Here is a 72,089-nt window from a genome sequence, read left to right as displayed (position 1 = left end):
ACCCTAAAATCATGTCATGTCATCTTCAACCGCTTATCCAGGATCGGGTCACAGAGGTAGCAATTAAAAATCAAAATCAAAAATCCATATTTTTCCTCTTACCTGTAGTGCCATTTCCATCGCGTTTTGGTGTGAGTTGCCAAGTTTGAAGGTATCGTCCATAGAGATGTCTGCCTTTTCTCCAATACAATGGAACTGAATGGCACTCGCCTTGTTGCGAGCAATTTCATGTAGGAACTATTTTATTTCGACCGAACTACACCCACCAACTATCTCACCATGCAGAAGGAAGCGTGCTAAATTTACAGCTAAGCTAAATTTACAGCTAAGCTAAATTTACAGCTAAGCTAACGTTACAGCTAAGCTAACATTAGATGCATGCTTCGTTATGTGCAGTGTGACGGTTTCCCTCTTTGCCCTTCACGTATATATATCATAATATATAATATATATAATTCTTTATTTTGTGTGTATCTGTAAGGAGAAATTTCCAATGCATATAAAAGGTAAAGTCCTTTTATATACATTATATGCAATGCATATACACAATATCAGATATAATCTTGTTCCTGTATCTGTAAGAGATTTTTTATATTTTATATTACTGAACTTTTCCTTTGCAGGCTTACATTTTGAAAAATTTAATTAAACCTTCAAAACCAGTTTGGACTTAACACATTTTTTTGTTTTGTTTTGTTTTTTAACAGAGGTATCAAGTCAATCTACTGGATTGCCAGGTTGAACGCAGCCACAGGCTGATAAAGCAGCCTGTTGATGCCTTGGGTAAAGAAACCTGGGAGATGCAACGTGCATATTTTGATAAAGTGAAGTGGAACATTCCAGTCATTCTCCACCATATAAACTCATGAGAAGGAGCAGCGGCGGGTGGCAACGCCCCTCAGAGAGAGATCCTTCTTGCCAGAGATGGGAAGTAACTAAGTACAAATACTTAGTTACAGTACTTAAGAGGGATTTTCAGGCATGCATTACTGAGTATTTAGTTTTATTGGTAACACTTTATAATAACATTCAGTCATAAGTCATTTATAAAGCGTCTGCTAAATGCAATAAAGTAAAGTAAAGTAAATAAGCCTTTAGTTAATGATGAACTAATCACTTACAAAACATGAATATACATTTGTAGATGATTAATAAATGCTATGTTAACATATCACACATGTGTTGTAAGTCATTATCTATAAACTCTTAGTAAATGAAGTGTTCCTCACCTGTTATAAATGATGTGTAAATCATTTACAATTAATTTACAAGGCTTTCTGCATCCCCTAATCTAAAGTGTAAACCATTCATCACACATAAATGTAGGGGGTAGCTCTGTCAAAATTTAAGCCAATGTGGAAGTGCACTTAAACCTGCATTCTTTCGAGTGGCCTGCAGGGGGCGACCCATTGGTCTGTGGACTTATGTTTTTTGACGCCTCACTTATGGCATTTTGGCCATTGCCATCTTGGATCTCGACACAAGTCCAGGGGTTTCCCACAGAGCACGGCCTGCTATTGGTCCATGATCGGCGAGCTGTGTGATCAGTGGGCAAGCGACCTGTCAATCACGCCCCAAAACAGTCTGCAACTACAACATAGTCTGAAACTAGCGATTGAGACCATAAACACATTAGGAAAGTGTTTCCTGAGGTCATACTTGAGGCTTCAAAACAGAAGTCAACAAACCAATGGGTCGCCCCCTGCAGGCAAAGAGGACATCATCATCATCATCATCAATATTCACTTTATTGTCAGACACAAGGTCCATTAGAAAACACACACAATACATATAAAACAGGTAACAACACAATAAGAGCACCTAACATTTCTACAGTAAGGCACTGTACCAGTGTTTCCAGATGGAAGACATGTATCTACACTTCCACATTGGCTTCCATTTTGACAAACAGAGCTTTCTCCTTGTATGTAACACTTTATGTGTCATGAATGGTTTACACTTTAGATTAGGGGATGCAGAAATCCTTGTAAAAGAATTGTAAATTATTTACAACAGGTGAGCAACACTTAATTTACTAAAGGTTTATAGATGATTTACAACACATTTGTATATGTTAACATAACATTTATTAATCATCTACAAATGTATATTCATGTTTTGTAAATGGTTAGTTCATCATTAACTAAAGGCTTATAAATGACTTACGACTGAACATTATTATAAAGTGTTACAGTTTTATTTTTATTCCCTACATTTGAACACAAATATCTGTACTTTCTACTCCTTACATTTTAAAACATACTAAATACTAAATAGTTTAGTTGCAATGCACAACAGACAAAAACGATATAACGTTTGTCTGTCTGTCTGTCTGTCTGTCTGTCTGTCTCGTCTCGCGCTCTCCCAGCTTTCACGCATTATGTGCACTTTTTTGTGGAAAAACCATATCACACAGATTATTAATCAAACTATCGTCTTTATACATCTTAAAGCAGTTCGGAGGGGATCTTTTACATTTAACCCATTTAATCCAGAATTAAACCTCTACTGCTCACCCTCCAGGCTCAGTTGCTCCACCTTCTCGTAGCAGCTCTGCATCTTCACCAGGTGGAAGGCCAGCATGCTGATCTTCTCCACTTTGTGCCTTTGTTGAGGGTGTTCTTGCTCATGACCACCAGCTCTGAAGAAAGCATAGTAGATCTCAGAGAGGCCCTGGCTGGTCGGCTCCATCATGGCATCCAGGGTGGAGCTGATGTAGGTCTGGGTGCTCAACTTCAGCAGCTTCTCTGCCTTGGGGTGAAGCATCGCTCACTGTCACATCCTATTTGGTGACATGTTCCTTGGTGGTGATGATCTGTTCTGATCATGTCTGTTCATATGGAGGCCTGCAGCACAGGACGCCCCGCCTCACACCGCTACACCACAGCAGCTGTACTGTGTACATTGTACTGGGCTTGGCCCTGGTGCTGCAACAGGCTGTACACTGTGTCACTGATCAGCATCCAGTTCCTCTGTCTCTCGTGCATCTTGCCTTTGAGTCAAGAGAGATTAACTCCCTCAATTTGGGGAGGAGGCCCTCCATCACCAGGTTAGACAGAATCTGCCATTGCTGGCATAGCTGATGTACATTTGAAAATCATGAGCCATCCCTAATGTATGTGTATACTGTAAGTATGTGTATACCTAGTATGTGTATACACAGTACCTCTAGTCTAGAGGCATTGTGTTATCCCACTCTATTGTTGCCATCAACATGTTTACTCATTCTATGACCACACTGAACACAGTTGAGTAAATGCAAATGTATATATCAACACTAGACACCTTCAAGATTATGTGTGCCAAAAATAGTTGTCCTATCTTTATGTTAACATACTTTAATGACCTTTTGTTTGGGAGCTTTGCTGCAGCCAAGCTGTTCACCTCGTGCAACCAGGAACTAAACAGCTCTCTGGTCATGTGACAATTTACACTAAACATGTGACACTGCACATATTTCATTGAGACCCTTTATTATTTCAATATTTGCTCGAAATTTGCATTGATACATCATTCAGAAACATTTTTATAGCCTTACAACTGAAAACTTTTTTTCCAGTCACTACTGTGGGATTCTTTGAATCATATTAATATGACGTGACTTTCCTTTGCACAGAAACAGCCAGTAGAAATACTTTAATACATTTCAGACCATGTACTTTTTTACTTTTACTTGAGTAAACATGTTGAATCAGTAGCCTACTTCTACTTTTACCAGTTTTTACACATGTAACTGTACTTCTACTTAAGTAAAGAATGTGTGTACTTTTCCTCTCTGCCTGCAGCAACTATCACTCCAGCTCTGGACGATGTGTCAAAGCTCATTTCTGGTATTCGGGCTCCTGTGACAGCTCGTCTTGTTTCCTTTCTCTGCCTTGCTGGAAGTTAAGGCTGATATATAATGGGCCTCGTTTAGCGGCGATGTTTGCACTTGTCTAAAACGTCGAAAGAAACTGAGATCTGTCTGCGTGGCATTTAGGTTTTAGCGACCTGACAATCATTTTCAGAGGGATTTCTGAGTGTAAGTGCAGAAGAACCTGGGTACCGACATCACCAACACTACAATCAATCAATAGCAAGGAGGCCAACGGTCAAAAGCAACCAGCCAGAGGAGACACTAGTGCAGCGACCACGACACATACCCTTAATCCGGCTTCCCACCCACAGACATGGGCATTTGTGCCTGTATGGATGGCCGACCAAGCCGGAGGCAACACGGGGGCTCGAACCTGCGACCCTCGTGTTGGAACGAGAGGACCTAAAGGCATCCATTGGTACCAACCATGTCATGCTAGCTTGTCGGGAAGGGGGCTGAACAGCACTCCAAATTTAAGGACCATTCGTTATTTAGAAGAGGGGTCACTGGAGGGATTTCGAGTCCTCTGAAATAAAAAGCTGTAACCCTCCTGTGACCAAAATATATTTTTCTTTGGCCCTCCCCAAGTGATTGGGAAAATGTGATTGACCCTCCCCCAACAAATGTTATAGCCTACTATTTTAGCTGGAAAAACAGTGTCAATAGCAATGTTCATTGTCAATAAAATCATAGGCAGCACGAGGCGGGCATCACGCATGAGGCAAAGCACACAAACACCTCGACTTGCACTATGAGATGAAATATAGGATCAATGCATTATTAAGCTCTCGTGCATTTTTTTGATTAAACGAGCTCCCGTTGCCAGCTGCGCTATGCGTAATAGGTTGAGGACCAGCATTTTATGGTTAAAACATCTTCATTCTTCACATCCTGTGTTCCGGTGATGGTGAAACTGCATGGATTTTTGGGGGGATTTTTTGCATGATTGCCGTCATCGGCAGACAGCAGACCAATTTAACGTACTGTAGGCTACCTCGCGTATAGCCTATGGCAAATGAGAGGCATGGTCTCATTCGAGCCAGCTTCTTCTGTGATAAGATTTTTCATTAGGCTATTTATTATTAGCCTATCTTATTATTTTCAGGTGGTCATATCATCTCCATTATAGCCTATAGACAGAAGTTGTAAGGGTTTCGTTGTTTTCTTTAACCAAATTACCGCAGCCAAATGACAAATTAGGCCTACCGCTTGTTAATATTAGCCCTACTTTTGCATTTTGGTCGCAGTCTTTGATTGCCAGGTGCTATAGCATGCTTGGCACATACGGAAATGTCAGTTGGGAGCTTGTGGATACAGAGCAAGTGGAATGACAGCAATCGGTTCTATTTTGGGGATTTCAGAGCGACGAACACGTCTGTTATAAGAGCTTCAGGTGCAGGTTCACTGCATGTTGTGACAGACTGTGTCTCCCTTCCTCTACACATGCACACACACACACACACACACACACACACACACACACACACACACACACACACACACACACACACACACGCTGAGCCTGTCACCATATTATGCATAGCCTAACAACACCTGTTGGATAGGTCATTTGGCAACAGTAAGTCATGGCAACTGATGATTTCAACCGCATTGAAGCCTTGGGTCGATCCTGTGTGCAATTATGCAGCTGAGCCTCAAGTTCAGCTCATTTGTTTCAGTGGCTTTCATACAGCCCCCGAATCGCACGCTACAAGCTGAGAAAATTAACTTGTATATTGCTGCCGACTCCTGCCGAGGACAGAGAGAGATGGAGAGAGCTTGTCGACAGATCATCTGTGTTGCCAATGACCCTCCGAGTTATGGGAGGTGAAGGTGAATAGCCTCTTGCAAGTAGGCTACAATGTCTACTTTTCTCAATTAATTTGCCATTAACCCCTCTTTGCGATGTGATAAAAGTTTCTCAGTGAATTATAGTTGATTGCCTCACTGAATTATCTGCTAATACTCCATTTTAGCAGCAGAATTTGATGTCCTGGTGTGGCACGTCCGTGCGTAATGACATATCCAAAAGGAATTCCTCTGCACTGCGCTGCGCACCGCGGAAGTGCAGTGGGGTATTTTTGCATGTAAGAGGTACTTTTCAAAGCTCTTAGCGCAAAGTAATTGCGTACATGCTGACAATAGGAGAATGCCATCTGTGTCCTGCTTTTGCGCGGAAACACCTGGTTTGGCATGTGGCACGCCTACCCCATTCATGTCCAGTACCATTATAACAGGCATAGAGGTAATAGGCGGCAGGGAGAATACAAATGCGCTTGTGCGTGGCCCCAATTTGCATTGCGCTCAGCGTTAAACGAGCGCAAATGCTAAATTACCACTTTTGCGACGATAGGGCCCTGTGTGTGATACAACTCTGCTCAGTTAATAGTAGACACCAACTGATCCAATTTAAAGTCACTCACCGTCTTCACTATTCTAAGCAGAAGTTGCACAAGATTTACCCATCTGTCTCACCACTGTGTGACAGGTGTTTACAAGCACATAAGCTCTTTATGCAGCTGGTAGCACCGCGTTGTAATTTTGGTGTGTATGTATGTTTGTTTTTTTCCTGTATTTGAGTTTGTTGGTTTTTTTGTGTTGTTCTGAAAATTGAAAATTGCAAAATAAAATATTGGGGGGGAATGGGAAAACGGATTATACTTTGGTACCCCGACCTGTATAAGCCTATAATAGACTATCGAGAGACGATTCACTAAGTACTCTGCCCCTCTGCTCCCGCGTAACAATTGAAATAACCTTCCAACGCTCTCAGTCACCTCCCACTAAAACTTGTATGTTTCTGTGTGTCTTGCGTCTCTTTCCCCTCAACTGTCAACATTTATTGCCCTTCTCCCACGCTCCAAGAAGCCCGTCTGTCTGCCGATACACACATGAACTGCACGCACACACATTTTGGGGAAGCGATGTGATTGGACAGTAAGCAAGGAGGAGTAAGTTTTAGTGGGAGGTGACTGAGAGCGTTGAATTAACACATTCACTGCCAGCCGTTTTTTCAATACTGTAGGTAGGTTCTGCCAAGGTTTTTTTTTGAGGATTCTGGCTCATCTTTCAAGAGCCGAGGATTCTTTTCTGCTAAGATTTTGTGAACACAAATGATCTCAAAAGAACTAATAGAATGTGTGCTTTCTCTGTCTAAAAGAGTTAGTTTGTAGAGTTAGTAGTTATGTAGGCATTAGCAGTAGAATACAGCATGGTTTCAGCGTCTGAAAATTTATTCTGAGATAAATGGCTTTTTGTGAAATTCGATAGAACAGTCACTTTAACCATTTATTTTTGGCGTAAGACGTCAGACATCTAAACAATAGTTTTGAACAGTAATTTCCTCCATAGCAGCAGGAAACCCCCCTCTCCTTCAAACTCCTCCCTCCATGGGTGTGTCTCTGGTGGCTTTGCAGCGTTTGTCACAAGCGAGGCTCTGCCTGTCTGTGCTGCCTGGCTGCTGGCGGCTGCTCTTTGGGCGAGTCTGCATGAGTCGTTTCGGTTGTGAGCTCAGCTGCAATGAAGCTGCGTGCGATTGTGGGCTGTCTGCCGGTGTTTCAAAGTGTGTTGCACGCAGAATCTATTATGCAAATTTGCAATCCCCCACCGCCAGCTCCCAGCGCGATAATGCGCGAAAGCGAAAGCGTTTTCGCCAATCCATTTTACAGTATGAGAATGGTTTCCTCGCGCGTTCCCCTGCAGTTTTGGCTCGGCTTTTTCTAGTCTGGAGAGCACTGTCGCCACTTAGTGGGTCGGTGGAATGGGTTGTACACGTTCGGTGGCTCCAATATTTCTATAGGAGACGTGGGGGGCGTTGATCCACGTCCCACCGTCAAAATTTTTTTTTTTTTTTTTTTGACTTGTCATTGGCAGTCAACCGTTGGATTTTTTTTGACGAGTCAACTCGTCATTGGCAGTGAACGTGTTAAAAAAAAATCTAAATTCATTGCGGGACACGGACACGGACAGCAGGCGGCAGTTGGCCCGCGGAACATATAGTTTGACCACCCCTGAACTAAATGTTATCCAACACATGAAAAAAGTCAATTTCACGTAGGACTTTTATCATGTTTTAACAGTAAAGTTTTTGGTATAATTCACCTTGACATTCCATAATTCCCCAAGAGAGAAGATCGAACTTCCCCAGTTTTCCTCAAGTGGAAACCAATGCGATATTCCTGATATTGTGTGGGAACCTCGACTTGAAGTGGATGGAGAGGCCTCATCCATTCAGCACGTGGGCTGCAGGCATGTCAGTGGAGTTGACAGTAATGGAAGTGTTTTGCTGCAATCCAGCCAAAGGACGCTCCATTGTTCCAGCGACTTACAATAGAGCATCTTTTAGAAACAAGCCTTGGTTTCAAACAGCTTTGTCTCCTATATGCCTGGAAGGTGTTGCAGTCTGCACACAGCTGCAGTTGCATTGCTTGGATTGTATTGTTATATTCAGGAATGTAACTAAAAAGATGGCTGAAATAGGCCATGACTTAGGCTACAGGTGGTGATCATCATAAGGCAAACCACCACCATAATACACAAACATCAATTCATTTGGACTGTAATTTCCTAAAAGAGAAACTGTCCTCATACTACTTAAATCAATGTCATACTATTTACTGTACTGTGATGTAAGGTCTTTGCACACACAGTCCGTTTGTTTTCGTATGTGGTTTTTTAATCCGTCATCTGAAAACACAGACGGGTCCCAGCTCGCAAAAAGCTATTGGACTGATGTGAAAAACGCAGAAAATCAAACCTGTTCCGAAAACTTTAATGACGGACGAAAGTTTCGGAGTCAGTGTGTAAACATGAGTGACACAACATTTATTTATTTTAAAGTGTGCAAAAAACACGGACTTGGTGTGCAAAAGCCTGTAAACTTAAGCAATAGAGAGGCAAAGTGGAACGTCACTTCCTGCTTTCTCCCTGTACCAGCGCTGCGAAAAATATGAATGGCGGTGGACGGAGAATAAGGTTACATTTTTGATCCCGTTTGAATTGTGCCACGGGGTGCGAACGCTAATTTTGTCAATTTAAAACATAACATTGCATGTCAAGAAAGTCACAGTTTGTCGTCAAACTGAAACGTAGGGGTTAGTTTTGTATAAAAACTACATAGCTTGTGGAAGCTCGTGGCATGTCGCCGGTCTTCAGCTTTGCCGGTAGAGAAAGTGACGTCACTTAGGCGACAGTGCATGTAGTCTTTCTGATTTATAACTTCTTAGTGCAACAGTTTGGTGACAAACTGTGACTTTCTTGAAAAGTTACGTTTTAAATTGACAAAATTAGCGTTGGCACCCTGTGGCACAATTCAAAACGGGATCAAAAAAGTTACCTTATTCTCCGTTCACCGCCATTCATATTTTTCGCAGCGCTGGTACAGGGAGAAAGCAGGAAGTGACGTTTTACTTCGGGTCTCTATAAGCCCCAAGAGGATGTAAAGTGATTTTACAATGGCTAAGGGTTCTTATCCCAACACACACTCAGTCAATCATAATCAAGGACCGGAACTATCTGTTTTATAAAAACAATTTAACATAATAAAGATTTATTTTCGTATAAAATTTTGGGTAAACACAACACTTTACCATCCTTTACTGTTTCCTTATTGATGAAGCAGCTAGACTCCACACATAGTCTGTATCCTCATTGATGAACCAGCTAGACTCCACAGATAGTCTGTATCCTCATTGATGAAGCAGCTAGACTCCACACATAGTCTGTATCCTCATTGATGAAGCAGCTAGACTCCACACATAGTCTGTAACCTCATTGATGAACCAGCTAGACTCCACAGATAGTCTGTATCCTCATTGATGAACCAGCTAGACTCCACAGATAGTCTGTGTCCTCGTTGATGAACCATTACATTATGTCATTGGGCAGATGCTTTTATCCAAAGCAACTTACAGTAACACATGTTGTCAACAATAGAGAAATTAACTATGCAACATAATCTATGACAACTACAACTTTTGAAGGAATATAGTGGTAAAGTTTTTTTTAACCAGCTAGACTCCACAGATAGTCTGTATCCTCGTTGATGAACCAGCTAGACTCCACAGATAGTCTGTATCCTTGTTGATGAACTAGCTAGACTCCACAGATAGTCTGTCTATCTCATTGATGGACCAGCTAGACTCCACATATGTTTAACTTTGATTGTACAAGTAACAGCTTTGACAGCGTCTGTCAAATGCATCCTAGTTGTTTAGAATGTGTTGAACATTTTGGCCATTTAATAGTCATTACTTTTTGTTTTTGTCTAATAGTTGTGGTCTTTCTTGCTCTCATTGACACCAGAGAAAAGGAGTTTCCACTCTATAGGCTACTATTGGAAGGGGGATCTACCAATTGGGAAAAGGGAAAAATGATGAATGAGGGACTCTTACAAAATGATTGCAGACATGATACTCAAACTCTTTCGGAGAATAATTAAAGTTAACACCTGTCAAACATATTTGAATATGGAATAAGCCCAATTTATTTTAGCGCAAGTGATTAAATTCGCCGGCGATAGGCTGGAGGCATTATGGTTTTGGGTTGTCCGTCCGTCCATACGTCCGTTCGATGTTCGTTAACACGATATCGGAGGAACGCCTTCACGGAATTTAATCAAATTTGCCTCAAACGTCCACTTGGACTCAAGGATAAACTGATTACATTTTGGTGGTTAAAGGTCAAAGTTCAAGGTCACTATGACCTCACGAACGCCATTTCCAAGCTCGTTAACGCGATATCAAATATATACCAAAAGACATGTATGATAGGGTTAATACTCCTGTCAGTGGCCCTGACCAAGGCACTGGCAAAAAGAACTGGAGTTGGTTCCCGTGCGCTGCACTGCGGCTGCCCACTGTGGCTGCCCACTGCTCCTAGTTCTGGTTCCTAGAGGATGGGTCAAATGCAGAGGATTAATTTTCGCATGGGGATAAATAAAGGATAACTTAACTAAACTATCTGAGGAACGCCTTTTTTTTTATATATTTTATTTTAAATTTTTAGAGAACAATATACAAACAAGACAGGCTCAGACACAGGAAAGGAAAGGGGAAAAAAAACATACATCAACATTGCAACATGGCGCTATCAGCCGCATAAGGTGCTTATATGTGCTTATATATATATATATATAAAAAAAAGTGACAACTATGCTCAGTTAATAGCAGACACCAGCTGATTCAATTTAAGGTTGTTCACCGCCTTCACTACTCTAAGCACAAGTTGCATAAGTTCTTCCCTTCTGTCTCACCACTGTGTGACAGGTGTCAGGTGTCAGAGGGCACTCTGTCTCACGCCTTCTGGTTCTGCCCTTCACTGATGGGATTCTGGGCCAAAATATTTGACTGGTACTCTAAGGCCTATAAAATAACCCTTCACCCGGAGGCAGGACTCGCCATCTTTGGCTGCTCGGAGACCTCTCTGGACTTCCCCACAGCTGTGCAACAGTCTCTGACACGGGGGACAACTGTTGCAAAAAACTCATCCTGAAAGAATTCACCTTCTTTCCAACTGTGGTTGACGGACATGATCTCTGTCATAAGGATGGAGAGGCTCAGATCCCTGAGAACCAACTCAATTAAAAAGTTTCAAACTATTTGGAACCCGTTTCTGGCATACCTCGACGAGGTTGGGGGCAGTAGGTGACTTGCCCGATTGGTTTCCCTTGGACCCCCTGATTGGGATCCCATGTGCAACGTTTCTTACAAGCACATAAGCACACAATGGATGGTAGCATTATATTATAATTGTTGATTATTATGTTTTTGTTTTTCTTTCTTTTCTTTTCTGTGTCTGAGCTTGTTCGTTTGTTTTGTTTGTATATTGTTAAAATTGAAAAAAAAAATGCATGGGGTCCCGTGCAAAGGGTCCATGAGATACCAGCTGGGCGAGCCATCCGTCACCCCAACCTCAGTTACTGGTCATTCTTAACCTTGTCGAAGGAGGCCAAAAACGGGTCCCAGATAGTTGAGAACCTCCTAAGCGTGTTGGTTCTCAGGGACCTGAGTTTCTCCATCTATACAACAGAGATCATGTCCATCAGCCACACCTGAAAAGAAGGTGAAGAGGGGGACTTCCATTCCTTCAGAATGAGTCTTTTGGCGACTGTTGTCCCCAATGTAAGAGATTGTTGCACAGCTGTAGGGAAGTTCAGTGAGGACTCCGAGCTATCTGAGGAACGCCTTGACGGAACGAACGCCATTTTCAAGCTCAACGCGATATCTCACTAACGCCTTGATGGAATTTCTTCGAATTTGCCTCAAACGTCCACTTGGAATCAACGATGAACTGATTCGATTTTGGTGGTGAATGTTCAAGGTCACTGTGACCTCATGACCACTCTTTTCTTGCTCGTTAATGCAATATCTCAGGAACGCCTTGACGGAATTTAATCAAATTTGCCTCAAACATCCACTTGGACTCAAGGATGAACTGAATCGATTTTGGTAGTCAAAGGTCACTGTGACCTTACGAACGCCATTTTCAAGCTTGTTAAATCTATCCCAGTAACGCCTTGACGTAATTTCTTCACATTTGGCTCAAACATCAAAATCTGGACAGACATGGATGTCAACTGCTCACTTGTTGGTGGAGGCATATATCCGCAGTGCTGTCGGTCTAGTTTTAATATTAGTAATCATATCATCATAAAGTCAGAAAATAGCTTGTTTCAATGTTTGCAACTGTTTGATCATTATTGATTTGATGATAAAGAGATTCAATATAGTTGAGTGTTATGCCTAGTTTAAGATAAGTTAATTTATCCAGTGATTCTTGGACTGTTAAAACAATTATTTGAGGTGCAGTCATCCACATATTAAGAATGGACAGGATATGAGCTCTCTACAGTGAAGCCAAAGCATTATTATTGTTATTGTAAGTCGCATTGGATAAAAGCGTCTGCCAAATGACGTAATGTAATGTAATGTAATGTAAAAAGCATCTGAGATCGCCGCCCTGGCGGCGGGTACCAGTATAGGTCACAAGGCCCGCCTCTGCCATGTTAGTGGATGGGAAAATGAGCCAAACTAAACAATCAAAGTACACGTCAGATAATGTTTTTTCCAATGGTGGTTTCTATCATTTTAGATAGTTCTTATCATGCTAATTGCCCTGTCCAATTGCTAATTTTTCTGATCAGTTTGTTTTTAAGTAGTTATTTGATTATATAAAAAGGGATGATTGACAGCTGTGGTAGCCAGTGTCAAGCCGTCACTGGCTGGACAGGCTGGTCCATATAGACCTAGGTTACATAGACCAGACGCTGCTTGATGTGTGATGGACCGCAATAAAAAGGACATTGTTTTGAGAAAGGTGCATAAGGAAGTAATGTTGGTTGGGGACTGAAGTGGTAAGTTCAGAAAATGTGTTTTATTACTCCCGCTAACATTATCGGTTCTTTTGCATCCAAGGTTTTAACGGGTGCAAGCTAGCCGCCTGTGTTAGCTGGCTGTGTTAGCTTGCAGGGCTAGCCTTTCATGGTCGGCATAACGTTACTAACAACCAATAATGATAACGTTAGCTGGAATAACAAAATAGACATATTTTCAGAACTTACCAGGTTGTCCAACTACCTGCGTATGCCAGGACATGCGTTTCATAATGTTACAACTCCCGGGTATAAAATGAGGCCCACACAGGCATCAGCTAATGTTAGCTGTTTGTTTATCCTTTAGAGTCATCCAAACAGGCACTGGAGGTTTTATTTGGGGTAAAGCATGAGGAGAGTTTTATATGGATATCTTGGGGAAGTGCTGACTGTGGGGATGTTGTTCACAAGCTCCTCTCCTCATAGCTGTTGTAAGGATATACAAAAGAGACCAGGCAGCTGGCTCACGTTATTACCCCCAGACTCAGGCAGCGCTCACCGCTGGGCTGCCCAGTAAACAACGTAGCTTCAGTTAGATTTCATCTGTTAAACCAACATTTGTTCCAAAAGGAAATAGATCATAACGTTAATCAAAATGCTATGGAAACATTAGCTAATCAACGCAGAGCTGCAAATATCAGTTCATCGGATAATTTCCCCCGTATGACGATGTTAAGTTACCCAGAGCAGCCCAGAGGTCGGCTAGGAGGAGCTCAATCTCCGACAACAAAAATCAGATTTCCGATAAACTGACCTCATAGTGGGAATCTACATGGTTACTTTTGGCGAGACAAAAATTATTAGAACTAAAAGTGCCATATTTACAGAGCTAGAGAGGATTGACTGTATATAAATACACAACACACTGTGCGCAAATCTAGAACCAGCAGCTCTACATAAACAAGTTCAGAGGGGCGGGGACCTCACACAGGTTCTAACTCAACGGAGTGACTGCGCCGGATCGGGTAACACTAAATCTGGTGGATTTTAGCTTCACCAGAGGATACTGGGAGGAGATAGAGACGTGGTCTCCATATTTCTTTTATCTCAGTGGTTGCAGTGCCAGGTACCTGAAATCAGACAATGTACATCTGGTTTTAACAACCTTCCTGATGCTTGTCTGTATGATATATGATGTGCTGATTTATGTTTTCAATTTTAAACCATGCCTGCAAACCATGTACAATTATGATCTGAAACCAAGTTAATTACAGAAAATAGTCTGGGAAAACGACGACGGAAAGTTTCCCCCTGAGCAACACAGTATACCTTCTCACTTTCTCACGCGTGTGCTTGATGGGACACTTCTAGTCCTGAAACAAATTAGCCCTGCTAACCATTCGCCATATACAGCAAATCATGCTCATGTTCGACGGTGTCATTCAAACCTGCCACACTGTCATAACACAGCTATTTTAGTCAACATCTTTGCTTGAGATAAGTGTGTGTCCCGGGGGCTCTGTTCATTAACATTCCTGTGTCTTGTGGTAAACCTGGTAATACCGAGCGACATGATAAAACAGCCCATGTGTGTAACCTGACATCTCCGTGAAGTCCCCTTTCTAATTGACTGTAGGCTACCTGAACTTAACCCCGCCACATGCCAACATATAGCCTACTGCTCTGTAGTCTCTTAAAACATTTGGCTCTGGACGATTGGCTCTGTGCTGCTCGTATTTCTCAAATCACCTTCATCGGTTCGAACTTCCTCCGGTCTGAAGCGTTTTTTTCCCCCAAACTTCCTTTGTCCAAGAGACAGTCTGGTTTGAGAGAGTAACTGCTCTGCCACTCAAGACACTGTAGGCTACCTGAACTTAACCCCTCCACCCGCCAACATATAGCCTACTGCTCTGCCACTCAAGACAGGCTACCTGAACTTAACCCCTCCACCCGCCAACATATAGCCTACTGCTCTGCCACTCAAGACACTGAAAACCCTCTGGAAGTTACTGTAGAGATTTGCAGTTGTGTAACATCATGCCATCACGGAGGTCCAATGGATAATTGGCTCTAGTCCAGGGAGGCCAGGCACTATGTTGTCTGGGTTGGGTTGGTAATAGTTCAGCAGGTTGATGCCAAGATCTGTGGCCTCGAGGCGACGGTTTTCCCCGACTGCTTGCCATTCATTGATGAAGCAGACTCCACAGATAGAGTGTATCATCATTGTTTAATAGCTGTGGGGTACTGTCAATACGTCTTTAGGTGTTTTGTTGAAATCAACATTTCTACCCAGGCAAATGTTTTGACGATGATGACTAGAAAAAGAGAGCTATTTGAAAAAGATTTAGAGAAGATCGGCCAGGACCTGACTGGTTCTAAGACAGAGGTCATCAGTGACATTATGATAGTAGTTGTGACATCATGATATTGGAAAGTCCGGAAGGTCATCATCACCGATGATGTCACGGTACGCTGTGACATCACTGGTGTCGGACGGTGCGGAAAGTTGGTCGGGAACATTATGGGCCCCTTGGCCGCACTTGCCAACAACAAAGCTGAAGCTGATGACTGACTGATGGTCACCTGGACTGTGTCTGGATCCTCCTGGGAGCCGGGGCCGACCCCAACAGAAGAAGGAAGCCATAATTTACAAGACACGCCGGTCAACTGTGCTGCCCGGGTGGAAACTAAGACTGGAGATACTGCAGCAACTCATCAGGTTCCGTGCTGCTGTTGACATGGACTGTGTTCACACCCTCACAGACTCTCCTCTCTACGTCAGCGCTACCTTCCACCACCTGGACTGTTTCCGCCTGCTGCTCCAGGCCGGCGTTCTGACCCGTGATGTGGCTTCTGGCCTGCTGGACAGGGTGAGGTGCTCGTGCGACGCAGCCTTCATTTCATTTCACCTGAAAGCCTATACTACATGGCCCAGTAGTATAAGCCATGTTTAGACGGTCTCTGCATTCGTTGCATTCTGACCATTGATTCTGCATTCATACACAGTGTTTATGATAGCAATTCACATGAGACTGAAGCCACAAAAACTCTGAGCAGCATCAAGTGAGCCAGAATAAAACGGAAACTTCTTGTTAAAACCTTCACAATAATGGCAATTAAATAAAGTTATAGCCTTATTGATGCAAGTTGCAATTTTTTTGTGTGTCTGTATACAGAACACAGACAAAAGTCAATTTTAACCCGTAGTAAGTCGACTGTTCTGTTTTTTATTTACACAGTAATAAATTATAGCTTTAATTTTGAAGGTAAAAACACCTAGCTTCCTGTATTCTGTCTATTTCTAATGGGATTGATTTAGCTTTAATAGGAATAAACTGATACATCATAGAGTGACACAGAAGTCACAAATGGTGATAAACTGTTGCAGATTGGTTGCATTACGGAATAAAAACTCAGTAAAGCCCCAAAAAAGACTTGTTTTCTTTGCAGCACTTGGGACTTCAGGAAATCAATGCATCTGGCCGTGAGTTGAAGGTCTTATTATTTAATGCGGGAGTGATTAATTAACGACGTTAATAGCTGGCACTTAATGAAGATTATGTGTTTTTAGCAACTCGTTAATATCAGACTGATTTGTTGAATGCCGATGCTTCACTTGTGCCGGCTGTATTGAATGCTCCTATCCTATATTGTCTCTAGTCTTCCATGGCAAAGGGGGGCCGTGTCGTCACCTGAATTGCGTTTTGCCACTTTACACGGCCACAGCAAGGGCGGCGTTATCAAAGAATTCCACTCTGGGACCAGTTTTCACTTTTTTCAGGCAGGTTTTCCGGCCCCAAGAACTCCGTTGCCATGTGAAAGGAAGGCAGTAACACAAACAAGTTTACCTTTTTATGCAGGGAGCACTCGTGTAAACAGGGCCTTCATCTGAGTTCTCCCTCGCTCCTCTCTCTCAATTGCACACAGATTATTTTTTAAGTGGCTTTATTAGCAAGATAAGATCATTGTTGCATTGCCAAAACATAAGTGCAAAACACATTACATTTGGCTCTCTCTGTGCTGTTTCCTGTCTTTCTCTCTGTCTGTCTGTCTGTCTGTCCGTCTGTCTGTCTCTCTGTCTGTCTGTCTGTCTGTCTGTCTGTCCATCTGTCTGTTTGTCTGTCTGTCTGTCCGTCTGTCTGTCTGTCTGTCTGTCTGTCCGTCTGTCTGTCTGTCCGTCCGTCCGTCCGTCTGTCTGTCTGTCCGTCTGTCTCTCTGTCTGTCTGTCTCTCTGTCTGTCTGTCCGTCCGTCTGTCTGTCTGTCTGTCTGTCTGTCTCTCCGTCCGTCCGTCCGTCCGTCCGTCCGTCCGTCCGTCCGTCCGTCCGTCCGTCCGTCCGTCCGTCCGTCCGTCCGTCCGTCCGTCTGTCTCTCTGTCTCTCAGACAGAAAGACTGTCTGTCTGTCTGTCTTATTTCTGAGTCACAGCAGACTCACCCCTTCCCTTCATCACCTGTCAGATGAAGGGAAAAGCAATTACTTGGCAATTAATTAATAGTGATTCATGTCTTTCTATCGTTGTTTTGCTGACATATGCACAATATGCTTCCACAACAGCCGCAATAACATCAACACAGATGCAATCATGCCTCCCAATGTGATGCTAATAATGGCTAACGCTGTACATGATTGTTTCTTCCCCTTGACCCACTGCCAACATTCAGTTAAGTCTAATTAGGGCTGTTAGGCACATAGAGCAGAGCAGAGTCTGTCCCCTTCTCCCAGCCCGAGGAGACAGCTTTACTCTGGGGCTGAGTTGAGGACTTTCTATCCACTGATTTTGAGCAAAGACAGAGCACAAGAGTTGGAACAGGTTACGCATTAAAGGGATAGTTTGATTTTTTTTTAATGTGGGGTTGGATGAGATACTTGCTGACAGTCAGTGTACTACAGTGGAATGCATCCGGCTGTCTGCTGAGTGTGAACAGGGTCACGAGCAAAAACATAAAATGCTTCCATACTGCTCACCTGGCGTAATCCAAGTCTCCACAAGCCCTGACATGACAAGTTGACTTGAAAATATATACTTTACACCCTGTTTTAGCTGAATATAGCTATGTGCAGCTTCTGCACTTCTTGCTCAAGCACCTGTCTTAAGTGCAGATTTCAGGTAAAAACAGGGTGTACATTATATTTTCAAGTCAACTTGGCATCTCAGGGCTTGTGGAGACTTGGAATATGTGAGCAGTATGTTTTCTGTTTTCTGTTTTTACGTTGTGACCCTGTTCACACTCAGACTATTCTTCTTATCTGATGTGGCCGCTGGCAGGTCTCCATTTCTCCAAACTGGGACCACGCTGCCTGCATTCTACTGCATGTAGTACACTGACTGTAGGCAAGTAGCTCATACAACCCCACATAAAAAAATCCGAACTGTCCCTTTAAGTCAAGACCATTGGGCTTCTGGGTTAGAACAATGTTGATAGGAGGTCTGTCCAATCCATGTGGGTATGGAAGTTGATAGGCTACTGTATAGCCTATGAGGTCTATGAGGCTGATGTGAAATTGTAGATGATGTCATCAACCCATAGCTTTTCAACAGCTTATATACTGGGGGGAGTCTTTCTTAACAAGTCAATTACTCTATTAATGAGTCATGGAATTGTAATTTTCTTAAAGCAACTACGAGCAAGATTTTCGATTGTTATTAAACAGCCTAAATTTTATATCGATGCCTCACATCTTACCTCTAATATTAGACGAGACCAACGCTGAGTAGTCTCGCTTGAAAGCCAAGTGAATTGAAACGGTTTGCGGCAGCCACTTCGGCCATAACCACAAAATTACTTTCAAACAAACTGTTAGAATATAACGAGAGATGTTTGCGAGAGCAGAAAGTAGCGAGGACAGCTGTTTTGGGTGTGTTGCTATGGCCGTAAACCATTTCTCTCTGTGTTTACAGCTGCTGTAAACCGTTTCGCTCTGCCTAGCAACAGACCCAAAACAAGAAGAACCGCTTTCCCCGCTACATCAAAAGGCTTGATGATGAGTTGCGAGACTACTCAGCGTTGGTCTCGTCTAATATTAGAGGTAAGATGTGAGGCATCGATATTACATTTAGACTGTTTAATTGAAAATCTGTGATAACAAAAATATGCCACTGGGGATGGTAATTTCCCTTGGTTCCGATATTCCGAAATTGTTCAAGAATCTAGGAGAATCAAGTGTCGTCTTCTTGACAGCATTGCAGTGATCTGCATTATTCTGACTGGTTTCAAACTTCTGGAACTAATTTGTAGAAAACTGACTGGTGGGGTCAGGCAGCGGTCAAATCATGCCCTGGGACTCCACAGGTTGGGTTTAGCCATTGGGTAGGTGTTGTTAGGGTTAGGCATTGAGTAGCTGGTCTTAGGGTTAGGTAATGGGTATGTGATGTTAGGGTTATGGTCTGGATATGGTGGTGGGCTTAGGGTAGCCCAACACCAGGGAGAGGGTGCCCTCTTCCCAACTCGTTCTGGACAACAAGCCGGACGGAGTACTTGACCTTTACCTGAGCGCACAGGTGCAGAGAGCTTTTTAACAGTTCGCCCGTTGCGCGTTCTATAACACGCACAAGGTTACCTCCAACGCACAAATCCATCCAAGTTTTTGAAAGAAGATCATATTTGTCCGTCCTAAAATCAATTATCTGTCATTGTTAGAAAGGTTCCCGGTTAGGTGCTTATTCGCGGCGGGGCCGCTGCCAAGGGGCCCAATCCAGGGCCAATCAGGGCCGCGAATAGTGACATCATCAGTGATGTATGACATCACAATGGGGAGCCACAGGACAGCGATGACACGAGCGACGCCAGTGATGCTATAATCACTGATGACATCATCAGCGATTACAATGTTAGGAATGATGTCATAATCGTTGATTCCATCAAGTAAGGAGAAGTTCCGTTCTATCTAGACATGCTCCAGTACGTATGTTCATTGATACTTCAGCGCAATCACAAATCACGCACCCGTACAGAGCGCCTAGGGCACCTGGTCTGTCAGGGTACGATCATGAGGGCACTTCCCAAGCTGGGAAGGCGTTTTGAGATCGGTGGGGCCCAAATTACCCTGCTGTCAAAGGCAGCCTGAGGTCAACGCATGTCAACATTCAAGAGTCAAGCGATTTGTGCAATGACCAAAGATCTCCGCAGCGGATGGTCAATATGGATCCTATGAGGAGGTTGGTGACCTCTTTGCTACGGTCATTCTTCCAATATGACATTGAACCTGGCATTAATGCCTTGCTCCACCCATGGGCCTTTAGGGAATGGAACAGGTAACCCAGACAGTGTTTTTACCCATTGAGCTACACAGACAGGTCAGGAAATCTCATCCATCCCTCATAATGCAACAACTCAAGTCTCACAACGTATCTCCAAAATGCATACAATTGGTAATAAGAAATTTATTTTTCAACAATTACAAAGAACAAAATATTTCAAAAGCATATTCATATGTTACATCGACTGTACAGGGATCGGATGGCATGTGTTTTACTCTACATGATTCTGGAACGAGCGCTAACAAAAAGAAACCTAGGAGTACTTAAGTACTTTGATGAAAAAATATGAAATATTCCATGTCTAGGTACAAAATAGAAAAGAGATTAAGCTGAATATGGACTGATATTGTACCCTGATACAGTGTTTAGGCCTCTCTTAACTGTCACAAAGTATTTTACAACAACAAAACATGACGGCATTGCCATCTTTCAATAGCTAAACCTCTTGGCCTCTTTGGTTCCATGATTAGGTATAATACATTTGAACAGAGCTGAATTTTGCTTCTATAAAAATAACTTTTTTTTTCAATGGCAGTTTCTTTTCTTTTTATTATTATTATTATTACTAATCACGCAACTCTTCAGTGCAAATATTCTAACAACCGTTCACTTTGAAGAATAAGCGAAGGATTTCAGTGGCAAGGCGGGTGGGAGTCAAGCTTCAGACAGCAGGCAGTGAGGAGAGAGGAGCAACAAGATGAGACCATCAGCAACACCTGACCCCGCTCATCTCCTACCCTGCTTTCTGTTACACCTGGGAGTAAGAGCAGAATATTTTGGACTGTTGAAATAGCAAGCAGCTGAAACGTTTGACCCAAAAATCTGAAGTATTGGAGCAACTTGAGACCTGAAATTAGGTCTCAAAGTCAACAAAAGTGGTGCCAAACAAGCCAGGATCGGAAGGCGGCAGTAAATCATAACGCAAATTGTATCTGTGATAAACACAAAGCTCCGTCCAAAATCAATATTTATGCATTCCGTTTGGTTCACAGTCACTTAAACGGCACTTGATGGGTTTTGGTTGCAGTAATCCAGCGAGATGCACCGATAGCAATACTGATCGGATATCGGTCCGATACTGACTCAAATAGCTGGATCGGCTATCGTGACAACGGGGCAATCTAGTATCGGATACCATTATTTTAATAAATAACAATTCAGTACATTTATATCTATGTATTTATTTGTTACATTTTGTTTGACAAAGTTAGGAAAGCAATGTGTAAGTCAAGCCTGATGTTGCCTTACACATAAAAGAATGATCCCAGTCTCCTCCACACAGCTTGAGTTAGATCAGTACTCGGTACGGAGCCCAAAGCACAGTTATCATATCGGGACTGAACAAATCGGATCGTGTATCCATACTAGAAACCAGGGGAAACATATGGGAGAGCTCACAGAGACAAGACACTCCCCGCCTCTCTCTGCCTCCCAACTGACACCCAAACCCCCGCCACTGCCTGCCACAATTACATTTCAAGTATTGGTGATAGTTTGTCACTAGAGCTAAAGTTGAGCTTGTCTGGTATATGGGTAAATACTATACATTGCATAGCTCATGCGGCACTTATTATTTTAAAAGGACTGTGGGCAATGGTGCGCCACATAGGGCTCGTTAAAGGCATTTCAATCTGCAAGTGCTATCAAAGTGTGCATTGGGAAGTGCTAAGCTGCACCATCACTAAACGGAGCAATATGGCAACTTTTCACTTTTGCTGACTGAAATCAGTTCAATATTTTTTTTATTTGAACAATTGGAAGAAATCAAAGCTTCTCCTTTAAGGTGATGCCATGAAGCAAAAGGGGAGGGAGGAAAGTTTTGTTTGCATTATCTGAACAGTTAAAGGTAGCCGGATAAATGTGAGGTTGTTCCTGAAATTCATTGTAAAATCTTCATAGATGCAGCATTATTACAACTACATTATTATTATAACTGTAAGGCCAATTCAAATAGGTGATCATCAATATGTTTCTGAAGGGCCTTCTACGGCAGTGATTCTCAATCTTTTTCTTCTCAACTCCCTAATTTTGTCCAGATTAGACCCATTTGATGAGATTATAGGTGCTTTCGGAATGCAGGAACTTTTTCATAGTTCTAGGAACAGTTGGAGGAACTCTCCCCTTTTTGTTGGGTTCGCACCACAAGAACTAGGAACCATAGTAGTTCTTAGAACGCTGTGTAGAGGAACCTTTTTAGCTCCTACTTCAGGGTAGCTACTTTCCCATCACAAGAGGAACCTTTAGTGGTCCAGACGTAAGTGTAGCTACATTGAATGCCCCGGGGCGTTGCCTTTTTCTTTTCTTTTTCACTAACGTTAACTAGCTAATTGTTAGCCAAAGTGGTATCAATCCCCCATGAACTCACTTCCTTTGCTGTGAAGCTACTACAGTAGAAGCGGTTACCATGCCACCGGCCTCACCTCAGCATTCCTATGGTTCCTATTGGTGGTGCGAATGCAAACAGAAAAAAGCCCTTGACGGTATGTAGTTCTCGGGGAACCTCCTCAGCGGGCAGTTCCTCTCAGAGAGTCCCCAGAACTGTTTGGTCTGAAAGCGCCTTATGTCTCTCGGACCCAAATCTGACAATATTTTCATTGTTAGACATGATTTTGCCCAGAATTCCTTGACTACAGTAGCTGTATTGTAGGTAGAGAGATAACAGAGGAAGTATGATCAAAATAGTCAGTCTTCTACATTCTATAATTGCCCTTGTAAATGAAATAATGAAGTTGAACAATTCATCAATTTGTTGAGAACCACTGGTCTACAGGTGTTAAGGAACATTTAGGCATTTCTAAACTCTCTTTACTGTACCTAAGCGTGAACCTGTCCACTGGACTGGAGCTTTGTGCTGAACCTGTCCACTGGACTGGAGGTTTGTGCTGGATAAAAGCATGTCATTGGTCTGGGAGAAGATGCACAATGTGTTGGGGAACAATACTGATGAGCCTTTCCAAGATCATTAATTTGTCGCTAATGGCTAATGGCTGTAAAGAGAGATTCATAGTGGACACACAAGGAAAAATACTGAATTTCAGGTGTGACACCTCACATTGACATGTCTACCTTTTAGTCATCATCAGGGCGGGTATTTCCTGCTTTGCTGACAGCATCAGTGTGAAAAACCTGTTGAAATGTCTCTATCTGTTGGTGCTGTTTCAATCGTGAAGTCCATCTCCGGAACACGTTGGTTTTCTTGAAGCCGGTTTTAGCGTGGAACACAGTTTCTCTAAGACGGGGTGTAAATGCGACGACATTGTTGCTGTGTGTGGAGACTCCTGGTGGGAAGACAAGTGCTGTACGTTGTTGTGAAGTTTGATCGGTGTGACAAAGTTTCAGTGTTTTTCCAAAGTGTTTGCAGACCCAGTTCCTTGAAAGAGGCATAGTGGGAACATCCCGTCCACACCCAGCGAGGCTCATCACTCAATCCTCCTCCTCTGGACTAGATTCTCTGTTTTCTTGTTCGAGGATGGGAACATGTCTTACACATGAAGAGTTTCACTCCAAAATGAGATATCTACTTTTTAAAAAGTGACTGATAGCACAAAATTCAAACTACTGTACTTTGTAAAGGCTAGTAGGTTACTTAAGTCCTTGACAAAACACTTTCACAAACCAAGACCAGACCCTAACTATTTTATAGATAGGCTACTGAATAGAGTGCCAAAATCTCACCATCGCAAGATTACCCATGGAACCTGAGGGAGTGAATTCTCCATTTATTTCCCTATAGACATTTCTTTAAATCCTTATTTAAAGAGTTTTACTTGGTCAAAGCCAGCGATTCAGCTCTATTCAGAATCGCAACAGACCATAGAACATTTCACTCAGACCTTCTTTTCTTTTCTTTTTTCTTAGTTTTGGTCTGAGTGAAATGTACTATATTGTCGTTATTTTGAATATCGCGCTGAATCACTTGGTTTATCCAAGTAAAACTCTTTGTCTCAGGATTTTACCAAACGTCAATAAGCAAATGAATGGGGAATGAAATCCCTGAGGTCCCATGCCAAACCCGGAAGAGGGCGTGACTTAGGCACTCTATGATAATCAGATAATGATTGTTTTCCAAAGTGGATATTTAGTGTTTTGGAAGAGAAGTCTTCATGTCCCTTTGAGAGTGAGAGCAACAGCTTGTCTTTACACAAGGCGGCGTCATACATCGGCAGAAACACTAAAATCTTCCACCATAGAATATTAACAAAATAGGATATCAACAAACATAAATATATATACAAGTGTTTGTGCAGGCATACATGAGCGTGTGTAGATATGTGTGGGATGAGTTTGTGTGTGTGCGTATGTTTTCTTGATAGTCCATAAATATCGCTTTGTTTCTATAATTATTTCTTGTCGTAATATCGTGAATCTGTTTACAGAAGTTCTTAAAATTCCACTTTAAATAAACAAAACAAAAACATACTCAAGCGCAGCCACACTCCTCCACGATCATGTTGGGAACGTCCCGCTTGACGATGTTGTACTCGTCGTCAAAGTAGAGCATGGACATGGTGCTTAGCTTGGTGGGGATGCAGCACGAGTTCATAGACCCCGGGCTCATTCCCCTCATGCGGTACTGGTTCACCACGGCCGTGTGGAACGACGACGCCGACCCGGGCACGCCCGCCATGTAGGCCGGGCAGTTCCCTTCGCAGTAGTTCCCAAAGTAGCCCGACGGCGCGATGATCCAGTCGTTCCAGCCGATGAGCCGGAAGTCTATGTAGAACTGCTGGCGGCAACACAGGCTACTGCTCCCGTCGCACTCCAGCCCCCGCTTGCGGATGCGGTGCTTGTTCTCCGCCTGCCGCGCCTGCACCACCAGGAAGGGCCTGTGGGCGTCGTCGTTGCGGTTGAGCAGCACGGGCGCCACCCCCTCCGTGTCGCAGCCCTCGCAGCGCACGTCCAGGTTCTGCCGCCGGTCGCCCTTCTCGAACACCAGCCGCACGGCGTCGGTCAGCGCGAAGGTGTGCCAGCCGCTGCGCTTCAGCTCCACCCGCTTCTCCACCAGGTTCCACTTGCTGCCCAGGCCGGGCTCCTGGTAGTACACCTTCACCGTCACCTTCCGCCGCGCCGGGCGCACCTCCAGAGGGGCGGGCAGCAGCTTGAAGTAGAGCCACAGCATGGCCTGCGTCACGTACAGGTGCTGGTTGCCCTCGTTGGAGATGAGGAAGAACAGGCTCGACTTGGATGTCACCAGGTCATCTGAGGAACAGAAAGACAACAAGAGAGAGAAATTATGATTAAGATACTCTCGATACCGGACCCCCTCGAAAACTAGATGGTTCATCGCAAGTTTTTTTCCCCTAATGAATAAAGTTGTATCATTATCATACCAGCTTTGTGCATCATGGGTGGCCACTCTTTCTTTGAACAGCAATGAGAATCTGGCACTTTTCAAGTGAATGTCTCTAAATAGAGGTGGACAGTTACTATGGTGTGGGAGGAGGAGTGTGACCCTCTGTGCACATTGGAACTTTTTCATGGAATAAATCCTCCTATTCATTTTCAACGAGCAACTGATTTATTGATGAATCAACAAAGCATTTGAGTTATTTTTCTATGACAAGGTCATGGTCAGCCGTGGCTGTCATCTCTTTCTCACGCAGGACATTTTGAGAGCGGACGTGGCAAAGCAGATTGCGCCCTGGCTGAAGGAGAAGGGGGGGGGGGGTGAACTTGGGAACAGCTTAAAGTGAGACAACGGGCCCCGGCCTCCTGCCCTCGGCTCAGGGTGGCACGGATCCTGCGGACTGTGACAGGAAGGCGTTGGGCGCAGGGCCACTTGGCCTCCAAGTCGGCCCCAGATATGAGAAGAGGGGCTTAGGAGAGCGGCGCACAAAGGTTCAAAGGCTTTGCGGTGAATGCTGCCTGAAAATGAGAGCTTACGGAGCCTAACTGTCCACACAATGACAGCGTCATATGGGCCAGGAGGCGCGGGGCGAAGCGGCCGCACACTGCAGGAATGATGAAGCAAGAAAAAAACATTTACATGACATTAGCCATTCAGTCACAGCCTTATAAACCTCACCTGCTCCTATAGCACACTGCCACGGTCAGCCTTTCTTTTCTTTGTTTGGCTCATTAGTGGGACCATTAGAAAGGTTGGAAGGAGATTGAATTGCGGAAGGGGGGGGGGGTAACTTAAAGGGCCACTTTGCCGATTTTCAAGCAGCTTTGTAATAGAAAAGTCAGTCAGTAGTATAAATGAACAATGTTCAGCTTCCCTCCATCTTGCCTGGACCAAGAGCTCTCTGTTCATTCGTAGAAATTCCTGGTTCAAATGATGTTATTTGGTCCAGGAAGCTCTGCGAATGAAGTTAGAGAAGGTAGAGAGAGCAATCATATTGATAGTGATAGTGATAGTGATAGTGACAATGACAGTAATAGTGACACCAACAAGAAAGAGACCATCAAAAGGTGGTTTGATCAGATGGAGCTACAAGACTGGTCTAACCTGTGAATGTGGAAAAAGCAGACAGACTATGGAGCACTGCCTTGTCTGCCCTCTACTACCCAACCCTTACAGATCAAAGGACCTCACGGAGTTCATGCAAAGAACTGTGTAACGATATGAGAAACTGTCATATAACCATCATGCTTTGAAGAAATGAAAAGAAGACCGCATGTCAAAACTGCTCCAAATGGCATCATTATGACATCATTTGGACCAGGAAGTTCTGTGAATGAATGAATGAGGAGCTCTTGGTCCAGGGAAGATGGAGGGAAGTTAAACATTGCTCATTTGCATACTACCGATTTTGTAATGATACAAAGCTGGTTGAAAATCGGAAAAGTGGCCCTTTAAGTTCATTCAATATCAATTAAAGTCGAGCTGAACCCAAAGCTGATTTTATTTTATTTTAGTTCAAATACCTGGGTATTCAGTGCACATATTTATTAATGTATGCGAAGAAAATCACAAAAATCTAATTTCTTTAGTTTTTCACACTTTTTCACATCAAAAGTTAATTTTTCAAGATTTCATTCATAACAGTAATCTACAGTTTGCTGACGTCACATAGTACTATCAAATTCCTACCCCATTTCAACCAATCATATCACGACCGATCATGACATGGCAGCTGTCAATCAATCTTTATTTCAGGAGAATTTTCTCCTACAAATGAAGGAGATAATGGCGCCTATAGTGTCTTAAATCTGGCAGAATTTCTAGCCCATAAACTAACTACTAACTTGGCCAATTGGATGTATCATACAAAATAAAGCAAACGGTAATGTCTAAGAATGCAAAGAAATGTAACTGGCTCGTTAAAATAGCATTCCAGGATAACGTTAGTTAACGTAAGGCCGAATTCAGACCCCGGCCCCTCGGAGAGTCCAGGCCGACATGCTGCACTCTCCGCTCTGCTCCACACAAAGGCAGCTGGCTGCCTGTAGCTCTAAACTCGCATATCGCCACAACACGCTGAATCCCACTTGATTTGTGGGCAGAACACGCCAGGATTAGCCAAAGCCCAATTCAATCCACAAAATTGTCAAATCAAATCATCGACATGCTACTATGGCCCGCCTTTCAATCTCTCAGACGTTTTGTTTTTCGGTCTGAGACGTGACTCCGACCTACGTGCCACTTGGGCTCCTTTGGGTTAAGCTCATCTTTAATGTCTTTAAAATAAAAACGATCCAGTCTGTAAGTAATTTGTAGACTGATTACTTTAGTTACCAACTTCAGTTCACCAAGAACTGAAAATGTATACAAACATATATCAAAAGCATTGAACCCTATAGGTCCTGTTTAAAAAGCACGACCAACTGTCAGAGATGAGTTAGGGTTTTCCCCCTGTCTCCATGCTACTCTCCCACTGTCCTCAAATAAAAATGAATGAACACTCAAAGTTGGCATGAAAAGAGAATGTTGTTGTGTCTCGTCTGTCCCGTATGTTTCTGCATTTCATCTCCTTATTTATTGGGCTTGTGTTTCGCGTTGTACGTCTCACTGCAAGCCAGTTTTCCCATTAGGAATGATAAAGTAACTTGAACTGAGACATGTAAATATCCAGAGAGAGAGGGGGAGGGAGAGGAGAGGGAGAGAGGGGGGGGGGAGAGGAGAGGGCGAGAGAGAGAGAGAGGGAGAGGAGAGGGAGAGAGAGAGGGGGGGGGAGGAGAGGGAGGGAAAGAGAGAGGTAGGGAGAGGAGAGGGAGAGAGAGAGGGGGGGAGAGGAGAGGGAGAGAGAGAGAGGTAGGGAGAGAGAAAGAGAGGGGGGGGAGAGGGAGGGAGAGGAGAGGGAGAGAGAGAGGGGGGGAGGAGAGGGAGGGAGAGAGAGAGAGGTAGGGAGAGGAGAGGGAGGAAGAGAGAGGGGGGGGGAGGAGAGGGAGGGAGAGAGAGAGAGAGAGGTAGGGAGAGAAGAGGGAGAGAGAGAGGGGGGGGGGAGAGTTTTTTTTTTGGCGGGGGGGGGGAGTCATTTTGTAGTGCATGCATCTATAGAACTGAACAGTCACGTGACATCTCTTCCCCCGGAGTTTCGACACCCCTTCCCCCATCTTTATGGGATGTCACGTGGCTGTTCAGCTCTATAGACAGGTATAGTGTCCTCTAGAGAGAGAGTGGCGTCAGCGGAGGACCAAAATGCAAGAATCATTAGCCAATGAACAGCCAGGAATGGGTCTCGCGCTACTTTTGCATGCTAAAATAAAGCCGATAATGTACAATTTGATTCATTTCAAGGGATGAAAAACCCTTTCAAAGTAGAACACTGTCTATTTTGATGCAACTCGACAGTGCTGCTTTTTTTACTGAAGAGTTCCACTTTCTACTTCCTGGAAAAAAACTGGTCCATTGGAGTGAATGGAGATGTCGGAACTCTTCTATTATACGGCTCTGGACAGGTATAAGAATATGGACTTAGCTACCGTGACGTCACCCATTGGTTTGTGGACTCCCATTTTGAAGCCTTGACTTTGGCATTTTGACCATCGCCATCTTGGTTATTTGGAGCCAGAAGCAGCTTGTGCGATCAGACCAGGGGTTTTCCACAGCACTGCCTATTTGTCTGTGATCGGCGAGCTGTGCAATCACTGGACAGGCGACCTGTCAATCACACCCCAAAGCATAGTCTATTTGACTCTAAATGGAACCATCATTTACAAAATGACCATCATGCTGTATTGAAGAAGACTTGAATCTAGCGATTAAGACCATAAACTCATCAGGAAGGTTTACTGAGGTCATAAATCAAGTGAGAAGTAGGGTCATTTTGCCATTGACTTCATACAATCTGATTTCTTTCTGCTTTTGTGACTGTTAATCGCCCAGCGACAGACATGTGTCATGGCTGCTGCGGAGCAGGCCAGCCAGATGGAGAAGCTGATTGACAGCTGTCAGATGAAGCAGATTAGAGCCATACATCAGGTCTGAACCTCCTGGACCCCCAGTGACACCAGGCCCCATATTGAGGCTGACTTCATTCAGCTGTTCATAAAGGATGGGGATAGGAGTGGAGGTAAGTGTGCATGTGTTGGTAAGAACATGGAATGTAACACAAGGTCCACTCCAGCAGATGAACTTGAGTTTTGCACCCTTGATGATTTTAGTCATGCTCAACAATCTGTAGGATTTTATTTTTTTAATGCCTCCACACCCGCGACAGCTGTGCCTGGAGGCATTATGTTTCCGGGTTGTCTGTAAGTACATCCTTACCCATTCTCATGAACGCAATATCTCAGGAACGCCTGGAGGGATTTTCTTCAAATTTGGCACAAACGTCCACTTAGACTGAATAAACTGATTCGATTTTGGTGGTCAAAGGTCAAGGTCAAAGGTCAAGGTCACTATGACCTCACGTGTTTCCCATTCTCAGGAACACGATATCTCAGGAAGACCTTGAGGGAATTTCATTACATCTGGCACAAATGTCCACTTGGACTCAAGATGAACTGATTACAATTTTGGTGCTCAAAGGTCAAGGTCAATGTGACCTCACAAAAGACGTTTTTGGACATAAGTCAAGAATTCATACGCTAATTATGACAAACATTTCACACAAATGTCTAATAGGATCAAATGAAGTGATGACATTTTATTTCCAAAAGTTCAAAAATTCAAAAATGCTGGAAGTGCTGTCACTTACTTTTGCAGACAAGCTTCCTATCAGTCCTCTGTCCTGTAAAAAACATGTCTCTAAGTGAAGACATCTTTCTGACTGGAAATTATTCACTGGAATCATACATGTCAATATAGTGATAACTTCTTCCATTTTGAAAATACACACACACACACACACACACACACACACACACACACACACACACGCACACACACACACACACACACACACACACACACACACACACACACACACACACAATACCTTTTATTAAATTCCTTCAAAGTCTTCACTACATATATTTGGACAGACATGGATGTAAACTGCAACTTGACTAGTTGGCATAGCATACAACCGCCAGGCGCTTATTTCTATTTATTTATTTTCTGACTCCATCTTTGTTGCTAAGCGCTCATTGCTGTGCTGATTCTGCACTGCACTTCCCAGAGTTCACCTGTCAATCAAACTGTCGGTGGAGCTTGGATTTTCTGTTGATGCAGTTTAAGTTTCACTTCTCGCTGTTCAGCCATGGTGGCTATCACTGCTCATGCTAACTATCCAGGGCCATATCTTACGCCCAAGTGCAAGGGCAAATTGTTGCTAGTTTCTAGCACTCAAAATCGAATTTATTTTTATTTTAATTACCACTGGGGTCGCTGAAACACGTCCTTTGAGTTTGTCTCCTGTTTATTGCAAACAAACCAGAAATGTAGAACCCATAATTTCCCAGGAAAGAGCAACGGCGTTGTCATTGCTAGTTTCTAGCAGTGACCCAGTCCTAATAAAAAGATAAAAAGGGAGGTTTTTGTCCTTGCACTTGCAGTTGGGCATACGATTTGGCCCTTGCAGTTCTTCTGTTTATCGCAAACAAACCGGAAATGTAGAACGCATAATTCTTCCTAGGAAAGAGCAACCAACAGACGGTGGAAAAGATTTCATGATGGTTGGATCACTGCTGAGTTACAGCAATCGGAGATAGAGAGTAGCAAATCAGAAATATATCTATATGAAAATGTAACCAATTATTACACCACTTAAAGTTTGTCAAATAAATCAAATCACAAGTGAGAGACAGCCGACGCCCAGCGCCTTCCAGCGAGCCTCCACATGCATTACCTCACCCATCGCAAGGCAGGTAATCTGTCTGTTATTACTCAACAGCTTTAGATGTTAGACCACACACCGCCACTCTATGGGCCTGTACATACAGAGCAGCTGTCAGGTTGGCAGCCAAAACTCAAGAACGGCGATAAGGGGCTATGAATCTATGTGAATGTTGTGTTTGTCGGTCTGTGACTTTAATGTATAGGTTATTGGTGTTATATGTCCATCAACAGGCTTGTATCCTGTTGAACTGCCGAACTCACTTAGTAGGCTATGAGCTGCTAACTCGATGTGATAGGTATTTCCCCCCCTGGATACAAATGGCAGCTAAAATGCTTAAAGATCATCTCCAGACATGTTTTAAGATGTATATAAAATACTCTACTTTGAATAATAATTTGTGTCTGATATTTAGAAGAATTTATGAATATACAAATCTATTTAATCTCAAAAGTTTTCCTGGCGGACACACTGGGATCTTCGCACACGCGCTATTTGTGTTTTGCGCCTGTGTTTTGCGCCCCCTTGCACGCGCCTTATGCTATCATGCAGCTGCCAATCTGGCCTTCCAGCAAGATAGCAGCCAGTTTTGCGCCTGAATTACCGCGCTCGGCGCAGCTGTGGGTGTGTCGATTTTAAACCAGCTCGAGGACGGATGTCCTCACATGGATGTCCCATTACTTATATTACATGTAAAGTGCCACAAACATGCTGATATTGTTTGTCTACCCCCTCTCTCTCGCTGTCTGTCTCCAGAACCTCACGCGCACACACACACACACACACACACACACACACACACACACACACACACACACACACACACACACACACACACACACACACACACACACACACACACACACACACACACACACACACACACACACACACAAAGTACACTAAATCACCTAGACGTACCAGCAGCGCACCTGACCTCCATCATTAGATCCCCTGCAATTCCCAATTCTGACCTGATTTCTGTCATTCAACCTTACCTGTCATCAGAAAAGATGCCAGCAAACGGATCCTTTCACTGTGTCAAGCATGCTTCTATCACCTGTCAATCAAATGGAATGGATGTAAAAGTCGGGGTGATGCCCAAATGCACATATAGGCTACCAACACGTAGCTCCTCTCGGCTGGCTCTCTCTCTCTCTCTCTGCCCAGCAGGAATTTAAAAAACTGTATAATGAAATACAACGAATTATTCAACTAAACCTGTCAGATCTTCTGTGAGAAATATCTGCAGGAACAAATCAAAAGAAAGAGTGAAAAATGTAGGCTACTAGTGTACAAACCGATTATCATTTTCTCTCTCTCGCAATTAACGCAGTCAAAAATGTTAGTGAGAATTATTGGTAGATTAGTGAGTATTATTGGTAGATGGCGCTTATCTATAATGAGCGCTGCGTTTTGGATATGTCCAATGTGCATGGACAACCAGCTCTCATTATGGCATTTGCACAAATTAATTGAAGGGAATGAAAGAAGCAAAATAGATTGGTTGTGTGGTAACGCCCTCACCACGCCTCTGCATAATTTCCTGAGTTAATCATGCATATATCACTGTTGCACGAGCGAGCACAAAGGGGCAGGCAGGGTTCGAGTTATGGGGGGACCTATGGGGTCTTGGACCCCATAGCTAGAGTCTGGGACCCCATAGTCCAGAACACCTGTGGGACCCCCACAAATATAACTTTTTTATTTTTATTTATTTTTTCCTTTTTTGTGTTCCAAATAACACATTTTTCGATGGAAGAATTATTATTATTTATGTTAACTAGATAAATAGGCTAAATAAGAAACATGTTTTCAGTTTTCCCAAAACAACCGTTTGAATTGTTGTGTGAAATAGGCTGCATTTCACCTCCAAGCCACCATGTGCCGCCCATGAGCGCGTGTTCTACTGCTACAACCAAGTTGCAGGGAGAAGAAGCCACAACATGCAACCATCACGTGATGTAAACAGCCGCCTGAGCCAACAAGATCTTATTAATCTTTAGTATAGCGTTATCATGCCACTGAAGAAAAGGCTGAAGCTGCCAACGGGGTGTACAAGCCTGGATAGCTTCGGTTTCAGAAAGAAACAAAGAACGACTTCAGACAAGGGACAACGACCTGTTAGTGCAACAGCTAGGTTGTTACTAGCTAGTAGGTAAGCTAACGTTATGGTCTGATGATGAGAGGAGAGGAGAGGAGTCTGAGATTTTTCATTTTGTAAGTATTACGCCTACAGTTGTTTTTGTTCTAACAAGATGCTGCTACTGTATCTGCTGAAATATGCTGCTGTTTGTTGCAATTTGTTTTTCATTCACAAGTTCTTGATTACCTGTGCACAAGGGGTTTGTTCGTAAGGTTAGCCTACTCTGGTAACTTCCGGTCTGTTGTTGCTATGCAACGGTAGCGTAGGGGATGGCTGCCCCATTCATCTGTTTTCTTCGTGTTGTTGTTTTTAGATAGCGTTTCTTGCTGAGTGCAGAGAACTGCTCGGAAAGCAAATTGTATGAGCATTATGTATTTATTTTTGTAGTTTTTGATTTATAAGTGCAGAGACAGAGTTAAATAAATGTTAATTTAAGTTAAGCAATTTTGTCTCATTTGTAAAATTAAATTGTTGTATTTTATCAGATGCAAGTGTAAGACTGAATAATAACATCATACAACAGTCTAAACCGAATGTTAATTTAAAATTAATTAATTAAATTAATCTGGCTTCAAACGGCCACAATTTGAGGAAAAAACGTCCCAATTTTTTTCCGGCGACCCCCTCCGGGGGCCGCCGATTTAGGGGGACCCCATAGCTATCTGACTATAACTCGAACCCTGGGGGCAGGTGTGTGCTGCCGATGATACCACATCAGTATGGACACGCCTATAAGTGCACTGCCGCCCAGCGCTAAACACCACGCAGCCGCTAATTAGCATGTGTGCGAAGATAGAGCCCACTGTCCGCTACAGGGTACTTCACTTTCAAATCCATTCTCAGTGCATGTGCAATGGATGCTTCAAGTTTCTAGCCTGAACCATCCTGTTCACGCAAACTCACTTTGTGTTTCCTTCTGTGGATCAGTCCGGCCTGCAGCCCCAACCCACCCCCCACAGCCATTTCCACAAATTACAAATTGCACGGACCAATCAGGGACCTGCCTCATAATTGATAACGTAACAGGTGGCAAAACAGTATGGCGGCATTCTGCTCAGTGAAGCTCAAACATCCAACTGAAGGAACAAGAAGAAAAACATTTTTGAGTGGAGAGGGACTTGAAAATGTAAATAGAGATGAATGGTGACTTTAGGGGGCTGTTGAGGGAGTGGCTGCTGTACAATGACTCTGAAGAGGAGGATGCTTAATTGACGGTTTGCGAGGAGAATTAATTTGTCTCAGATGACCAGCCTCATTGTCTGACATGAGAAAGAGGAGATGGGCGGGTTTCCTATAGGATGAACTCGGGGACAAGATCAACTTGGAGACGACGCGATGCAGAAAAGACGTGCAGTCGACTGTGTGATGAGGGATGACTGTCCTGTCCTCGGGCTGATCTACAACATCAACAAACTCCAAGGCCATATCTTACACCAAAACTTGCAAGTGCACATCTTTGCTAGTTTCTAGCACTCATCTCCTCAATCTCCCTTTTTTCTTTTCACTGCCACTGGGTCGCTGAAACACCTGATGTACTGACCCAGTGGTAAATAAAAGGAAAAAAGGGGACTTTTGAGTGCTAGAAACTATCAAAGATTTGCCCTTGCACTTGGGCATAAGATATTGCCACAAGTCTCTTCGTTCACAAAGAAGTTTACAAGAGACCAAGTAACATGAAGACATCCCAGCAATGCTTTGACAGACGGCGACGTCACGGTGCGGGACATGGTCAAGTCCAAACTCCTTAGTTTAAATGACATGCAGGTTCAACATCAACCCAAATGAGAAAATTCTCACTTTCTGACATCACAGTACAGTAAGTATCTGTATAAAAATGCCAATTGATTTCATAAAACGTGCAGGTGGGACTATTGATGATATTTAGCGCTTTATTTTGGTGTGTCTTTCAATGTGGGTGCAGGCAGCAAAAGGCTTGTCAGCGAGAAATGGGCAGAATGAGATCAACATGGCCAAGAGAAATGAGAAAACATGATGCCTCATTCCCTGAGTCCTCTGACATTTGATATAGTCTCTGTCACGCGCTAAAGCAAACTAATAAAAGCCAACAAGTGGAGTCAGTCTGTCAAGCCCGTGTTTCCATATAGAGCTGTAGACGGATCACACACACTCTCTGCATCCTAATGGGCCCTGCCATCTGCATTCAGCCCGCATGGAGGCTGACACAAAGCTCTGACCTTATACTGAGGGGACTGATTCAATACAAGCTCCTCATGTGCAAAACACACACACACACACCAATGTACACAAGCACCAACACACAATGACAGGGAGGTATTCGGATATAGACAGGCACATAGAAACAAGACACGCATGCATGCGCGCACGCACACACACACACACACAGACGCAAACACCTAGATACACACACACGCACGCACACACACTAAAAAATTAAAATACCGTATGCATGCAGTCAAGAAAACAGATAACACACATAAACACACATAGCACACACACTACAACACAACACACACAATACCACAACACACACACACATACACCATACACACACACACACACACACACACACACACACACACACACACACACACACACACCACACACACACACACACACACACACACACACACACACACTCACACACACACACACACACACACACACACACACACACACACAGACAGACAGACACAGAAACACCACAACACACACACACCCACAGTCAGGAAAAAAGGGATAACACACATACCCATTATAGGAAGGAAATAACACCAACACACACACACACACACACACACACACACACACACACACACACACACACACACACACACACACACACACACACATCACACACACAAACACACAGTCAGGGAAACAAGGATAATGGACACAGACACATAATAATGTAAGATAAACACACTTACAGTGTACACACACACACACACACACACATGATGTGAGAGAGAGAGAGGTCTCACTCTGTCGGTGCAGCAGATGTTTGGGTGAGCGGCGGACACACGTGGGCGATGCAGGTGGCCTTTTACTAACTTGTTGTGGGAGCTTGTGGCCACGCCATGTCCCGCTGGCCCCCGTTCACCCTCCAACACAGCCAACACGCCATATCGCGCTGGCCCCCGTTCACCCTCCAACACAGCCAACACGCCATGTCCCGCTGGCCCCCGCTCACCCTCCAACACAGCCAACACGTCATATCGCGCTGGCCCCCGCTCACCCTCCAACACAGCCAACACGCCATGTCCCGCTGGCCCCCGCTCACCCTCCAACACAGCCAACACGCCATGTCCCGCTGGCCCCCGCTCACCCTCCAACACAGCCAACACGTCATATCGCGCTGGCCCCCGCTCACCCTCCAACACAGCCAACACGCCATATCGCGCTGGCCCCCGCTCACCCTCCAACACAGCCAACACGCCATGTCCCGCTGGCCCCCGCTCACCCTCCAACACAGCCAACACGCCATGTCCCGCTGGCCCCCGCTCACCCTCCAACACAGCCAACACGCCATGTCCCGCTGGCCCCCGCTCACCCTCCAACACAGCCAACACGCCATGTCCCGCTGGCCCCCGCTCACCCTCCAACACAGCCAACACGCCATGTCCCGCTGGCCCCTGCTCACCCTCCAACACAGCCAACTGGCAGGCCACGAGGTGCCAGAACCACAGCAACACGTTAGATTGGGCCAGCTTAGCTCAAACTTCCATGACAGTAGAGAGCCAAAATCACGCCCCCTTCAGGTTTAGGCATATGAACCAGGGGATTTCATCCGCCATTTATTTTTCCATAGACATTTCGTAAAATGCCTATAAAAATAGTTTTAGCGATTCAGCTATATTTAGAAACAGGAGAGACCATAGAACATTTCACTCAAACCAAAAACAAAGAAAATAGCGGATTTAAAAAAAACATTTTTTTTTCTTGAATCGTGAGATCGCTTCTGAGCAATTCTAAATTTCCAAATTTGAATTCCTCTTCATAAGAAATGTTAGCCTGGTAAACCATCCGCTCATGGGAACGTACATTTATGTTTGGTTCTGCGAGGCCTCCAGCCCGGGGCAGGCATTTTCAAACACAGACGGGCCAATCAGGGCCTCCTAATTGACATTGTAACGGGCCAATCAGGAATGCCACTGGCAAAACAGTAATGGCTGCCTCCATGGCTGTCCACCTCGAGGAGTAACGTCAACGTTCATCGAGTTGAATGGCCATAAGTGCAGTTATTGCAGAAATAGACTCAATAACAACAATTAAACAAGAAAAGGAGTATGCAACAGCGGAGTTTCTCGGTGGAAAAGACATTTTCGCCGTTCTTCCGAGTGGATTTGGATTTGACTAGATCCCACCAGGACCACCAGGAGTCTTTGAGGTTGTTCCAGGGTGTCCCCAGCAAATTGATGAACTGTTAAACATCACCAGTAATTCATTTACAAGAAGTTAGCACAATTAGATAATGTTTCACTGTTATCTCTCAGTACCTACAATGCAGATAGTCGTGGAATTCTGGATTTATTTAACAATAAAGATATTCTCGTATTTGGGTCCGTGAAATAAAATCGAATCGGTCTGGCTCTAAAGTGAACTACATTTGGGATCCTTATGAAAAAGATTGAGAATCACTATATTAGAGGACAGACAACTCTCCAATTGTCGATAAGTAATTGGAGTCAATGAGTTGGCAAAATCAACACTTCTTAATCCTGGAGCAGTTTGCCTAGCAGGCATTTGAAGGAAGATGAGGTCAAGTTCAACACCTTACAGGTTTACAATGTGTTCAGTGTCATTTGACGGGTGGGAACATGAGGTCAAGTTCAACACCTTACATTGTGTTTAGTCTCAACCCAACAAGCATAAATTGTTTACAATAATGGGATGGTAACAATCCATATAAAAACTGCTTTGGAAACGTTTGAAGCTAAAGCTGGTGCAGGTCATCGTATCGACATCCAGTCAATGTTAAATGTTTTCTGGGTTGTAATCTGATTCTGTGGTATATAAACATCAAATATACAATGCGCACGCACACACGCACGCGCGCGCGCACACACACACACACACACACACACGCGCGCGCGCACACACACACACACACACACACACACACACACACACACACACACACACACACACACACACACACACACACACACACACACAGAGTTATACATAAGTCACTTTTGGGGTATTTCCATAAATTTACATGGATTCCCTGGAGACTTACCCTACCCTAACCACTACTTACCTAAACCTTAATCTAACCCCTAACATTAACTATAACCTCAAGTATAACCTTAACCTAACCCTAACGTTAACTATAACCTTAACTATAACCTTAACCTAACCCATAACGTTAACTATAACCTTAACCTTAACCTAACCCTAACGTTAACTATAACCTTAACCATAACCTTAACTATAACCTTAACCTAGCTAAACCTAATGTTATATAATGAACCTGATGAAGCACGTCTGCGAAACGCGTTGTTCTTAATAAATCAAGTCTTTTTTGACAAATTTGGTCATCATCTTTGGAGTGTGCGGTCTACATTATGGACTTGTTCCTGACTAGCTGATGTTATATTTAGTTCCTTGGATTTATCTTGCTGTGACCTGCACCTCCCTTTGGATGTGCACGAGTAACTTCCTTACTAATGTTATATAACCTTAACCATAACCTTAACTATAACCTTAACCTAACCCTAATGTGAACTATAACCTTATAACCACTGACCCCAAAATCAGCTTTTTACCAATTGCACAAGTTGCCCACAATCATCTGATCTTAAGTCGGGCCTGCACACACACACACACACACACACACACACACACACACACACACACACACACACACACACACACACACACACACACACACACACACACACACACACACACACACACACACACATTTGTGGGAGTTGGCTAATGACACTGTATCATAACTGAAAGGTAACAGGTTTGATTCCTGCATGTCCTTCACTTGTACAGGCTACCTGCTCACTCTCTACTCACTCTGATCAGCTAAAAGCAGATGAGATTTTATTCTCATGCTACTCCACAGCCCTGCCCTTGTTAACACAGACCTCAAGTGAGTCCTCCAGTGTGCTGAGCCCTCAGTGCGTTTGCCTCATCATTGCAAAATGACATCTGCTATAAAAAGTGACACAGTTTGCAAAATGATCAATAGCACAAAAATAAAATAAGCTATGTGCATTTTTAACAGCACCTGACCTAAGTGTTTCACTGACAAAAGAAATACAGTTTGGATCCTTGATATTTTAGAGATGGTAAACATAAGGAAATTATTTATTTTTTGGAGGGAACTTAATGAGCAAATAACAGCATGCATTAAGATGTTTTTGGTGAAAAATGTCACCGTCACATCCTTTAGAATAGTCACTCTGCTCTCTGTCTGATCCTTCAAAAGCAAAGACACTGAGATGTTATTAGACCAAAATGAGTTTTATAGCCTATCTGAGGGAGTGAACGATGCTCTTTCAATAACCATATGCACCTGAACTGAATACGTTGTATTGAGTATTAAAATATTAAAACAGAAATGGTAATTAAAAAAAAATCTAAGCATTTTCCATGTTGTTGTTGTTGTTGTTTTTTGTCTTCTTCAATTAATTAAGTAACATTATCTTCACAATAGTGATTTATTCTGTTTTGTGCACTCGATTCTTGACAATTCCTGAAATATGTAAGTAAACCTGCATTGGAAACAAGTGCAATCCTAAATTCCCACTGGCATATTTTCTCACTATTCTCCAGGAAAATAAAATAAAATAAATAAATACACCTGACTATGAGGAAGCTGGCCATATTTTTACAGCCTAGGCGTCCCTTTACGCACAGCAGCAGCAGCATCTCTGTACCTGTCTCCGCAAAGCTGATGATCTCGGAGCTCTCCTCCAGCACCTCGTTGCTCATCGGGTGTCCGTCCAGGTCTGGGATCTCCACGCGGCCGTCCTCTCGCACCTTGCCGGCGTGCAGCTTGCGCAGCGCCGTCACCATGGCCGCCTTGGGCACCGGGTGCGTGATGTTGGGCCTCTCCCGCATCTGCAGCCGGCTCAGGATGTGCCTCTTCACGGCCTCCAGGAAGTCCACGTTCACCATGTCGGGGTCCTCGGGCTGAGCCACGCCGCAGGACGCGCAGGTATCCCGGGACACCGTGCTGGCGGTGTGCGTCTCGGTCGCGGTGCAGCGGATGGAGAGGACGCAAGCCACGAGTAGAAATGCCGCTTGGAAAAGACAGCTACTCATTTTCTGTGCTGAGGAAGTGTAAAAATAACTTGCTGTCAGGTTTGCTTCTGGAGAGTTAAAAAGTTTGAACCAACGGGGGGGGATCCTCTCAGTGCCAAGTTATCTCCATGCGTAAAGGCTGTGAGGCGTGTGGATGCAGTCGGTGCTCCATTCACTCGCGTCTTATTTCATCACTATACATGTATGTCTTTGGTCGCTCCCAGTGGCCTGTCTGTCAGGTGGATGGATGACTTGAGGACGCACAAGTCCTATAGTAGGCTATAGAGCCTTCTGCTTCGTCAGTCTCTGCGTCAGAGTTGGAAGGAGCCTCACACAAAAAGCAGCATCACTTCTGTCACGGTCTCAGTCAGCGGGAGGCGACATGTCATGGTCCAGGTATTAAGAAGTCCTGGTATTCCACAAACCGACTGGAAGCTTTCGGAAACAAATCAAACTCCCACTTTGACATTTTTTTTTAATTCAATCCATCATTTCTCCTCACACAATAATCCTCCTCTCTCACCTGATTTTCTCATTTATTTGTTTATTTGTTTGTTTGTTAGTTTGTTTGTTTGTTTGTTGTTGTTGTTTTCAGACGTGCGCTCTCTTCTCTCTCTTGGATGGGACTCCCGCTGGTGTGGTGGTGGTGTGAGCGCGCCGGAGTGGTGCCGATGCGCAAAGAGTTGTGCCAAGAAGCGGACGGAGCGTTTCCATTCTGGCGTCGCGGCTCCAGGCAGCCTCACAGCGACAACTTTTTATACATGGGAATAGAAACCACGTGGGACGAACCACCAACGAGAGAGAGAGCTGCTGGGGGGAGAGAGGGAGAGGGAGAGAGAGAGAGAGAGAGAGAGAGAGGGGCGGGTGGGTGGGGGTTAAAATACTCCCTGGGATCACTATAATATTCCTACAGGGAGTTGTCGTGTCTGTGATACTCAAATTGAGTTTAGAGTGACCTTGCTGTATTTTATGGACTTTTTGTATCTCTAAAATATAAAAAACAATCTTCCAATATAGACTTATAGTGTGTTTGTGGTGCTAAAGTAGCAAGTCAGTGATCTCATTGCATTGTAGGCTATGTACTTTTTTTTAATCTTCTGGCATCTCCATATTCCCAAAGGAACTTGTTGCTATGTGTATTATGTTCAATTGTTTTTGTAATATAGCTATATGCTATTTATACTCTTTTCTCTTGCTGTAATAATAGTGACTTAGTGTGTCTCTGATGCTCAGTAGTGAGTTAGTGACATTAGTACACTTTATTGTGAGTTTTTTTTATCTCTTATGGTAGTATCCCTATAAGAATGTATATATAGACTACACTGTAGGCCTGTCTGTATCATGCCCTCTCTAACTCTTATTAGAAGTCATATCGCTCGGTTCCAGCAGCAGGCCAACAGGGGAAATATATAGAAATGCAAAGCAGAGGTCTGTTTTGCATTTCTATTCATTTTCTCGTGCTGTGTGGACGAGTCAAGTGAGGAAACGAGAGTCCGGAGTGACACAGTAAACTGTGGACATGTCAGTAGGCTATTTGACTCCCATTTAGCAAAATCTCCTCACCCTCATGCGAAATGAAACACAGGTGAGGTTTGTCCATAACACAGAGGGAGGTTGCACAACTCCATAGCAGCCTTCTTCACAACAACTGAAGTTAGTGGGGACCAGTTCTTCAGAGTTCCAAAAACTCCTTGGATGGGAGACTGGTGCTGGAAGTGGTGTTGGAGGACCAGTATAGAGGTGCTCTTCCCTCTGGCCTCATGGATAATCTCGCCCATGCCCCAGGGCAGAGACAGGGACTCTGTCCTGTGAGTGAGCACCGTCCTTTGGATGAGGTGTTAAACCGAGGTCCTGACTCTCTGTGGTCAATAAAGATCCCACCGGCACTCTTCGCAAGAGGGGTGTAACCCCGGTGCCCTGGGGGGTGTAACCCCAGTGCCCTGGGGGGTGTAACCCCAGTGCCCTGGGGGGTGTAACCCCAGTGCCCTGGGGGGTGTAACCCCAGTGCCCTGGGGGGTGTAACCCCGGTGCCCTGGGGGGTGTAACCCCGGTGCCCTGGGGGGTGTAACCCCAGTGCCCTGGGGGGTGTAACCCCAGTGCCCTGGGGGGTGTAACCCCGGTGCCCTGGGGGGTGTAACCCCAGTGCCCTGGGGGGTGTAACCCCGGTGCCCTGGGGGGTGTAACCCCAGTGCCCTGGGGGGTGTAACCCCGGTGCCCTGGGGGGTGTAACCCCGGTGCCCTGGCTAAATTCCCACACAGGCCTTCCTTCCATCATGGCCACCTAATCATCCCTCAAGACTTAATTGGCACTTTCAGTCCTCAACTTTCCACCATATAGCTGATGTGTGGTGAGCGTTTAAACCGGCTGTGCATCAACCAGGTGGATGCTATCGCTGGTGGATGAGTTGAGTCCCCCCCTGATATGTGAAGCGCTTTGAGTATCTAGAAAGGCGCTATATAAATGCAATCAATTATTATTAATAATAATGAATTAAATAATGATGTATAGGTCTTTCTATTCACAGTGTGATTGTGTGGCTGTGTGTGGCTATAATGATACCACAGGAGATAAGACACCTTATCAGCTGAGTATAAACTCACTATTGAGTATCACAGACTCACTAGGTTCATTCATGTTTATTAATGATTATTTATCATAATTGCTGCAGTATTCTGCTACAGCCCAAACGATGTCCAAATGTCTTCAAAGAACCTTAATTAAGAACCTTTTCTAGTCAAATGAAATTGGATCTGCAACAGCTTCAGTGGAATGAGTGTGTCTTCCATTTGAATGGACATGGCAGGACATCTGCAGCTGCTTGTTCCATTTGTTAGTGAAAACCAAAAATCAAATCAGGTGGCTGCAACACAGTTTGTGTGTGTGTGTGTGTGTGTGTGTGTGTGTGTGTGTGTGTGTGTGTGTGTGTGTGTGTGTGTGTGTGTGTGTGTGTGTGTGTGTGTGTGTGTGTGTGTGTGTGTGTGTGTGTGTGTGTGTGTGTGTCTTCCGCCTGTCTAGTCTCGGCTCCCAGACGTTTCATCAGCGCCGCCAACAGCGCCACCTACTGAGAACTGAGTCTACCCTCTGTCTGATTCTTCTCCAAACTGATGACACACCGCCATCTTTGTTCCAGATGCTGGAACTGCAGGTCAGGTACGCCATAGTTCCAACTGGGCTTTGAAACCCTTTATCGCCACAGGGCAGGTGTCACTGACATTCAAGATTTAAGATTCACTTGAATAGCCACATCAGAGGAATTTGACTTAGTACAAGTATGTAGCTCAGCGGTCATCAATAGTAGAAGACAGAGCAATACAGAAAAACACTCTCAAATTACAAAGTGCAAAATATAAAGTCCTTTAAAGTGACATATGATCGGGGGGGTAGGATCATGTCTGAGGGAAGCCCGGCCCGTTACCATTACACATCAGTCCGAGCTCCACATTCCCACTGGGAGTGGCCCAGTCTATACAGCCTCACAGAGATATGAAAAGTACACTTAATTTGGGACAGGACAGTTGGAGGTGGGAAGTACAGTTACTTGTGTAAAAATAGACTGGTAAAAGTAGAAGTACTGATTCAACTTGTTTACTCACGTAAAAGTAAAGAAGTACAGGCTCAGAAATGTAACCAAGTAAAGAAGTAAAAAGTATTTCTATCGGCTGTTTCTAACGGAACCTCACGTCATCTTAAGATAAACAGAATTCTAGGATGGGGACTCTGGAGATGATGGACCAAGCACAACACGGACACACAGCTCTCCAGTTATAGTAGTAGGATTGGCTCCAGGTGGTGTATGCTGATGGTATTTAATCTCTTGTCCTGGATTTGTTTGAAACACAGTCACTGAAGAACCAAATCTAGGAAATGAAAAATAAATAAACTGACAGTCCTTCAAGTCAGTTTGGGTGGAGCACGTACAAAGTCCTTTGTGGTAGTGGTAGGGAGTGGGATCCGGATCCGACACACGTGGGCCAGACTGCCCTGTTGGCCTTGGCCTCCAGAAAGACCCTGAGAGCCTCGGGATCCGCCCTCTCCTCCAGCTGTGCCTGCTCCAATGTCAAGCAGGGCAGGGGTCGGCCCGTGGTCCAGGAGCAGCTGGACGAAGGCCGCGTCGCACCTGAACCACAGCACCACATCCAGCAGGCGGGAAGCCACGTCACAGGACAGAATGCCAGCGGCCTGGCGCAGCAGGAGGAAGCAGTCCAGGTGACGGTGAGCGGCGCTGATGGTGAGAGGAGAGTCTGTGAGGGTGTGAACACTGTCCATGTCAACAGGAACAGCAGTACGGATTACAGAACCTGATGAGAGCAGAGCCCTGTAGAGAAACGTGTAGGCTACTCTATCAGCTAGGTCTACCTGGGCTGAGTGGGCTCCCTTGGTGATCAGGTAGGCCACACAGGCACAGGCAGCGTGACCCCGCATGGCTGCACTCATCAGAGGGGTCCACCCCCACCTGCACCGCTCATTGATCCACCTTCTGAAGTGCTCTTCCTGCAGCAGGCTCCTCAGTTTGTCCAGGTCTCCTGCACAGGCGGCATCACGGAGCTGCCATCGAGCAGCCATTCGTTCAGAAATGTGAAAAAATATGATTGTATGATTGTTTTCTTCATGGACGATTCATATTTAAATAACTTGTTGATATGGCGGGGCTAATGACACCGTGCAAACTAAGCGAAGTAGTGTGAAAGCATGTGAGCTAAGCATTACATTATTGTGGTACTCTAAAATAATTTTGGAAGTTTGGCAGGTCTGCATGTGCCCCTTTTTAAGATTGAGCACCTGCCCCTCTAAAGGTCTCTGCACGGCCCTGGACGGGAGAACGTGGTCATTTACTTTCATCCTTTGATTCGTCCGTTTTTGTGTGCATTTGGTTTATATCTGAAGTTGGATCTTGTGGTTTTTGGAGAAACCTGAGGTGGAACAAACCAACAGTAAGAACAGATGTTGCTTCCTCATGTTTTATTCATGTTTTTGAGGTTCTTCATACTTCTACCATAACCACGCTTGATCAGTGTTTAGTGTGGTCACCCTGCACGGGGTCGAAGGTCACATCCTGTCTGCTCAGTCATTTGGGGTGAAGGAGGCATCAAAGCTGATGGGGTGTGTGTGTGTGTGTGTGTGTGTGTGTGTGTGTGTGTGTGTGTGTGGGGGGGGGGGTAGTAAACTTATGAACAATATTGAAAAATATAAATTATTATTTGAGACCCTGATGAAGACCGAGCAGGTCGATACGCGTTGATCTGTTTATTTGCCTTGTGCTCAATTAATAATAAAAAATTTAAGACGGAGTGCTTTAGTTTCATTCCATGGTAGTCTGCATCAAAACCTGGGGATTGACATCAAGCAAGACCTACTGGATTCTGTTTGTTTTATATACTATTTGGATTATTTATTACTTTCATACATTTATATATTATTATTATTTAGATTATAATGTTGTTGTTGTTGTTGTTGTTATTATTATTATTAATATTATTATACGCTTGAGAACCCAATAAATATAAAAAAAAAAATACAAATAAAATGAAATAAAAGCTGTAACTTTAAAGCGCAGAAGGAATTCCGTGACGTCATATCCTGAGATGATTGAAAAAAGAAGTGATGGATCACTCCGCCAAAGTCTCGAAAACTAGCACAGCCTTTTGTTTCTGATTAACCCTCTGTCAGAAAACATACATTCACATTTATTAGAATTAAACTAAAACAGAAACCTCTTTAGCTAATATTTACGTTATGTTTTTTTAGGAGTTGAGTTTACCACTTGTGCCTCCAAGTGGTGCTCGGGAGAAGTCAGCAACTGTGGTTTTTTTGCACACAGGAAGTGTGCCCTTTTCGAAGATGGAATGGTTTCTCTAGTCTTCTCGATATACACACTCTTTGGTCCAGTCGCAGACGGAGTGAGGTGGGGCGAAAATCCTAGTTGTAAAAGTTGAATGTGTAGTCGTTGTATGGCGGATTGGTCAGTTGAAGACGGAAAAGACGGTACCAGGTGAGATATTAGACTTTCTGTTTGTTGTCGAGCGACGGTTAACCAGCTCAAAGCTTCCTCCGTGCAGACTAGCCCAGCTGTGAAGCTTTTTCTATCGTGTTTCTTGAACTCCCCTGGGGGAAAGTGGACCTCTGGAATCGACTAGCCGTCTGCAACGTTATCTCCCTATTTGTATTTCACCGTCAAGTTATCATTTCGCAGCGGCAGCGCACTCGGTTGAATGACACTTTCCCGCAGCCAATCGCGGCCGGCGACTAGTGTCTTCGTCCAATCAGAAGTTTCCTCAGGGGTGGAGGCGGAACCAGGAAGAAGTGGATATTTTGCGTTTTTGGTTTTTGCAGACAGTAGCCAGTTTCTGCCTGGCTGTCAGGTGATCAAACATAGAGGACATGTTGACATGATGATTTATGCTTCCTCTTTTGGCAAAGGCAGTAGTATCCTTACTTCTCCTTTCTATTCAAATGGAGCTTTGCCTGGAGACTCACTACATAGTTCACAGTGTCTAGGAATGTGGGACAGTGTCTACATTTAGCTTAGGGCTGCAACTAACGATTATTGTCATTGTCAATTAATCTGTCGACTATTCGATTCGTTGTTTGTCTATAAAAAGTCAGAACATGATGGGAAAAGTGTTCAGTGTTTCCCAAAGCCCAAGATCATGTCCTCAAATGTCTTGTTTTGTCCACACAACTCAAAGACATTCAGTTTACTGTCATAGAGGGGAGAAACCAGAAATTATTCACATTTAAGAAGCTTGAATCAGAGAAGTTTGCCTTTTTTCTTACAAAATTACTCAACGAGATTATCAAAATAGTTGCCAATTATTTTTCTGTCAATCGACTAATCGTTGCAGCTCTAATTTAGCTTCCAGTAAAAACCTGACCTGTTGGCCGCCCTCATAGTCCTGTCCTTGAAGCCCGCAGTGAGGCCAAGCCGTAAAGGTCACTGACAAGTGGATTTTTACAGTAGCATGTTTACAGTGGCTCTTTATCACAAGCTGGGTGTGACTGTTCAAAAGCTGCTCACTTCCCTATGACCGAACATAATGCTATAAGGCTCTCATGTCATACATGGTCCTTTGGTCATAAGTGTTGTTCCCCTTATTTCACAATACATTGTAACTTTATAACATCAAGATCTGTGGAAATATATTTTGGTAACGTAACACTATTTGGATAGTCCTCCACCGCGCCTACAGAGAGTGTACAGAGTGTTTGTAACATTTCAACAGCTTATTAGTTGACATTAAACAAAACTCTTTGTCTGAACTGTAGATGTTGTTTTATTAGTTAAAATTCAACAAACAGATTGTGTTTGCTTCCCGTTCCACTCACCTGCACCTGTGTAATATGTAGGTGTGCACATGAATCGTCACATATAACCTGTTGGACATCTGTTAAACAGTTGGCTTATTGAATGTCGGTTAATATTATTCTGTTGACAACTTGGGGCAGAATTATTAGCCAGAATGTTTTACTCACGTGGATGTTACTAGTTTCACAGACGTGTGTGTGTGTGTGTGTGTGTGTGTGTGTGTGTGTGTGTGTGTGTGTGTGTGTGTGTGTGTGTGTGTGTGTGTGCGTGTGTGTGTGTGTGTGTGTGCGCGCGCCCGCGACTGAGACTACATGCTGTCCCTTTATGGATTCATCACTGTGTGTGCTTGTGCCTGCACCTTGTGTGTTTGTGTGTGTGACGCTCTTCCCGGGCCTGTCTTCTTAGGGCTTGAAGCTGTCAGTGAAGCCTGTGTGAGGCAGACTGTGTGAGGCAGACTGTGTGAGGCAGACTGTGTGAGGCAGACTGTGTGAGGCAGAGCAGAGCCATGGCGTCCGGTAAGAACAAGAACCAGACCTCTCTGGTTCTGCACAAGGTGATCATGGTGGGCAGCGGCGGCGTGGGCAAGTCCGCCCTCACCCTGCAGTTCATGTACGACGAGGTGAGCACTCCTCTTAAAGCAACACCCATATTTTTGGGAGGTTCCTCTATTTGACATCTTCCCGATAGTAAGATGAAAAGATAGTGTCCCTTCTCTTCTCTGTGGATGTAGTAGAAATATAGCAACCTGCCCCTCCCGCTAGTTAGCTTATCACAATGAATAGTAGTCTACCCCCGTTAACATGAGCAGAAACGTAAAAAATGCTTCCGTACTGCTCACCTGGCGTAATCCAAGTCTCCACAACCCCTGAGATGCCAAGTTGACTTGAAAAGAGGCCACTTACACCCTGTTTTTAGCTGAAATCTTCACTGTAGCCAGGTGCTGCACAATGGTGGCCGGCGGATACTGTAGCCACGCACAGAGAAGAGAAGAGCATTTCTCTTCTCGTCTTATCAGGAAGATGACAAATAGGCCAATCTCCCAAAATGTTGGCGTGTTCCTAAAGGGCAAGACATCAACATCAATATACATTGTCAGATGATCAAAGGAGAACTTTGCCCAAAAACAACGCTGATTTATTTTACACATGATCTCATGATCTTAAACCGTTTTACCGACATTCATTTAGTTCGGCAGTTATTGAGAGTTGATTTGAGTTAAGTTGTCGACCAGTGATGTCATTTGTGCATGAAGGGACATCACTGGCTGATAATGAAAATCCTGTGGTAATAAGTGTCCCCCTCACCTCTGTAACCCCAGTTCGTGGAGGATTATGAGCCCACCAAGGCAGACAGCTACAGGAAGAAGGTGGTTCTGGACGGGGAGGAGGTGCAGATAGACATCCTGGACACGGCCGGTCAGGAGGACTACGCTGCCATCAGAGACAACTACTTCAGGAGCGGAGAGGGCTTCCTGCTGGTCTACTCCATCACCGAGCACGAGTCCTTCACAGCCACCTCCGAGTTCAGGTCTGTGAGCCACAACCATACGTCCCACTATCACATCACAGGTCTGTGAGCCACAACCATACATCCCACTATCACTTTACACATCACATGTCTGTGAGCCAAAACCATACGTCCCACTATCACATCACAGGTCTGTGAGCCACAACCATACATCCTGCTATCACTTTACACATCACAGGTCTGTGAGCTACAACCATACATCCTGCTATCACTTTACACATCACAGGTCTGTGAGCTACAACCATACATCCTGCTATCACTTTACACATCACAGGTCTGTGAGCCACAACCATACATCCTGCTATCACTTTACACATCACATGTCTGTGAGCTACAACCATACATCCTGCTATCACTTTACACATCACAGGTCTGTGAGCTACAACCATACATCCTGCTATCACTTTACACATCACAGGTCTGTGAGCTACAACCATACATCCTGCTATCACTTTACACATCACAGGTCTGTGAGCCACAACCATACATCCCACTATCACTTTACACATCACAGGTCTGTGAGCTGCAACCATACATCCCACTATCACTTTACACATCACAGGTCTGTGAGCTGCAACCATACATCCCACTATCACTTTACACATCACAGGTCTGTGAGCCACAACCATACATCCCACTATCACATTACACATCACAGGTCTGTGAGCTGCAACCATACATCCCACTATCACTTTACACATCACAGGTCTGTGAGCCACAACCATACATCCCACTATCACTTTACACATCACAGGTCTGTGAGCCACAACCATACGTCCCACTATCACATCACAGGTCTGTGAGCCACAACCATACATCCCACTATCACATTACACATCACATGTCTGTGAGCCACAACCACACATCCCACTATCACTTTACACATCACAGGTCTGTGAGCCACAACCACACATCCCACTATCACTTTACACATCACAGGTCTGTGAGCCACAACCATACATCCCACTATCACATTACACATCACATGTCTGTGAGCCACAACCATACGTCCCACTATCACTTTACACATCACAGGTCTGTGAGCCACAACCATACATCCCACTATCACATTACACATCACATGTCTGTGAGCCACAACCACACATCCCACTATCACTTTACACATCACAGGTCTGTGAGCCACAACCACACATCCCACTATCACATTACACATCACATGTCTGTGAGCCACAACCATACGTCCCACTATCACTTTACACATCACAGGTCTGTGAGCCAAATAGACGGTTTTAACTTGACAACATAAACATTCTAAATTGAACCCCAGCTTACCTCCTGTTGCAGTGTTTGCTAGTGCAATAGGACAGGACTGACAGTACTGACTGACAGCCTACCTGTCCCACAGACTTTTCCACTGATGTTTGCAGACCAACATACTAATGTTCAGGGTATCAGCAAACTCTTTCCATGATGTTGATGCCATCTGTGCATCTTCGTATTCTTTCATTGAAGAATCCTACAGGTGGCGATACTGTCTAACTTGTCCTGCCAGTCTTTCATCGATAACATGTTTGCTAGCCTACGAGATAAGCTAAACTAATTAAACAAGAATGGGAAAGTTACAGATTAATATATCAATGATGACATTCTGTTCAGTGAAAACTATGATGTCTCACGATGTTAGTGTGAAGCAATGTGACTACCCAATCACAATGGGTGACTAGATATGACTGTGTCCGCAACATAACAAAATTCTCCACCTGCGACATGAAAGGAAAGTGTCGAGACACTTTGTTCTGTTGAAAATAGGTAATTTCTGTCGAGTGACACTTCTCAGAGGCCACAGGGCAGACCCAGGACCAGGCCAGGTGACACTTCTCAGAGGCCACAGGGCAGACCCAGGACCAGGCCAGGTGACACTTCTCAGAGGCCACAGGGCAGACCCAGGACCAGGCCAGGTGACACTTCTCAGAGGCCACAGGGCAGACCCAGGACCAGGCCAAGTGACACTTCTCAGAGGCCACAGGGCAGACCCAGGACCAGGCCAGGTGACACTTCTCAGAGGCCACAGGGCAGACCCAGGACCAGGCCAGGTGACACTTCTCAGAGGCCACAGGGCAGACCCAGGACCAGGCCAGGTGACACTTCTCAGAGGCCACAGGGCAGACCCAGGACCAGGCCAGGTGACACTTCTCAGAGGCCACAGGGCAGACCCAGGACCAGGCCAGGTGACACTTCTCAGAGGCCACAGGGCAGACCCAGGACCAGGCCAGGTGACACTTCTCAGAGGCCACAGGGCAGACCCAGGACCAGGCCAGGTGACACTTCTCAGAGGCCACAGGGCAGACCCAGGACCAGGCCAGGTGACACTTCTCAGAGGCCACAGGGCAGACCCAGGACCAGGCCAGGTGACACTTCTCAGAGGCCACAGGGCAGACCCAGGACCAGGCCAGGTGACACTTCTCAGAGGCCACAGGGCAGACCCAGGACCAGGCCAGGTGACACTTCTCAGAGGCCACAGGGCAGACCCAGGACCAGGCCAGGTGACACTTCTCAGAGGCCACAGGGCAGACCCAGGACCAGGCCAGGTGACACTTCTCAGAGGCCACAGGGCAGACCCAGGACCAGGCCAGGTGACACTTCTCAGAGGCCACAGGGCAGACCCAGGACCAGGCCAGGTGACACTTCTCAGAGGCCACAGGGCAGACCCAGGACCAGGCCAGGTGACACTTCTCAGAGGCCACAGGGCAGACCCAGGACCAGGCCAGGTGACACTTCTCAGAGGCCACAGGGCAGACCCAGGACCAGGCCAGGTGACACTTCTCAGAGGCCACAGGGCAGACCCAGGACCAGGCCAGGTGACACTTCTCAGAGGCCACAGGGCAGACCCAGGACCAGGCCAGGTGGAGGGACTACATCTCCACACTGGCCTGGGAACGTCTTGGGATCGCACAGTGAGAGCTGCTTAATGTGGCCAGGGAATAGGGCTGCCTGCAACTAACGAGTATTTTCATTGTCAATTAATCTGTCGATTATTTTCTCGATTAATTGATTAGTTGTTGTTTGTCTATAAAATGTCAGAAAATGGTGAAAACTGTCAATCAGTGTTTCCCAAAGCCCAAGAGGACGTCCTCAAATGTCTTGTTTTGTCCACAACCAAAAGATATTCAGTTTACTGTCATAAAGGAGTGAAGAAACCAGCAATAATTTAAGAACCTGCAATCAGATCATTTGGATCTCCCCCCCCTTAAAAAAAATACTCAAACCGATTACTCTATTGTGGAAAATAGTTGGTGATTAATTTAATAGTACAACTGATCTATTACGGTAATCATTCCAGCTCTACCAAGGTAAAGGCAGCTTGAGGTCCCCTGCTGGAACTGCTACCTCTGCCACCCCACTCTGGATAAGCAGTTGAAGATGGATGCAATCTGTGTTTTATCATGAAATGTATCTGACGTGTGTGTGTGTGTGTGTGTGTGTGTGTGTGTGTGTGTGTGTGTGTGTGTGTGTGTGTGTGTGTGTGTGTGTGTGTGTGTGTGTGTGTGTGTGTGTGTATCAGGGAGCAGATCTTGAGGGTGAAGGAGGAGGAGGGGATCCCTCTGCTGCTGGTGGGGAACAAGTCGGACCTGGAGGAGCGGCGGCAGGTGTCTGCTGAGGAGGCGGGGGGCCGGGCGGGGGAGTGGAAGGTGCAGTACGTGGAGACCTCCGCCAAGACACGAGCCAACGTCGACAAGGTGCCAAACCCCATTCTTTTCACTGTATTTGGAAGCAGTACGTGTGGGAGAAAGTGAGGCTTTATACACAGGCGTGGTTCAATAGATGTGTGGTAAATTCACTTCATTTTTAACAAGCCATTTCTTCAGTTTTGTGTTTGGGGGTGTGTGTTTTGATGTTGTAGGTCGGATGACAAGGTTTCTTAACCACAAATACACGACTGAGAACCAGCAAATAACAGAAAAATAGTTTATCTCGTGGTGATTCTTTTTTCTGTCAGGAGATAAGCGATCTATTGTGCAGCACAGACATCTTTAGCACATATGATAAGGGTATTATCAGCCTAGATTTCATAGACTGTTCTCACGGAATTGGCATTTCAGTGCTCTCGGCACCTAGCATTTTTTGGCGGAGCACTCTGGGCGCCTCAAGTGAAAAACAAAATTGAGTAAAAAGACATGAAAAGCAAAGCCTGGAGCGATATCTCTTCTTTTTCAGCGGTTTCCGGGTGAGAAATTGATTGGGCTGATGATGTTAGCTTGCTATTTACCTTATGCAAGCTAGCTAATGTTAGCTACTAAGGGTCTGTGTGCATTAGAAGCTCTGGGCATTGAGATTTTTGATATCCAAAGCCATGAAAAAATATTTTGTCTGTGGACACAGCGCCCTTATGATGCCTTATGAGCAACACATGTTCAGCAAACGTCTGCAGCGCTTAAAGGATGGGTTTTCCGTGGGGAATATGAATATATATTAAATCTCACGCCCCTAAGGTTTTCGAATCCGTTGAAATTTTTGAAATTGGATATTCACTGCCAGAGATATCAAGCATCTCTCACATATTTTTTGGGCCAGCCGACGCGTTTCGCGTCATCTGGCCTAAGTCCGCCTTGCGGAAGTCGTGCACCTATGAACTACAACTGTTGTTGGCCATGGTCCCGCCTCTAGAGGTCCTCCACGCCCCTTCAGAGGCCTTGACCAAAACAAAAACGCAGCCATCTTGTCAACCGCCTAGCCTGCTGTAGCTAATATTAGCTTCCCATAGTTCCTTGCAAAGAGACCATTATCTCGGGAACGGAAGCACTAATCGACACGGGACTGGCGGCATTGGAAAGCTCGTCAAATTTTACATCTAGTAGTAGGTGGGTTGAAGTAACGAAATCAACGCTGAGCAATGTACCCGTTTTTACACATTTTTACAGAAAATAGTTACAACATCAGATGCGCGTAACTCCTACGAAAATGCCTTAAAATGCATGAAATTTTTTTTATGAAGACATCTCCCGACATATATACTACCGTTTACATTTGGTGCAATTTGGAGGCAATTGATTTTCGATTTATTTTCGATTTATTTCTTCTTCTCTCCATGTCTTCTCTCCATGTCTTCTTCTTCTTTGAGTTTTATGGCGGTTGGCAAACATATATGTGCATTACCGCCACCTACTGGAGTTTGATATCAGCCAAACGCCTGAGGGGTGGGCATGGAAACGAAGGCCACGCGAGCCCAGTGCATTGTGGGAAATGTAGTATTTCGAGTCCCCGCACCCCCCCCCCCCCCACCACCCCCCCCCCCCCACACACACAGAGTGGATTTCTGGTGATATCTCAGGCTGTAAACAACCAATTTCAAAAATTTCAACGGATTCTAAAACCTTAGGGGCGTGAGATTTAATATATATTCATATTCCCCACGGAAAACCCGGCCTTTAAAGACTTTACACACAGTTTAGTATGCGTTCTTTTAATCCGTCATCTGAACCATCACGCACAGAAACCTTGCATACTGAGTCCGATGCATTTTATTATGTTCGTCGTTCTATACATATAGAGACAAATATCCTTCCTCTCCTGTATCCACATTACAACATGACTGACAGACAGCAGCGGCTGATCTGCAGCAGCGGTGATGTAGACTGGAGAAGGCAGCTGGCAGCAGGTCGGGGAATGGTTACCATCATACTGGACACAGCGCTCCATCAATGCTCACCTTCACCTCACCAAGCTGGCTGTGGTGCGCTGTGGCCAGGTGCTGCAGCACCGCTTCCCGGGAAGAGGGAGCAGAGAGGGGCCACTGAGGTGGAGCTCCCCGGGGAGAGGCAGCAGAGAGGGGCCAGTGAGGTGGAGCTCCCCGGGGAGAGGGAGCAGAGAGGGGCCAGTGAGGTGGAGCGCCCCGGGGAGAGGGAGCAGAGAGGGGCCAGTCAGGTGGAGCTCCCCGGGGAGAGGGAGCAGAGAGGGGCCAGTGAGGTGGAGCTCCCCGGGGAGAGGGAGCAGAGAGGGGCCAGTGAGGTGGAGCTCCCCGGGGAGAGGGAGCAGAGAGGGGCCAGTGAGGTGGAGCGCCCCGGGGAGAGGCAGCAGAGAGGGGCCAGTGAGGTGGAGCTCCCCGGGGAGAGGGAGCAGAGAGGGGCCAGTGAGGTGGAGCTCCCCGGGGAGAGGGAGCAGAGAGGGGCCAGTGAGGTGGAGCTCCCCGGGGAGAGGGAGCAGAGAGGGGCCAGTGAGGTGGAGCGCCCCGGGGAGAGGCAGCAGAGGGGCCAGTGAGGTGGAGCTCCCCGGGGAGAGGGAGCAGAGAGGGGCCAGTGAGGTGGAGCGCCCCGGGGAGAGGGAGCAGAGAGGGGCCAGTGAGGTGGAGCTCCCCGGGGAGAGGCAGCAGAGAGGGGCCACTGAGGTGGAGCTCCCCGGGGAGAGGCAGCAGAGAGGGGCCAGTGAGGTGGAGCTCCCCGGGGAGAGGCAGCAGAGAGGGGCCACTGAGGTGGAGCTCCCCGGGGAGAGGCAGCAGAGAGGGGCCACTGAGGTGGAGCTCCCCGGGGAGAGGCAGCAGAGAGGGGCCAGTGAGGTGGAGCGAGCCGCTCAGAATCCAACTGAGTGGGACTCTGCTGCACCTCCAAGCAGAGACACAGACGGGTCAAACAGCTCGCGAAAGGCTTTTGACTGATGTGAAAAAATGCAGAAAATCAAACCTGTTCCGAAAACTTTAATGATGGACGAAGGTTTCGGAGTCGGTGTGTAAACGTGAGTGACAGAACATGTGGTTGTATTTCATTTTTAAACGTGACAATTTCGGACGAAAAATACGGACTTGGTGTGCAAAAGCCTTTAATGTCTGCTCTCACTTCTCCCTCTCTGTGTCTCAGGTTTTCTCTCACTTCTCCCTCTCTGTCTCTCAGGTTTTCTCTCACCTCTCCCTCTCTGTCTCTCAGGTTTTCTCTCACCTCTCCCTCTCTGTCTCTCAGGTTTTCTCTCACCTCTCCCTCTCTGTGTCTCAGGTTTTCTCTCACCTCTCCCTCTCTGTCTCTCAGGTTTTTTCTCACCTCTCCCTCTCTGTCTCTCAGGTTTTCTCTCACTTGTCCCTCTCTGTCTCTCAGGTTTTCTCTCACCTCTCCCTCTCTGTCTCTCAGGTTTTCTCTCACCTCTCCCTCTCTGTCTCTCAGGTTTTCTCTCACCTCTCCCTCTCTGTCTCTCAGGTTTTCTCTGACCTCTCCCTCTCTGTCTCTCAGGTTTTCTCTCACTTCTCCCTCTCTGTCTCTCAGGTTTTCTCTCACCTCTCCCTCTCTGTCTCTCAGGTTTTCTCTCACCTCTCCCTCTCTGTGTCTCAGGTTTTCTCTCACCTCTCCCTCTCTGTCTCTCAGGTTGTCTCTCACCTTTCCCTCTCTGTCTCTCAGGTTGTCTCTCACCTCTCCCTCTCTGTCTCTCAGGTTTTCTCTCACCTCTCCCTCTCTGTCTCTCAGGTTTTCTCTCACCTCTCCCTCTCTGTCTCTCAGGTTTTCTCTCACCTCTCCCTCTCTGTGTCTCAGGTTTTCTCTCACCTCTCCCTCTCTGTGTCTCAGGTTTTGTCTCACCTCTCCCTCTCTGTCTCTCAGGTTTTCTCTCACCTCTCCCTCTCTGTCTCTCAGGTTTTATCTCACCTCTCCCTCTCTGTCTCTCAGGTTGTCTCTCACCTCTCCCTCTCTGTCTCTCAGGTTTTCTCTCACCTCTCCCTCTCTGTCTCTCAGGTTTTCTCTCACCTCTCCCTCTCTGTGTCTCAGGTTTTCTCTCACCTCTCCCTCTCTGTCTCTCAGGTTTTCTCTCACCTCTCCCTCTCTGTCTCTCAGGTTTTCTCTCACCTCTCCCTCTCTGTGTCTCAGGTTTTCTCTCACCTCTCCCTCTCTGTCTCTCAGGTTTTCTCTCACCTCTCCCTCTCTGTCTCTCAGGTTTTCTCTCACCTCTCCCTCTCTGTCTCTCAGGTTTTCTCTGACCTCTCCCTCTCTGTCTCTCAGGTTTTCTCTCACTTCTCCCTCTCTGTCTCTCAGGTTTTCTCTCACCTCTCCCTCTCTGTCTCTCAGGTTTTCTCTCACCTCTCCCTCTCTGTGTCTCAGGTTTTCTCTCACTTCTCCCTCTCTGTGTCTCAGGTTTTCTCTCACCTCTCCCTCTCTGTGTCTCAGGTTTTCTCTCACCTCTCCCTCTCTGTCTCTCAGGTTTTCTCTCACCTCTCCCTCTCTGTCTCTCAGGTTTTCTCTCACCTCTCCCTCTCTGTCTCTCAGGTTTTCTCTCACCTCTCCCTCTCTGTGTCTCAGGTTTTCTCTCACCTCTCCCTCTCTGTGTCTCAGGTTTTGTCTCACCTCTCCCTCTCTGTCTCTCAGGTTTTCTCTCACCTCTCCCTCTCTGTCTCTCAGGTTTTATCTCACCTCTCCCTCTCTGTCTCTCAGGTTGTCTCTCACCTCTCCCTCTCTGTCTCTCAGGTTTTCTCTCACCTCTCCCTCTCTGTCTCTCAGGTTTTCTCTCACCTCTCCCTCTCTGTGTCTCAGGTTTTCTCTCACCTCTCCCTCTCTGTCTCTCAGGTTTTCTCTCACCTCTCCCTCTCTGTCTCTCAGGTTTTCTCTCACCTCTCCCTCTCTGTGTCTCAGGTTTTCTCTCACCTCTCCCTCTCTGTCTCTCAGGTTTTCTCTCACCTCTCCCTCTCTGTCTCTCAGGTTTTCTCTCACCTCTCCCTCTCTGTCTCTCAGGTTTTCTCTGACCTCTCCCTCTCTGTCTCTCAGGTTTTCTCTCACTTCTCCCTCTCTGTCTCTCAGGTTTTCTCTCACCTCTCCCTCTCTGTCTCTCAGGTTTTCTCTCACCTCTCCCTCTCTGTGTCTCAGGTTTTCTCTCACTTCTCCCTCTCTGTGTCTCAGGTTTTCTCTCACCTCTCCCTCTCTGTCTCTCAGGTTTTATCTCACCTCTCCCTCTCTGTCTCTCAGGTTTTCTCTCACCTCTCCCTCTCTGTCTCAGGTTTTCTCTCACCTCTCCCTCTCTGTCTCTCAGGTTTTCTCTCACCTCTCCCTCTCTGTCTCTCAGGTTTTCTCTCACCTCTCCCTCTCTGTGTCTCAGGTTTTCTCTCACCTCTCCCTCTCTGTCTCTCAGGTTTTCTCTCACTTCTCCCTCTCTGTCTCTCAGGTTTTCTCTCACCTCTCCCTCTCTGTCTCTCAGGTTTTCTCTCACTTCTCCCTCTCTGTCTCTCAGGTTTTCTCTCACCTCTCCCTCTCTGTCTCTCAGGTTTTATCTCACCTCTCCCTCTCTGTCTCTCAGGTTTTCTCTCACTTCTCCCTCTCTGTCTCTCAGGTTTTCTCTCACCTCTCCCTCTCTGTCTCTCAGGTTTTCTCTCACCTCTCCCTCTCTGTCTCTCAGGTTTTCTCTCACCTCTCCCTCTCTGTCTCTCAGGTTTTATCTCACCTCTCCCTCTCTGTCTCTCAGGTTTTCTTTGACCTCATGCGGGAAGTCCGCAAGAAGAAAATGGCAGAGAGCAAGGACAAAAACGGCCCGAGCGGGGGGAAGAAGAAGCGGCGCTGCTGCATACTTTAACCTGGAGGTTACCTCACCGCCCAGGAGACACCATGAGGTCACCTCACCGCCCAGGAGACACCATGAGGTCACCTCACCGCCCAGGAGACACCATGCCAAACCCAGACCAACCTCACCGCCCAGGAGACACCATGCCAAACCCAGACCAACCTCACCGCCCAAGAGACACCATGAGGTCACCCCACCGCCCAGGAGACACCATGCCAAACCCAGACCAACCTCACCGCCCAGGAGACACCATGCCAAACCCAGACCAACCTCACCACCCAAGAGACACCATGAGGTCACCTCAATGCCCAGGAGACAACATGAGGTCACCTCAATGCCCAGGAGACAACATGAGGTCACCTCACCGCCCAGGAGACACCATGAGGTCACCTCACCGCCCAGGAGACACCATGCCAAACCCAGAGCAACCGAGCCCGCCCGGGCAGCTGCTTCACACAACACGGGCTGTACAGCTCGTCTGCAAACGAGCCACATTGCAATATTTACTGCTGCCATTTCCAAACTGCAGGAGGTGGTGTTTCAGAGAGCCATGTACGCCTTCATGTTTTCATGCTGTGCCCAAAGTGCCGTCTAAAAATCACACCGGAAGTCAGAGACGATCGTTAACTCCATTAACCCATTAAGAGCCATTTAAAACCAAAGATTCACCTTTAGTTTTTCAACCTGAAAGTGCTTTTCCCCCCAAACGCACAAGATCCAAATTACAGTAATACGAAATGTTGGTGTCCCAATATATCAGTATTCATATACAACACTCACCCTAAGAATCACAGTATCTCTCTCTTTTTTCTTCTTCTTTTTCAATACCATGCAGCTGTACACTGCCTTCCGACCTGATGGAATCCAGGAATGGAACATGTCGATTTGAAAGTTGTCATGTGACCTCCGTCTTTCTCCTGATTCACTCTTCTCTCCTTATACAAAGACAGCGCTCCCAAAATTAGTCAGCCCCCTTGCAGACAAACATACCTTACTATATAACTTCATGACGTTTTCTGAATTATTTGCCTCCACTTTGCATCTCTGTATACATCCAAACCATCCATCTTTGGACTCATTTCATCTTTTGTCTGAGGAATAAAGGCGTAACTGCTTTGTCAACTTGACATTTTAAATCCTACTTGGTGGGTTAGATGTGTGCAGAAATGAAGGGTTGGCCCAGATGATTCAGAAAGGGTTTGAAGTTGGTTTGTGAAAATTGATAGATTTTGTCGTCTTCTTCCTCTTTTGGAAGTTAGACATGATCTCTCCTACGTGAAGAGAGAAGGCATGAATCGGAGCTTTTTATGTCACCAAGGCAAGGTGGCAAACATCATTAGCCCAACACTATTAGCTGTGACTGTAGCTGCTTTGTTTCTCTGGTGTTTCAGCCACCATCATCTTTTGGGGGGTTGATCTTATTCTATTTTGGAAAGTAGCTGTCCTGAGATGATGTGCCTTAGCTGTCCATTGAGCCACTTTTATGGTTTGACTCAACTCTATAAAAGGGTTGTAAAATTTGAGCATTACTTTATAGGAATCATTGACAAAGAATTGAGTCCAGGATGATGGGAAAGATGTGTCAGTTTGTAGTTCAAGACAAAAGTTTGTGCTTTGCTTATGATGTGCAATATTGTCCCATTTTAGGAAGAACCCAAGCGTTTTGGAATGTAATCCTTCAAATCTACGGCTAGGAGGTCCATGATGCAGTTTTGGAATTTATCAACATTTTCCATTTGGTGGAGAGTTTTATCCAAAGCACCATGCGGTACCATGAACGCATCCCCTTCTCTTCTGTCTCCTTCCACCTTTTTGTACCCCTAAGGTTTGAATGCATTCCTTCTGATATTATGTAATTATATCTCAAGACACTCTTTTTTTGTATGAATGCTTTTGTTCTTTACCTACCACACAAACGCCACTATATTTATAATCAAACTGATGAGGGAATCTCTTATTTAATTCAACCTACATAATCATCCTATACAAGTTCATTCCATCGTATGGATATTTATGGAGTCTGATTTAAATAGGCTCTTTGTGTTGTGCTCGTCAAGCAACTCTCAGTGCATGTTTCTGTTGTGCTTGACTCAGAGAGGACGTCATATACATTTGATAATAAAAGAAAATACATTGATTTACGTGTAGTTATTTTTTACTGATGTTTACTATATGTGGGTTACATTGCATAACATGTCTTTGTTGGAGTTACTAGACTTTAAAGGAAACAGTTGACTTAAACAGTCGCATATCCTTAAACCTAAGATGCAGTGTTAGTGAAGTGTAGGTCTAGTGTTCTGGGATGCCACAATGTACTACTAAAATTTCTCAAGAAATTTGGCATCTAATTCAATGTCATTGAATGCAAAATGATGATCACAAGGGAGAAATTGTACACGTAAATCTGATGTTATCAGTTATAATTAAACTTTACTTCGAAGCTGAGACATCCACCATTAGGGGGTGAGATACATGGAAAAACATGACATAATTAAATTAAAATGAATGATGGTACTTTTTAAAGGATCGTGGTTAACTTAAGTCCTAGGTTGACAGTAGCCTACTATTATTATACAGTGGTAATGAAGATAATTTGTATATAATTGCACACAGTGAAGCAATCAATGAACAAACTTTCAGTTGAAGCAAAAAGGGGGCGATATTAAAATTGGGGTTACTGGTTGATATACTCAAAGATCACCTTTTTGTGAACTGCGCACATTGAAGGTTTTTGGAATTATATTTCACACATACATATGTGTGTATGTATGTATATATATATATACACACACACATATATATATACACATATATATGCCATCGCTTCCATAAAGCAGAGAAGTCATAATGGAATATCCTCTTTCACCACTAGATGGCACTCTAACCGTTGTCAATGGTGAGACCTCTCGATCATTTACAGTACACCCTGGCATTAAACATTGAACAGACACACCAAACAACCTCATAAAAAGAGACGAAACAATTGAAAGGAAAATTGAAAAGTGTGAATGAGGGTATACAAATGCTTTTCATCAATACTCTCCAATCAATCATTGAATTAGCAGAGTCCATGAAAGCACACAGGAAGTGGTTTGTTGAGGCCTGTTCCAGATAGACTGGGTGACCAACCTAAACGCCTGATAAGACGAAACCTGATCTCACTCCAGCTCTTATCATTATTACAGGCATTACGTCATAATCATAGAAGCCTTCAGGTTTCTATTGTACAGGTTGGACTGGAGCGACTAGTGCTAGGTTCCTTCCTTTCCTACCTATTCTTGGGGTAGTCCTTGTATGTTAAATATGTAATGATGGTGATAATAACAATAATATAATGATTGGTAATTGAACAGTAGAAGAAGTGGTCTATAATGTTATCAGCCTTTACCAAACCCCATGAGAAAGTGAGAAAAGCAGATTCATTCATCTGCTGCCGGCATGGCATTGTGTGATGTGGCTGCTGCTTGGAGCAGCCTCCACATTATAATGTCTCTGTCTTCTGAAAACAACAAAAACACAATAGCAGCTTTGTCTGAATCAGTGGACCCATTAGAACTGTCTGTCATCTGCCTTCAGGGAGAAGAGATAGAGAGGCTGGCTGCTGTTGTAGTAGACAGACAGTGGTAGAGACGAGAGAGTAACTAAGTACATTTACTCAACTACTGAGGTACTGGCTCTTTACTGGAGTATTTCCATTTTGTGAGACTTTATTCTTTTCCTCCATTCCAGAGGTAAATATTGTGCCTTTTACTCCACATTATTTGACAGAATGAGGATTTCTCCATTATGATATTTCTACTTTTACTCAATGTAAAGCCCCCCCCCCCCACCCCACCACCACCACCACCACCACCACTGCATACAGAAACTTAACCAAACTCTCTGAGGAGTTTGGAAACTACTGCTAGTAATGTTAGAGATATAGGAATTTAAACTGCATTGTTGCACTCCATCCATTGTATGTCTCTCTGGATAAGCAACAGCTATAATCCATATGTAAACACAAATCATTTATGAACTAGCCTCAATAAATTCTCACAAAAATCACTGTGACTATTTATTTATTTATTTATTTATTTATTTATTTATTTATTTATTTATTTATTTATTTATTTATTTATGTATTGCAAATCTCACTCCAAGATTAGACTGGTTTATGATGCACTTATTTGTAAATTTTACATAATGTATGCAAAAATGCCATTCCTTGTCCTGAAACATTTTGGTTGCAAATGATACCAGATGTTGATATCAAACCCTGCATTCAGCAATGGCAACCATGAAATGGATGTTTCAGTGTGGAATTTAGACCTTATATAAATTTGGACATCATGTGCCTCCAGAGGTTTGTAAAATAAAGTTTATAATCTCCACAGCAGAAGACACTTTTGTATTTTGTTTCTGATTCTGATTCTGCTTTTTTTGTTTTGGTAAAAGGACATTTTTGAACTTTGGATATTCTCTCTCTCTCTCTCTCTCTCTCTCTCTCTCTCTCTCTCTCTATCTATCTATCTATCTATCTACAGTATCTCTCTCTCTCTCTCTGCCTCTATATATATTTTTTGAATCTGTGCATGGATTGAAAGCACACATTTTGAAAACATAATGATAGCCTAGAGTATGCTTACTGAGACTGAATGAATCAAAATTTGATATTTCACTCCATTGATCCCCCCTCCATTGATCCCCGTTGCATGTTTTCTGCATAACCCTTTTCACAGTCATTTTGTGTGTCAAAGGCAGAGTAAACACAGGTGTAACCAAAATATGGACTCTTGGAAGAATAGTCCAATAGGGCTAAAAGAGATCCAAATAAACTTTTGACACATCTTTGACACACAAAATGGCTGCTGTGATAAGGGTCCATGAAGTCATCAAAATTCTAACAGTTACCTTCTGCTACTAATTGGAGGCGCCAATGGCCAAAATTCCCTAGCACACCTTTAAAGGAATAGTTCACCCACAAATGAAACTTTTGTCAGCATCTCCTCCCCCTCATGCCAGTTGAAAGACAGGCGAAGTTTGTTCATATACACAGGGAGGTTGCCAGCACAACTCCATAGCAGCCTTCTCCAAAACAGCTGAAGTCAGTGGGGACCAGTTCTTCAGAGTTCCAGAAAGACCTACTGTATATTTACACCATCATTTAGTGACAATCTGAACTACAGCTGTTTGATTTGCAACAAATCATTGTATATAGGTCTTTCTATTCACAGTGGTCTCGTCTACATCGACCGCTGTCCAAAGTGCTGAAGGAAGATGGCGGTTCAGACGCACAGTTGGTTTACCACCAGCGAGTGATTGAAGATAATGGAGCAGGTAGTATCTTGTTGTGCACCTGCATCAGCCCTACTTAACAGCTCTCTTCACAGACTGCCGATGCTGAAACTTGGACACACTGACGTCTGCTGCCACGGATCTGCCCTGTTCTGTCTGCCTCTGCCCGTCTGCACATCCGGTTTGTGAGTTTGACATTACAAGGAACCGCTGGATCGCGCCCTGCTTTCGTTTGGATTCTGTTCTCCATTTACATTATAACCTAACGCTTTCCCCCCATGTTAGAGTTTTGGAAATGAACTATTTTATTTAGCCCTTTCCCGTAGCATTCTTTAGTTTGTTTATTGGAGCCTTTCGGGGGGGGGAGTCGAACCCAGCCCTGTATCATTATTTGAACGTTTGTTTCGGTAAAAGACTTGGAAACATTTCCACTGTCTCCATCCGTCTGCATTCTTGGGTCCAGCCTTTTACACAGGCGTTACAAATTGGATTACTCGATTGATTGAAAATTCTCTTTTCTTCACATTAGGATATAGACCACTCCTAATTGCCATACTTAAAAAATACCTACACTACCAGTAACATTTTTGACACATAGGGTCTGGAGCATATGGGTTCAGTGCCTTGCTCAAGGACAGGGTGGATACTTGCCATGCTGGGGAGTTGAACTTCCAACTCACACTGTGCCACCCTGTAACCCAACTCAATGTGAAGAGGAAGAGCTTCTGCTGCTTGAATGAACCTGAGATCTTTAGGCTACCTCACTTTAATTGGATGTGGCAGGATAGAGTGAGCCTGCTCCATAAGCCTCTTACTGTAATACACCTGCTGCTGAGCCCACACCCAGCCTGGGACAGAGCAGAACAGAGCGGACAATTCAGCGTGAGGAACACTGCTTCTACCCTCCGCTCCAAACATGAGCTTCTGGCTGAGGTGTTGCTGTGATTGGGGGGTTCTGTGAGCCGGAGAGTGACAGGGGGGTTCTGTGAGTGGACTCAGAAGTGGGTTGGAGATGTTGGGTGGAGACCTGGTGGCGGAGTGGCAGGTGGCGCTGAACGACGGGGTTTACAGGATCGAGTTCTCTCATGGCACCACCACCGGGAAGCGCATTGTTTACGTCAATGGACAGGTAGGCCCTGGTCTGGGCTAGCCTGTTGCAGACAGCCCCTCACTTTTAGCTTCTGATTTCTGTGTGGTACTGATGGACAGCTCCTTTATCGTTAAAATGAAAAGTGCTTTGAGGACGAATAATTTGGCCTCCGTACTGTTTACGGTCTGATGTAGGCCACAAACATTTTTAAGATTTTCAAGTGGGCCCTTGGTCGAACAAGGTTGAGAACCGCTGATGTAAAGGAAATGATTCAAATCAGGGTCTCATAGCTGGTGTCCATTGCATTCCCCACCTAATAACCCAGCAGAATGTCCATAGAGCAGACATCTCCTCACTGGTTTCTCCAACAGGAGGTCATCAGGAGAGACTGGATGTTCAAGCTGGTGGGAAAGGAGACCTTCACGGTGGGAGACACGCGGACCAGAGCCACCATAAACATCGAGGCCATCTCCGGCTTCGCCTACGAGTACTCTCTGGAGGTTGGCGGCAAGAGCCTGGAGAAGTTCATCGACAACAGGGCCAGGTGCACCAAAACCTGGCTACTCCAAGTTGACGGAGAAGACTGCAGGATCGTGCTCGGTGAGGCTCGTGAGACTACAGCTGCAATGATTAGTCAAATAAGCCATTAGTCCGGTGGGTCTCCAACTTTTTTGGCTTCAGTACCCCTTTCTGAATCCAAGTATCCTTTACCCGACTACAACCTTTTGCTTAGAAAACGGCAAGAGAAAACTATAGCATATGATGCAATGAATGAATGATAACTGACCTTTTGAAGAACATTACAAAGTAAGAAATGGAGTGAAAGAGTTGCCTTTTGCCTCCTGAACAGATTTTCTTTTTAAGTTTAATTTATTTTCATGATTTATTCGTACATTTTTCCAATCCCACTTTCTCTCAAGTACCCCCGCAGTACCTCCATGTACCCTAGGGGTACGCATACCCTAGTTTTGGAGCCACTAGAAGTCGATCGACAGAAAATTAATCGCCAACTATTTTTTCGAATCGTGATCGTTTAGACATATTATTATGAAAAATACTAAAATGATCTCATTCCATCTTGTTAAATGTGAATATTTTCTGGTTTCTTTAGTCTTCTATGACAGTAAACTGATTATCTTTGGGTTGTGGATTGTTGGTCAGGACAAAAGAAGACATTTGAAGATGTCATCCTTTGCTTTGGGGGGAAAAATGATCGACATGCTTCACCATTTTGTGACATTTTATAGGTCAAACCATTAAACGACTAATCGCTTAGGCGAGGAAATAATCAACAGATTAATTAGTAATGAAAATAATCATTAGTTGCAGCCCTAAGTGAGACACAACGAGTTGACAGCTGTTGCCAGTAGATTTTCTTTCTTTCTGTGTGGTTATGTAACTGCAAACTAGCCTTGACCCACTGTGGCATAATCTACTCAGGTGAGTGTGCTCACAGGTTATTTTGGGACACACTACTGTCAACAACCCGCCTGTACAATGGAAACCAACCCAAGCCGTACACTGTATCAACATCTTTACAATAGAAACCTTATCAAAAATAACAGTGTGAAATGTTAGGGTTTGCTCTCAAAATATCTTCACAATAGGCTTCAGTGTGGACTGGAATGATAAGCAATTGAAGCAATGACAAGTAGGCAGTGTTTGGGAATGTAGCCTACTCCTGTTATGTGCTGGATTAGTTGAAACACATTTTGCAGTAAATAAGACTTACTTTGTCAATGCCTAGTTGTGAGGGTGAGTAGTGTTATCAATAACAATAACCAGGTTCATGCCTAGTGTTGAGGGTGAGTCGTTTGATCAATAACAATAACCAGGTTCATGCCTAGTGTTGAGGGTGAGTCGTTTGATCAATAACAATAACCAGGTTCATGCCTAGTGTTGAGGGTGAGTCGTTTGATCAATAACAATAACCAGGTTCATGTCTAGTGTTGAGGGTGAGTCGTTTGATCAATAACAATAACCAGGTTCATGCCTAGTGTTGAGGGTGAGTCGTTTGATCAATAACAATAACCAGGTTCATGTCTAGTGTTGAGGGTGAGTCGTTTGATCAATAACAATAACCAGGTTCATGTCTAGTGTTGAGGGTGAGTCGTTTGATCAATAACAATAACCAGGTTCATGCCTAGTGTTGAGGGTGAGTCGTTTGATCAATAACAATAAGCAGGTTCATGCCTAGTGTTGAGGGTGAGTCGTTTGATCAATAACAATAACCAGGTTCATGTCTAGTGTTGAGGGTGAGTCGTTTGATCAATAACAATAACCAGGTTCATGTCTAGTGTTGAGGGTGAGTCGTTTGATCAATAACAATAACCAGGTTCATGTCTAGTGTTGAGGGTGAGTCGTTTGATCAATAACAATAACCAGGTTCATGTCTAGGGGTAAACTAGCACCAGTGGCTCCCTAAAGAAACAAGAAGAACAAGGCCATCATCAATGGAAGGACACTCGCTCACATGAAGCTTAGGCGAAAGTTCAGACAGTGAACTTTCTTTGTGTCACACTCACTCATTCTCCCCTCTTCTTCCAGTTGCCTTGCGTTCAGTTGATTAGGGGGGCGTTAGCGCTTTTGCTAAACCAATCACAGTTAGCCACATCTTCCTATTCAGCCAATCTCAGTCTTAGCAGCAACCTTTAAAAGCTGTTATCTTCTGTGATGAAGCACTCAATCAATAATTTGCTATCACACTTCGCATACACTGCTGTCATTTCAATGCGATTGCTGCAACCCGCCTCCATCCCATTCTCCTCCAGGTCTGACATCTCCAGAAGCCCTTCTCAGTTCTCAGAGTCCATCACCACCACCACCAGGTCTAGACTCCATATGGGCTTCACTACCCCCTTCATAATCACCATGCTGTCAGCATGATGTCATGATGATGTCATGATGACGTTGTGATGGAGTCAAAGACTTTGAACATTTCATAATCATTCTTCACATGTAATTAAATCATTACTCATGGTAATAAATTAGTTAGTTTGGTTTATTGTCCTTTCGGAAATTATTTTTGCATCTGTGGCAGTCTGATCATTGTTAACTAAATAATTTGTCTCTATTGATTGAACAGGCTAGTTGTCTTCATGGAGCTCATGCGATGCATCTCCGTCTTTCGGACAGCTCCGTCAGTTTTGGGTGCGTGAGGGCTGTGTGAGGATCCTCCTCATGCTGTTAGGGTTTACATACAGGACAGAACAAACTCTACAAACAGATAAGCTACGATAGGCTATCACACACTGTTGCCGCAGTGCTGCCATCTTAGGTAAGGGCACACAGAGAGGGCGATGACGCTGTCTAGGAAGCCTACAGTATATGGACAAAGACTTCCTACTACGAGCTGACGTCACCACCTTTGATAGACAGCCACAAATATGAATATAAATGAGTCACACATAAGCTGAGAGGGGCTGACTGTAACACTAGTAATAAGCTATAAATATAATAAGAAAGTTTTGCAGTTTTTACAGCAATAACTATTAGGTAATTACATAACTATAGAGGTAGACATAGTTCAGTCCCAGTAATGCAGCAAGAGTGTGATTTAACAGGACATCTCCTCTATAGGATTATTCACAGCACAAAATTAAATAAAGGTTATATAAATAATGTTAAAGAATCAAATTAAGTTATAGTTAAAGGTCCCATGTTATGCTATTTTTGAGCTGTTTAAACATGTCTCGTGGGTCTTTGAAACAAAACTATTCTGTTGGGGGGGGTCCAGCCTCTGTGGGACTTATCCAGGCACGGCACCACAGGGGGGCTAGTGGGGGCTTTGCCCCCTCAGTTGTATTTTCTGCCCCCCAAGTTAACTGCTCTGCTACTCCTTGCGGGACAACATTGCTATCTTTCAGAGGGTGTAACGGGCTCGTTTTTAAAGCTAGAGTGAATACATGGGATCATATGAAACTAAGTGTTCTAAGCCATACATTGGTACCAACCTTGTCACGCTAGCTAGGAAAACTGGCAGGGGCAATTTTTAACTGCCCCCTCAATTCATTTCATCCAGGAGCCGGGCCTGGACTTCTCTCCACTCTGTCTCTCCCCTCATTAACTATGTGCTGTTTTGAGGGGGTGGGACCTCTGATAAGATGACTATTAGATCCATCTTTGGTGCAGCAGTTGATTGTTTTCTGGAAAATTTTCCATTCTACACAGCTATGCTACAGACAACAAGGTTTGGTCTTTTGCATTCTGTGGGGGCGGCGCTGTAAACGGGCGAATGAAATGAGTGTTACTTTGTGATGTCACAAAGTCACGGAAGTCAAAATGGCTCGTTTGGAGGCACTTTTTCCTTACATGACTAGTGTGGCTTTATCTGGGGACATGACACTTCCATGATGTTTATATAGCCCAAGTCCTTTATAAAGGCAAGGGAGGCAAATCCTGTCTTCCACAAAATGGGCCCTTTAAGTTCTTGGTTAATGTCTTTCCCCCAAAACAGATACATAACATTCTTAAAACAAACTCTTTCATTGTTCCTTCCAACAGAAAAGGACACCATGGACGTGTGGTGCAATGGACAGAAGATGGACACCACGGTAAGATTCACTCTTGTATTAAAAAATGTTTTGGCCCCAAATAATTGAATGAGACTGCAAACTAGCCTAATCAAATCAGCCACATTATTTTCTTATTATTTGCTCTGGTATGTTTTATTATGAATCTTCTACATGGAACATGTAGCCTACATATCATCTGAAACATCTCATCACTGCTGTTAGCTTTCTTTGTCATCTATTGAAACCTCTTCTATTGTTTGACTCATTATAGTACAGCTGAATGGCACTGGATTGGAGTTTTTGTGTTGTGATTTCTGCTGTTTTCTCTCTTTATTCCTTTACTCTACATTCTTTTTATTTTCTATTAATTTATGTATTTATTTATTTATTCTCTGATTTAGCTTCCATTTTCTCCCCAATTGTACTCAAGCCCCCAGGAATAGCGCTGGGCTTTGAAGCCATTTGAACATGCTGGCGAAGCTCTGTATTGCAAGTCACATGACGCCATGCAGCCCAGAAAGGAAAATTCCCATCCACTTGCATGGGGACTCCGGCAGCTGTTAAACCCAGTGGAATTTTTTCCGGGTGTCACTCAAAGTATAAAACGACTCTTTTAATTATCAACTAATTTTTTATGGGGCATTTTTTTCTTCAGAAGCCACTGAGAGCCGTATACGGGGGTATTTTCTTCTTGTAATACAATCCATGGGTGGGAGGGGTGGGAGACGTCATGGAGCACGTCATGGCACACATGCGCACTTTGCCTTGGGCTGCATTGTCAGGAAGTAAAACCAGGAAGAAAAAGCCCCCATGATGGCTTCATGCGCCAATGAGCAGCCTCTGTCCGAATGCATGGGTGGGCGTGGCACGTCCCCTATCCAGTTCTTTTAATACATCCATGATTGTACTTGGCCAAGTCCCCCTGCTGACTGGGCGTTGCTCCACCCCCTCTGCCAATCTGAGTAGAGTTGTAGACTAGCACATGCTTCTACATGTGCAGTTGCCAGCCGCTTCTTTTTACCTGACGGCAAGGGGTTTTACCGGCAGGATGTAGCGTGTGGGGGGATCACGCTATTCCCCCCAGTTCCACAACTGACCAGCAGCGACCACATGCTGCATTCAAGTTTACCGTGAATATGACATAAATCCACTTGAACGGCCCCCTCATATGGTATTCACGACTTGATATGTGGAATCTTTCTGAAAGCTTCGAAGCTCACGACTTGTGACGTGCCTGTGACATTTTAACAAAATGGCGGACGCCATGGACGTTGGAAATTAAGTAAAATATTGACATTTTAGAGCTTTTCCTAGTCATTTTATATGTCTGAGGAACATGTTGATATTCTCAACAATCTCATCTTGTTTCCTCTGTCATGCCTTTGCATTTCCTGCATTAACGTAGTTAGCCGCTCGCTAGCTAGTGTGGTAGCTAAATTGTTAGCCTTGGTGGCTTCTAGTCAACTGCACATGTCCACAACGTGACCACTTGAATGCCAAGCATGTCATGTACATGGTGGTGGGCGAGCGCTTTTGCCTAGAGCTACACTACCCAGACGCCCTCGTGTATGTAAATGAAACTCCAATCTGCTGCTAAATGCCTAAAATATAGTCTAATGAAACTGCACAAAGTCCACACACACAGTGGGCCTAGTGTGCCTCTGAACTGCAGAGCTAAATCCTGAGGGATTCATCTGAAATAATGCGGCTGTAACAAGTGATACTAAATGGTCCAGGATTAGGCGTTTGATTCTCACTGAGGCCACAAATACTCACATATTGTACATTTATGTAGGCTATACTGTATTGACCATAAATCTGATATGATATGAACATAGCTAAGAACATAAAAACCAAAAGCCACACACTTTGCAGTGAATCACTGCCAGTGATTCTTAGCTGTGCCCAGTCTCAATGAAA

General features: G+C 44.7%; 3 protein-coding genes across 3 annotated transcripts in view; 2 read left to right on the top strand and 1 right to left on the bottom strand.

Annotated features, from left to right (window-relative positions):
• Window positions 1-24,844: 24,844 nt before the first annotated feature.
• On the bottom strand, window positions 24,845-41,065 carry LOC310773762 (inhibin beta B chain; the record flags this gene model as incomplete). The annotated part of the gene is made up of 2 exons (XM_083633708.1): window positions 40,614-41,065; window positions 24,845-25,623 (listed from the first exon to the last, which is right to left on the bottom strand). The coding sequence occupies exons 1-2, from the start codon at window positions 40,999-41,001 to the stop codon at window positions 24,845-24,847; spliced, it is 1,167 nt and encodes a 388-aa protein (XP_083489834.1). The 5' UTR covers window positions 41,002-41,065.
• A 5,775-nt stretch (window positions 41,066-46,840) lies between these two features.
• LOC310774310 (ras-related protein ralB-A-like) lies at window positions 46,841-59,332 on the top strand. Its single transcript, XM_083634359.1, has 5 exons — window positions 46,841-46,970; window positions 48,690-48,903; window positions 49,603-49,811; window positions 53,335-53,509; window positions 59,193-59,332. Exons 2-5 carry the CDS (start codon window positions 48,790-48,792, stop codon window positions 59,298-59,300), a joined length of 606 nt encoding a protein of 201 aa, XP_083490485.1. The 5' UTR covers window positions 46,841-46,970; window positions 48,690-48,789; the 3' UTR covers window positions 59,301-59,332.
• Window positions 59,333-65,577: 6,245 nt separating this feature from the next.
• Window positions 65,578-72,089, top strand: part of LOC310774227 (fas apoptotic inhibitory molecule 1-like) — a gene marked incomplete at both ends in the record, with an annotated part of 8,019 nt that continues 1,507 nt past the window's right edge. Inside the window, 3 exons of the mRNA XM_083634277.1 lie at window positions 65,578-65,694; window positions 66,027-66,255; window positions 70,159-70,208. Coding sequence (XP_083490403.1) covers window positions 65,578-65,694; window positions 66,027-66,255; window positions 70,159-70,208 — 396 coding nt within the window. The remainder of the gene's footprint in view (window positions 65,695-66,026; window positions 66,256-70,158; window positions 70,209-72,089) is intronic.

Source organism: Poromitra crassiceps (assembly GCF_964638095.1).
Source record: "Poromitra crassiceps genome assembly, chromosome: 3".
Classification (NCBI taxonomy): domain Eukaryota; kingdom Metazoa; phylum Chordata; class Actinopteri; order Beryciformes; family Melamphaidae; genus Poromitra; species Poromitra crassiceps.
The sequence above is the reverse complement of the archived record's forward strand: the minus strand, read 5'-3'. Positions and strand labels throughout refer to the sequence as shown.

What these genes read in the sequence shown, in the direction of transcription:
- LOC310774310 (XM_083634359.1), top strand. Translation starts at nt 48,790, where the DNA reads ATGGCGTCCGGTAAGAACAAGAACCAGACCTCTCTGGTTCTGCACAAG. An exon ending in TGCAGTTCATGTACGACGAG is followed by an intron (nt 48,904 to 49,602) that starts GTGAGCACTCCT and finishes CTGTAACCCCAG; the next exon opens with TTCGTGGAGGATTATGAGCC. An exon ending in CACGAGCCAACGTCGACAAG is followed by an intron (nt 53,510 to 59,192) that starts GTGCCAAACCCC and finishes TCTGTCTCTCAG; the next exon opens with GTTTTCTTTGACCTCATGCG.